The sequence below is a fragment of the Mustela nivalis genome, assembly GCF_964662115.1.
Source record: "Mustela nivalis genome assembly, chromosome: X".
Lineage (NCBI taxonomy): Eukaryota > Metazoa > Chordata > Mammalia > Carnivora > Mustelidae > Mustela > Mustela nivalis.
Genome location: NC_139040.1, coordinates 61,662,873 through 61,734,961, shown reverse-complemented (window position 1 = coordinate 61,734,961; position 72,089 = coordinate 61,662,873). Strand labels below are relative to the sequence as shown.

Below are 72,089 nucleotides of genomic sequence, written 5' to 3'. Positions count from 1 at the left end.
TAAACATATATTTTTATCCCCAGGGGTACAGGTCTGTGAATCACCAGGTTTACACACTTCACAGCACTCACCAAAGCACATACCCTCCCCAATGTCCATAATCCCACCCCCTTCTCCCAAACCCCCCTCCCCCCAGCAGCCCTCAGTTTGTTTTGTGAGTTTAAGAGTCACTTATGGTTTGTCTCCCTCCCAATCCCATCTTGTTTCCTTGATTCTTCTCCTACCCACTTAAGCCCCCATGTTGCATCACCACTTCCTCATATCAGGGAGATCATATGATAGTTGTCTTTCTCTGCTTGACTTATTTCGCTAAGCATGGTATGCTCTAGTTCCATCCATGTTGTCGCAAATGGCAAGATTTCATTTCTTTTGATGGCTGCATAGTATTCCATTGTGTATATATACCACATCTTCTTGATCCATTCATCTGTTGATGGACATCTAGGTTCTTTCCATAGTTTGGCTATTGTGGACATTGCTGCTATAAACATTCAGGTGCACGTGCCCCTTCGGATCACTACGTTTGTATCTTTAGGGTAAATACCCAATAGTGCAATTGCTGGGTCATAGGGCAGTTCTATTTTCAACATTTTGAGGAACTTCCATGCTGTTTTCCAGAGTGGCTGCACCAACTAGAAATGCAAGGTTTTTAGACCTTTTCAGTGACACTTTCTAAAAATCAGAGAATTTAAAATAAATTTTTTCAACATTTTGTTTTTAAGTAATTTCTACAACCAAAATGGGGCTTGAACTCACAACCTAAAGGTCAAGACAACCTAAAGCTCTACCAACTGAGCCAGACAGGTGCCCCTGAGATTAAATTTTAAATAAAAAATAATACTTGTCTTTAGTATCTATTGTCTTTACTGATTATGAAAGCTATACATGCTCATTGACAAACAGATGAAAAATTTGCCAAGTACAAAGTGGAACTTTCCACTGGTCTGACCACCACTTCACCATTCCTTCTTCTTCTTCCTTTTTTTTTTTTTTAAGGTTTTATTTATTTATTTGAGGGAGAGAGAACACATGAGCAAGAGAGCACAAGTGGGATGAGGGGACAGAAGAAGGAGAGGGAGAAGAAATCTCCCTGTGCAGGGCTCAATCCCAGACCCTGGGATCATGACCTGAGCCAAAGACAGCCACTTAACCGACTGACCCACCCAGGTGCTACACTTCACCACAACTTCTAAACAAACAAATTTTTGAGTATTTTAAAATAAAGAGAAAAAGAAAATCCCCACTTTTTTTCACACTTTTCCTTCATCCTTCTTGAAAGGTGGAAACACACATAATCAGATTCCTAGACACTATATTAGAAGATCATACCCTTTTCTATTATATTCTCTACTATATTATATATTCCTTAATATATAATATATATTGTATTATATTCTCTAATGCTTCATATTTCTTTGTAACTAGGGCTATATAAAAGGACAGAAAACATTTCTACTTTCAATTTTTTTTTTTGAGAAACCTCCATACTGTTTTACACAGTGTCAGTACCAAATTATATTCCCACCAACAGTGCATGAGGGTCCTTTTTCCTAGACATCTTCACCAACTTTTGCTTCTGTACTTTGTCAATTTTTTTTTCAGAATCTATTGAAATTATCATATGGTTTTTATCCTTTCTCTTATTGATCTGACATCACAAAGATTGATTTGTGATTACTGAACCACACTTGCATCCTGGAATAAATCATAATTGATCATAGTGAATTAATTTTTTAATGTCTTTGTAGATTCAGTTCGCTATATTTTGTTCAGGATTTTGCATCTATGTTCATCATAGATTTTGGTCTATAGTTCTCTCTCTCTCTCTCTCTCTCTGTGGTGCTTTTAGGTTGTGTATCTGGATAATGCTGGCCTCACAGGATGAATCTGGAAGCTTTCTTTCCTTTGCTAGTTTTTTGTTTCCCAGAGTCAAGGGCCTCTCTCACGGTTTGTTTCCCTCACTGATTTCTTTCCATTCAGTTTTCTCTCCTTTCCCCAAGGTCTTCTGTGCTATATCTTATATTCCATATATAGGTGAAACCATATGGTAATTGTCTTTCTCTGACTGACTTATTTCAATTAGTATAATACCTTCCAGCTCCATCCAGGTCAATGTAAATTGTATTAATCCTTTCTGATGGCTGAGTAATATTCCATTGTATATATGAACCACATCTTCTTTATCCATGTATCTGTTGAAAGACATCTTGGCGCCTTCCACAATTTGATTATTGTAGACATCACTGCTATGAACATTGGGGTGCATATGCTCCTATTCACTACATATGTATCCTTGGGATAAATAACCATACTGTATTTGCCAGGTCATAGGGAAGCTCTACTTTTACAGTCCTGAGGAACCTCTATACTGTTTTCCAGAGTGGCTGTACCATCCTGCATTCCCATTAGCAGTGTAAGAGGGATCCCCTTTCTCCACATGCCCACCAACTTTTGTTGTTTCCTGTCTTGCTAATTTTAGCCATTCTAACTGGTGTAAGGTGTTATCTCATTGTGGTTTTGATTTGTATTTCCCTGATGACAAGTGGTATGGAGCATTTTTCATATGTATATCGGTGATTTGTAAGTCTTCTTTGGAGAAATGTCTGCTCATCTCTCCTGCATCCCTTGGCTGGATTATTTGTTTTTTCAATGTTGAGTTTGGTGAGTTCTTTGTAGATTTTGGATACCAACCCTTTATTTGATATGTCATTTGCAAATATCTTCTCCCATTACTTGGGTTACCTTTTGGTTTAGATGGCCATTTCCTTTATTGTGAAGTAGTCTTTTATCTTCATGGAGTTCCAATATTTTATTTTTTACCTTTGTTTTTCTTGCCTTAAGTGACATGTCTTGCAAGAGATTGTTGCAGCTGATGTCAGAGAGGTTGCTGCTTGTGTTTTCCTCTAGGATTTCGATGGGTTGATGTTTCACATTTAGACCTTTATCCATTTTGAATTTATCTTTGTATATGGTATAAGAGAATGGCCCAGTTTCATTCTTCTGCATGCCTGTCCAGTATTCCCAATGCGATATATTTAATAGACTATCTTTTTTCCTTTAGCTATTCTTTGCTGCTTTGTTGAAAATTAGTTGACTGTAGAGTTGACAGTCCATTTCTGGGGTCCCTATTCTTTTTTTTAATTTTTTTTTTAATTTTTTAAGCGCTCCAAGAGTCATTGTTTATGCACCAAAACTCAGTGCTCCATGCAATACATGCCCTCCTTAATATCCACCACCAGGACTCTGAGAAACAAACTGAGGGTTCTGGAGGGGAGGGAGGTCGGGATATGAGTGACCCTGGTGGTGGGGTCTCTATTTTGTTCTGTTGATTGAATGTCTCTGTCATCATGAACATCTTGATGACTTGATGACTACATCTTTGTAATATAGATTGAAGTCAGGCAGTGTGATGCACCCAGCTTGGGTTTTCTTTTTCAACATTCCCTTGGCCATTCAGGGTCTTTTCTGGTTCCATGCAACTTTTAGGATTCTTTGTTCTAGCTCTGTGAAAAACTTCAATTATGTTGAACGTGTAGTGTTCTTTGGATAGCACGGACATTTTAACAATCTTTATTCTTCCAATCCATGAGCATGGAATGTTTTTCCATCTCTTCGTGTCTTCATCAATTTTGTTCATAAGTGTTTTGTACTCTTTAGGAAAGAGATCCTTTATCCCCTTGGTTAGGTTTATTCTTAGGTCCTTATGGTTTTTGGTGCAATTGTAAATGGGATTAATACCTTAATTTCTCTTTCTTCAGTCACAGGGGTAGTGTATACAAATGCAACTGATTTCTGTGCATTTATTTTATATCCTGGCACATTGCTGGATTGCTGTATGAGTTCTAGCAATTTGGGGATGGAATCTTTATATTTGTGGAGCCATAAAGTATCATGCCATCTGTGAAGAGTGAGAGTTTGACTTCTTTGCCAATTTGAATACCTTCTAATTTCTTCTTGTCTGATTGATGCGGCTAGGACTTCTAATAGCATGTTGAGTTTCATTCTTCTATACATAGCTGTCCAATTTCCCCAGCACCATTTATTGAAGAGATTGTCTTTTTCCACTGTGTATTTTTTCCTGTTTTGCTGAAGATTATTTGACCATAGAGTTGAGGGTCCATATCTGGGTTCTCTCTTCTGTTCCACTGATCTATGCGTCTGTTTTTGTGCCAGTACCAAGCTGTCTTGGTGATAACAGCTTTGTAGTAAAGCTTGAAATCAGGCAATGTGATGCCCCCAGTTTTGTTTTTCTTTTTCAACATTTTCTTAGCAATTTGAGGTCTCTTTTGGTTCCATACAAATTTTAGGATTGTTTGTTCCAGCCCTTTGAGAAATACTGGTGGAATTTTGATCAGGATGGCATTGAAAGTATAGATTGCTCTGGGAGGTATAGACATTTTAACAATGTTTATTCTTCCAATCCATGAGCATGGAATGCTCTTCTATCTTTTTGTGTCTTCTTCAATTCCTTTCATGAGTGGTCTGTAGTTCCCTGAGTACTTTACCTCGTTGGTTAGGTTTATTTCCAGGTATCTAATGGTTCTTGGTGCTATAGTAAATGTAATCGATTCTCTAATTTCCCTTTCTATAGTTTCATTGTTAGAGTGTAAGAAAACAAGCGATTTTTGTACATTGATTTTGTTTCCTGCCACATTACTGAATTGCTGTATGAGTTCTAGTAGTTTGAGGGTGGAGTCTTTTGGGTTTTCCATATAAAGTATCATGTCATCTGTGAAGAGAGAGAGTTTGACTTCTTCTTTGCCAATTTGAATACCTTTTTTCCTCTTTGTTGTCTGATTGCTGTTGCTAGGAGTTTTAGAACTATGTTGAACAACAGTGACAAGAGTAGACACCTTTGTCATGTTCCTGATCTCAAAGGGAAGACTTTCAGCCTTTCCCATTGAGGATGATATTCGCTGTGGGGTTTTCATAGATTTTATGAAGTTGAGGAATGTTCCCTCTATCCCTATACTTTGAAGCGTTTAAATCAGGAACAGAGGCTGTATCCTGTCAAGTGCTTTTTCTGCATCAATTGAGAGGATCATATGGTTCTTCTCTCTTTTCTTATTGATTTGTTCTATCACATTGATTTGTGAATATCACCACCACCCTTGTATCCCAGGGATATATCCCACCTGGTCATGGTGGATAATCTTTTTAATGTATTGTTGGATCCTACTAGCTAGGATCTTGTTGAGAATCTTGGCATCCATATTCATCAGGAATATTGGTCTGAAATTCTCCTTTTTGCTAGGGTCTTTGCCTGGTTTGGGGATCAGGGTAATGCTGGCTTCATAAAGAGAGTCTGGAAGTTTTCCTTCTGCTTCAATTTTTTGAAACAGCTTCAGGAGAATAGGTGTTATTTCTTCTTTGAAAGTTTGGTAGAATTCTCCGGGGAATCCATCAGGTCATGGGCTCTTGTTTTTGGGGAGGTTTTTGATCACTGCTTCAATCTCGTTATTAGATATTGGTCTATTCAGGTTGTCGATTTCTTCCTGGTTCAATTTTGGGAGTTTATAGTTTTCCAGGAATGCACCCATTTCTTCTTGGTTGCTTAACTTATTGGCGTCTAACTGTTGATAATATTTTCTGATGATTGTTTCTATTTCCTTGGTGTTATTCATGATCTCTCCCCTTTCATTCATAATTTTATTAATTTGAGTCCTCTCTCTTTTCTTTTAGATTAATTTGGCCAGTGGTTTATCAATCTTATTGGTTATTTCAAAGAACCAGAATCTAATTCCTTTGATGTGCCTACTGCATCTCTAGTTTCTATTTCATTGATCTCTGAGAGCATGTTGAACAAAAGTGGTGAGTGTGGGCATCCCTGCTGTGTTCCTGACCTTAGGGGGAAAGCTCTCAGCTTTTCCCTTATTGAGAATGATATTGGTTGGAGGCTTTTTGTGGATGACATTTGTGATATTGAGGTCTGTTTCCTCTCCTCTATCCTTACACTGTGGAGAGTTCAAGAAAGGATGCCGTATTTTGTCAAATGCTTTCTCTGCATCAACGGAGTGAATCATATGGTTCTTGTCTTTTATTTTATTTTTTTAAAGATTTTATTTATTTATTTGACAGAGAGAAATCACAAGTAGATAGAGAGGCAGGCAGAGAGAGAGAGAGGGAAGCAGGCTTCCTGCTGAGCAGAGAGCCCGATGCAGGACTTGATCCCAGGACCCTGAGATCATGACCTGAGCCAAAGGCAGCGGCTTAACCCACTGAGCCACCCAGGCGCCCGGTTCTTGTCTTTTATTAATGTACTCTATCACATTGATTGATTTTCAAATATTTTTCCATTTTTGCAGCCCAGGAATAAATATCATTTTGTTGTGGTTAATAATCCTTTTAGCATACTGTTGGATCCTATTGGCTGGTACCTTGGTGAGTATTTTGATATCCATCTTCATCAAGAATACAGGTCTGTAATTCTTCCTTTTTGATGGTTTCTTTCTCTGGTTTTGGGATCAGGGTAATGCTGGCTTCATATAGAATGAGTTTGACATATATATATATATATATATATATATATATATAGGTGTGTGTGTGTGTGTGTGTGTGTGTGTGTAAAATACACATATATATCCATTATATATGTTATATATTACAAATATAATACATATATAACATTATATATACATGTATAATACATAATACTACATATATAATGTAATATTATTCAACCATCAAAAACAATGAATCTTACCATTTACATCAATGTGGGTGGAACTGGAAGGTATTATGCTGAGCAAAATAAGTCAGAGAAAGACAATTATCATGTGGTTTCACTTATATGTAGAATATTAGAAACAGTGCAGGGGATCATAGGGTAAGGGAGGGCAAACTGAAAGAATTCAGAGAGGGAGAAAAAACATGACACTCTTAAATATAGAAAACAAACTGAGCATTGCTAGAAGGGGGGTGGGTGGGGAGATGGGGTAATTGGGTGATGGGAAATTAAGGAGGATACATGATTTGATGAGAACTGGGCAATATACACAACTGATCAATTACTGAACACTACATTTGAAACTAATGATGAACTATATGTTGGATAATTGAATTTACATAAAAATTTTTTTAAAAGAAGATTTTTTTTGAGAGAGTGAGAAAAAGAGAGGGGAGGAGTGGATGTTTACAAAGAGAGAGAATCTCAAGCTAACTCTCCACTGAGGGCAGAGCCTGATGCAGGGCTTGATCTCACAACCCTGAGATCATGACCTGTACAAAATCATGAGTCAGATGCTTAAGGGCACCTGAGCCACCCAGATACCTCTCTCTCTTATTCTTAAAAATTGTCTTGCTGGGCACAGTTTCTTGGCTGCAGGCTATTTTTCTTTCCTTTCAGCACTTTGAGTTTATCATACTACTCTCTTCTCGCCTGCAAAGTTTCTGCTGAAAAATCAGCTAATAGACTTGCAGGGTTTCCCTTGTATGGAATCGCTTTCTTTTCTCTTGTTGATTTTAAAATTCTCTTTTCATCACTAATTTTTGCCATTTTAATTATTATATATCTTGATGTAGACCTTCTTAAGTTAATCTTATTGAAGCTCTTTTTGTGCCTTCTGGATCTGGACATATGTTTCCTTTCCCTATTAGGGAATTTTTCAGTCATTATTTCTTCAAATAAATTGTATTCCCCTTTTTTACTCTTCTCTCTCTGTGATGCAAATAATGCCAATATTTTTGTGCTCAATTGTATCTCTGAGTTCCTTTAACCCATTCTAATTTTTTAGTTATCTTTAAACATTTTTATTTATTAATTTTTGTCACTATTATCATCACCATTACAGTTCAGCTTAGTGCTGAACTGTCTTCCAGGTCACTGATCCATTCTTCTGACTCCTATAAACTGACATTGATTTCCTCTACTGTTTTTTTCCCCATTATTGAATTCATCTCTGACTTTATTTTCTATCACTTCATGGAAGGCCTCATTGAGATCCTCTACTCTTTTCTCAAGTCCAGTGAGTATCTTTAATACCATTACTTTGAATTCTTTATCAGGCATATTGTTTCATCCCATTTTACTTTTGCCAGGCCTGCAGTCCTGTTGACCTCCAGTGTGCTGTCCCTGCCTTAGTCTCCTGAGAGACAGACTTTTGTTGCTCGGTGAAGCTGGAAGTTAGAACAGATGCTTGTCCCCAACCTGTCTGCCTGGGCTGCTTTATTACTGACTAGCAGGACACTCTGTGTGTGCTAGGTATAGGTAGGGTTCAACTGTTGGTGCTGTGGGGAGATATTATATATCTAATATCTAATATATCAGTGTGTTTTGGCTTATTTTCTTTTACTTTTCATGATAACCATACTCTTTCTTTCCTCAGGGAATTAGCCACCACTTTCTTCTAAGTGAAATGTTCTCTTTTCATTTATTTCTTGTATAGTACTTATTTTTTAGTCTTATCTCAAATTTTACATGCTCAGTTACAATTTTGTTAATAGTCTGGGTTCCTTTCTCTTTACAAACTCTCATAAGCAGTCTATATTTTTTCTTTCTAACAATATTATGCAATTATTTGAAAGATTTTTTTTCTCTTCCAGTAGACTAAATCACAATAGAGGTGTTGTCCCTGTCTCTTTTGCTTAGAATTGTACACTTTCCAATGCCTAGAACAATACCTGGAAAATGAGTGAATGAGTAAATGAATTAATTCAATCAATATTCATGTGAAGTTTGGTGAAGGGATAGAAGGGAAAAATAAACTATTTTAATGCAAAACTGTTTCACAGAACATCTTAGATCAATGACTGCCCACTTTTCTGAATGATACAGATCTTCGCTTCTGAATGAGTGAACAAAGGAGTTATTGCTGTAAAACATCAATTCTTCACAGATCCTAGCATCAGGGTTTTAACTTGCATACCTAGTGATTTTGAAGGCTTTCTATTTTTAAAAATATTTACTGGTAGTGATCATTTAAGAAAGTTTACACTCATTTGTGGGGGGGTGTTAGCCTCATATTATTTTATACTTTGGCAACCAGGATTTCCCCCATTAAGCCACTTTTACCATCCCTATTTGATTAAACAAAACAAAACAATTTACTGCAAGGATTTTCAAGATCTTGTTCATTTCCACACTAAGATCTCTTTCTTGGAACAATTCTCTCTCTTGTGTGAATGTGCCCTTTAAATTTTTTGTAAACTTGGCTGTGGCTTAATAGCTGTTTATGTAAGAAATCCTTGCCTCCAATTTCTTTTTTCATGATTCCTCTTCTAATCTATTTATGCTTCTAGATAAAACTTCAGTTTTGTCAAGTTTCTAAAACAGTTTCTTTGGGGGCAATTTGATTATGATGGGATTAAACCAATACATTTAATTGGTGAGCAATTTATTTATTTGTAAAGTCCTTTCTTCCTTTTCCATATACTCAGCTCTTCTTTTGAATGTTTTAAGTTTTGTGGCTTTATTCACTATAATTCCATAAACTGCTTGTTCAGTGATATGTCCCTATTGCTAATATGAGTAGAAGGGTTTTACCTACTTGTATTACCTTTTCAGTTTGTTGTTGGTGATATAAAGAAAATTTATCAGCTTTTGTTTATATCATACCAAGTCTTCATGTTGATTTTTTAAAGTTTTTAATTAATACACTTGTGTTTTATGTAAAATATCACATGGTAGTAAATGTAATTTCATGTCCCCTTAAAAAGTGATATGTGTTGTATTTTTCACATATTATTGAATTGGACAGACGGTCTTAAACAACCTGAATAGCTATAAAAGCCAATATCCTTTCTTTTGTTTCAACATTAGTCGTGATGCTGATAATTTTTTTAATTCTTTTTATTAAATTAATTTACTTATTTTCAGAAAAACAGTATTCATTATTTTTTCACCACACCCAGTGCTCCATGCAATCCGTGCCCTCTATAATTTTAAGATAATTTAAAAAAAAGTATCTTGGGAGGAGTCAAGATGGCGGAGAAGTAGCAGGCTGAGATGACATCAGGTAGCAGGAGATCAGCTAGATAGCTTATCTAATCATTGCAAACACCTACAACTCCAGTGGGAAATCGAAGAGAAGAAGAGCAACAATTCTAGAAACAGAAAATCGATCACTTTCTGAAAGGTAGGACCTGCGGAGAAGTGAATCCAAAGTGATGGGAAGATAGACCACGGGGGGAGGGGCTGGCTCCCAGCAAGCGGCGGAGCAACAGAACACAAAATCAGGACTTTTTTTTTTCTTCTTTTTTACTTTTATTATCCAAAGACTATATTCAGCCTTTAGCTGCTACATGACAAATGTTTGTTGAATCAGCTCTAAAAATTAAATCACCTCTCTTTACTTCAAAAATCAGGACTTTTAAAAGCCTGCTCCACTGAGGGACATCACTCCAGAGGCTAAACTGGGGGAAAGCCCACATGGGGTCAATGGAACCCCAGGTCCCGCGGAGTCACAGAAGGACCGGGGTTGTCTGAGTGTCACCGAGCTCACAGGTATTAGAGTGGGGAAGGAGACTACAGTGACAAAGCCAAGGAGTGAGCTCTCAACTCGGGGTTACCTTGAATCGGGCACAGGCTGGGTGAGCTGGGAGTGCGGCCGGAGGCCAGAGAGATGGAGTGACTGAGCACTTTTCTCCAAGCGCCCAGCTGGAGGCCAGGGAGATGGAAGTGACCGAGTACTTTTCTCCAAGAGCGACCAGAGGCCAGGGAGACAGTAAGGATTGGGCGCTCTTCTCTGAAGGCACACTGAGGAGTGGGAACCCGAGTTCTTGGCTCCTCCGGGCCAGAGATTGGGAGGCCGCCATTATCATTCCTGTCCTCCAGAACTCTATGGAAAGCGTTCAGGGAACAAAAGCTCCGGAAAGCAAACTCAAGCGGATTACTTAGCCTGGCCCCTGATAAAGGCAGGGAAATTCCACCTCCGGCAAAGACACATGAGAATCACTACAACAGGCCCCTCCCCCAGAAGATCAACAAGAAACCCAGCCAAGACCAACTTGACTTCCAAGGAGAACAGCGGAATTCCAGAGGAGGAGAAAGCAAATCTTATCTGGACAAAATGACAAGGTGGAAAAACTCACCACAAAAAAAAAAAAAAAAAAAAAATTAACAAGAGGCAACACCAAAGGCTTGAGACCTAGTCAATACGGACATTGGTAATATGACAGATCTAGAGTTCAGAATGACAACTCTCAAGGTTCTAGCCGGGCTTGAAAAAGGCATAGAAGATATTAGAGAAATCCTCTCCGGAGAGATAAAAGCCCTTTCTGAAGAAATAAAAGAACTAACATCTAACCAAGTTGAAATAAAGAAAAAAAAAAACTATTAATGAGGTGCAATAAAAAATGGAAGCTCCTACTGCTAGGACAAATGAGGCAGAAGAAAGAATTAGTGACATAGAAGACCAAATGACAGAGAATAAGGAAGCTGAGCAAAAGAGAGACAAACAAATACTGGACAATGAGGAGAGAATTGGAGAGATAAGTGACACCATAAGACGACACAACATTAGAATAATTGGGATTCCAGAAGAAGAAAGAGAGAGGGGAGCAGAAGCTATACTGGAGAATTGTAGAGAATTTCCCTAATATGGCAAAGGGAACAAACATCAAAATCCACGAGATGCAAAGAACACCCCTCAAAATCAATAAAAATAAGTCCACAACCCATCACCTGATAGTAAAAATTTACAAGTCTTAGCAACAAAGAGAAAATCCTGAAAGCAGCCTGGGAAAAGAAGTCTGTACATACAAGGGTATAAACATTATACTGGCAACAGACTTATCCACAGAGACCTGGCAGGCCAGAAAGAACTAGCATGATATATTCAGAGCACTAAATGAGAAAAACAGCAGCCAAGAATACTATATCCATCTAGGCTATCATTGAAAATAGAAGGAGAGATAAAAAGCTTCCAGGACAAACAAAAACTGAAAGAATTTGCAAACACCAAACCACCTCTACAGGAAATATTGAAAGGGGTCCACTAAGCAAAGAGAGAGCCTAAAAGTAGTAGAAAGGAACAGAGACAATATACAGGAACAATCACCTTACAGGCAATACAATGGCACTAAATTCATATCTCTCAATAATTACCTGGAATGTTAATGGGCTAAATGCCCCAATCAAAAGACACAGGGTATCAGAATGGATAAAAAAAACCCAAAATCCATCAATATGCTGCCTATAAGAAACTCATTTTAGACCCGAAGACACCTCCAGATTTAAAGTGAGGGGTGAAAAAAATTGTGCCATGCTAATGGACATCAGAAGAAAGCTGGGGTGGCAATCCTTATATCAGATCAATTAGATTTTAAGCCAGAGACTATAATAAGAGATGAAGAAGGACACTATATCATACTCAAAGGATTTGTCCAACAAGAAGACCTAACAATTTTAAATATCTATGCCCCTAACATGGGAGCAGTTAACTATATAAACCAATTAATAACAAAATCAAAGAAATACATCAACAACAATACAATAATAGTAGGGGACTTTAACACTCCCCTCACTGAAATGGAAAGATCATCTAAGCAAAAGATCAACAAGGAAATAAAGGCCTTAAATGACACACTGGACCAGATGGACATCACAGATATATTCAGAATATTCCATCCCCAAAACAGAACACACATTCTTCTCTAGTGCACATGGAACGTTCTCCAGAATAGACCACATCCTGGGTGATAAATCAGGTCTCAACCGGTATCAAAAGACTAAGATCATTCCCTGCATATTTTCAGACCACAGTGCTCTGGAGCTAGAACTCAATCACAAGAGGAAATTTGGAAAGAACCCAAATACATGGAGACTAAACATCATCCTTCTAAAAAATCGAATGGATCAACAAGGAAATTAAAGAAGAATTGAAAAAATTAATGGAAACAAATGATAATGAAAACACAACTGTTCAAAATCTGTGGGACACAACAAAGGCAGTCCTGAGAGGAAAATATATAGTGGTACAAGCCTTTCTCAAAAAACAATAAAGGTCTCAAGTACACAACCTAACCCTACACCTAAAGGAGCTAGAGAAAGAACAAAGAAAGCTTAAACCCAGCAGGAGAACAGAAATTTTAAAGATCAGAGCAGAAATCAATGAAATAGAAACTAAAAACCAATAGAACAAATCAATGAAATTAGGAGCTTGTGCTTTGAAAGAATTTATAAGATTGACAAACCCCTGACCAGACTTATCAAAAAGAAAAGAGAAAGGACCCAAATAAATAAAATCATGTATGAAAGAGGAGAGATCACAACTAACACCAAAGAAATACAATTATAAGAACATACTATGAGCAACTCTATGCCAACAAATTCGACAATCTGGAAGAAATGGATACATTTCTAGAGACATATAAAGTACCACAAATAACCAGGAAGAAATAGAAAACCTGAACAGACCCATAACCAGTAAGGAGGTTGAAACAGTCATCAAAAATCTCCAAACAAACAAAAGCCCAGGGCCAGACGGCTTCCCAGGGTAATTCTACCAAACATTTAAAGAAGAATTAATTCATATTGTCCTGAAACTGTTCCAAAAACTAGAAATGGAAGGAAAACTTCCAAACTCATTTTATGAGGCCAGCATCACCTTGATCCCCAACCAGACAAGGATCCCATCAAAAAAGAGAATTACAGACCAATATCCTTGATGAACACAGATGTGAAAATTCTCACCAAAATAATGGCCAGTAGGATACAACAGTACATTAAAAGGATTATTCACCATGTCCAAGTGGGATTTATTCCAGGGCTGCAAGTTTGTTTCAACATCTGCAAATCAATGTGATACAATACATTAATAAAAGAAAGAACAAGAACCATATCATACTCTCAATAGATGCTGAAAAAGCATTTGACAAATGCAGCATTCCTTCCTGATTAAAACTCCTCAAAGTGTAGGGATAGAGGGCATATAACTCTATATTATCAAAGCCATCTATGAAAAACCTACCGCAAATATCATTCTCAATGGAGAAAAACTGAAAGCTTTTCCATTAAGGTCAGGAACATGACAGGGATGTCCATTATCACCACTGCTATTCAACAATAGTACTAGAAGTCCTAGCCTCAGCAATCGAAAATGAAAAAAAAATTAAAAGCATCCAAATCAGCAAGAAGAAGTCAAACTATCACTCTTCGCAGATGATATGATACTATATATGGAAAACCCAAAAAGCTCCACTCCACTCTACTGCTAGAACTTGTACAGGAATTCAGCAAAGTGCCAGGTATAAAGTCAATGCACAGAAATCAGTTGCATTTCTTTACACTAACAACAAGACAGAAGAGAGAGAAATTAAGGAGTCAATCCCATTTATAATTGCACCCAAAACCATAAGATACCTAGGAATAAACCATACCAAAGAGGCTAAGAATCTATACTCAGACAACTATAACGTACTCATGAAAGAAATTGAGGAAGACACAAAGAAATGGGAAAATGTTCCATGCTCATGGATTGGAAGAACAAATATTGTGAAAATGTCTATTCTACCTAAAGCAATCTACACATTTAATGTAATCCCTATCAAAATCCCATCCATTTTTTTCAAAGAAATGGAACAAATAATCATAACATTTATATGGAACCAGAAAAGACCTCAAATAGCCAAAGGAATATTGAAAAAGAAAGCCAAAGTTGGTGGCATCACAATTCCAGACTTCAAGCTCTATTACAAAGCTGTCATCATAAAGACAGTATGGTCCTGGTACAAAAACAGACATATAGATCAATGGAACAGAACAGAGAGCCCAGAAATAGACCTTTAACTCTATGTTCAATTAATCTTCGATAAAGCAGTAAGGAATGTTCAATGGAAAAAAGACAGCCTCTTCAACAAATTGTGCTGGGAAAATTGGACAGCCACATGCAGAAAAATGAAATTGGACTATTTCCTTACACCACACAGAAAAATAGGCTCAAAATGGATAAAGGACCTCAATGTGAGAAAGGAATCCATTAAAATCCTTGAGGAGAACACAGGAAGCAACCTCTTTGTCCTCAACCACAGCAACTTCTTCCTAGAAACATCACCAAAGGCAAGGGAAGCAAGGGCAAAAATGAACTATTGGGATTTCATCAAAATCAAAAGATTTAGCACAGCAAAGGAAACAGTTAACAAAACCAAAGGACAACTGACAGAATGGGAGAAGATATTTGCAAATGACATATCAGATAAAGGGCTAGTATCCAAAATCTATAAAGAGCTTAGCAAAATCAACACCCAAAGAACAAATAATCCAATCAAGAAATGGGCAGAGGACATGAACAGACATTTCTGCAAAGAAGACATCTAGATGGCCAACAGACACGTGAAAAATTGCTCCACGTCACTTGGCATCAGGGAAATACAAATTAAAAACACAGTGAGATACCACCTCACACCAGTCAGAATGGCTAAAATGAACAAGTCAAGAAATGACAGATGCTGGCGAGGATGCAAAGAGAGGGAAACCCTCCTACACTGTTGGTGGGAATGCAAGCTGGTGCAACCACTCTGGAAAAGTGTGGAGGTTCCTCAAAAAACTGAAAATAGAGCTACCCTATGACCCATCGATTGCATTACTGGGTATATATCCTAAAGATACAAATGTGGTGCTCCGAAGAGGCATGTGAACCCGAAGGTTTATAGCAGCAATGTCCACAATAGCCAAACTATACAAAGAACCTAGATGTTCATCAACAGATGAATGGATTAAGATGTGATATATATATACAATGGAATACTATGCAGCCATCAAAAGAAATGAAATCTTGCCATTTGAGATGACATAGATGGAACTAGAGGGTATTATACTTAGCGAAATAACTCAATCAAAGAAAGACAACTATGGTATGATCTCCCTGATGTGAGGAAGTGGAGATGCAATATGGGGAGTTTGGGGGGTAGGAAAAGAAAAAATGAAACAAGATGGGATCAGGAGGGAGACAAACCATAAAAGACTCAATCTCAAAAAACAGACTGAGGGTTGCTGGGGGGAGGGGGGACAGGCGAGGGTGGTGGGGGTATGAATATTGGGGAGGGTATGTGCTATGATGAGTGCTATGAAATGTGTAGATTTCACAGACCTGTACCCCTGGGGATAAAAATACATTAAATGCTTATTAAAATAAATAAATAAAAATGTATCTCTTTTATCCCTGGCAATTCACAGACCTGTACCCCTGGGGATAAAAATACATTATATGTTTATTAAAATAAATAAGTAAATATGTATCTCTTTTTCCCCAATTCTTACTTATTTGTAAAACAGGAAATGGTGTCTAATTTTATCAATTTCCTTCTAAATATTCTCAAGCTTTATACAGCACCAGTTCTTAAATTTTTCTGTTTTTATTTTCTAAATTTTCATCTTTTTTCCATTTTTAAAGTTTTCTGTTATTTTATTCTAAATTCTTGAAGTTATATATTTAATGGTTTTTTTTTTAAGAGTATTTAGGGTGGCATCTTCATGGCTTAGTTGGCTAAATGTCCACCTCTTGATTACAGCTCAGGTAGTGATCTCAGGTTTCTGAGATTGAGGCCTGTGTCAGGCTCCATGCCCAGCTCTCTCTCTCTCCCTTTCCCCTCTCCCTCTGTGCTCTCTCCCTCTCTAAAAAAAAGTAGTATTTATTGTAATAGATTAGACTGGATAGAGCTTTAGCTACTAACATGAATTATCACTACCAGCAGGTGATCAATAATATCAGAAACAAGTTTTAACCTAATACAAGAGAAAGAGGTGTAAAATTTTGCCCCTCTTTGTGTGGAGGTTATACTCTTAAACAAGTGAGTACAAATCATAGCCCATGATGTTATTAGAAGGCATCAACATTTTTTTAAGATTTTATTTATTTGACAGAGGGAGAAATCACAAGTAGGCAGAGAGGCATGCAGGCAGAGAGGGGGAAGCAGGCTCCCTGCTGAGCAGAGAGCCTGATGTGGGACTCAATCCTAGGACCCCGAAACCATGACCTGAGCCAAAGGCAGAGGCTTAACTCACTGAGCTACCCAGGCAGAAGTCATCAACATTTTATCCAAGGTTAATTCTTAGTGACCTTTTATAATTGTATAAATGGTTGCATATTTTTATGAAAAAAAAAACACATTAAAAAGTTTGAAATTGCTATGAGCCTGAAAGCTTTTAAGAAATAGTTTAATTTACCTGTATACCAATTATGAGGAATTTATAAGAAATAGATATAATATCAAAAGAAGAATAAAATATGAGATTACAAAATAGAAATGTGTGGAAGTAGGAGTAAGTGCAGAGCTAAGTTCATAATTTTTTCTATTTCAGGTACACCAAAGCTAAATAAGTAATTTTAATTGTTTGCATTAAGTGAGAAACAATCGTTGAATATGGTAATAGGGTTGTAGAATTCATACAACCTAAATTCCTCAACACTTACACAGCTTTATGGATTTCACAATATAGATATTAGTGAGACAGAATCACTGCATTTTTAGAAATGACTACTTTATGAAATGTTATTTATTTATTTATTTATTTATTTATTTTAAAGATTTTATTTATTTATTTGACAGACAGAGATCACAAGTAGACAGAGAGGCAGGCAGAGAGAGAGAGAGGGAAGCAGGCTCCCTGCTGAGCAGAGAGCCTGATGCGGGGCTCGATCCCAGGACCCTGAGATCATGACCTGAGCCGAAGGCAGAGCTTAACCCACTGAGCCACCCAGGGGCCCCTGAAATGTTTTTTACATGTAAATCAAATCTATTATAGAGCACCTAAGAGAAATGCAAAGATAATTTCTAAATTCAGGAAAGTTGTATAAAATGAAAAATAAAACAAAACTTAGCAGTGTTAAGAGATCTGATATGTTTTGCACAAATCATTCAGAAATAATTTTAAATATATATATTTATTTATTTTTAAAGATTTTATTTATTTATTTGACAGAGAGAGAGATCACAAGCAGGCAGGGAGGCAGACAGAGAGAGGAGGAAGCAGGTTCTCTGCAGAGCAGAGAGCCTGATGTAGGCTCGATCCCAGGACGCTGGGATCACAACCTGAGGCGAAGGCAGAGGCTATAACACACTGAGCCACCCAGGTGCCCCAATTTTAAATATTTTAAACTTAAAACATGTTTTACCATATGACTGAGTGAAGAGCTTACTTAAAAACACACACAAAGGATGGAATTTATTGTCAGGATATAAGCTGGCCTATTCATGCTACTTTCAGAAGCCTAAACCCTATGAATTAAAAAGAAAAACACAGAATCATTTAATTTCAATTTCAAATAATCAATGTCAATTAAACTAAACACTGACAAGAACTTGCAGTGGTTAGTAGTTTTTATTTCCCTCTTTTTTTGGTATAAGCAGTAGAGTATATGCATAAGTAAATATGAGTATCCTACACACTTTAATGTTGAAGTCATATTGCAAATCTCTGACTTCTTATTACTAAGGATACTCTTTTTCTGTTGCCTCTCACTCTTGACAGATCTTGGTCTCAACGATAAATTCATTGGGGAAGTGTCTAATCTTCCAACACTTATCAATGGCACGTTTATTGAAACCTGTGAGAAAATGCACAAAGAATTGACTTTTTAACTTTTTATTTAAATGAAAACATACCTAGATTTCTTCTCTACTTTCCCCCTATACTCCACCTATACTCTCCTTCACTTTCCCAATAACACAGGTTGAAGGAAAGGTTATATTGCCTACCCAGTAAGAGGTCTCTTCTACGAAGGCGGAAGGACTTGCGATTGTTGCAAAGTTGGTAAATAAAGATGCCAAGGTTACTAACATCACGAATCTCCTCCACAGCAACCAGGTCTTCATGAACAACATAAGTGTGAGGCAAGTATTTGCCACTCTAAAGTTTGTTTAAAAAGATTAAAATAAAAACTTCTTAAAAACACCATTTAAATCCTTACCTATAGCAGTTATAGTTGTTTTTTTTAATAAACTTTACTTTTTAGAGCAGATTTAGGTTACAGCATACTTTTTATTTTAAAATTATTCCAATAAAATGGAATGTTTGGCTCAAATAATTATTGTTTTTAAATGAGGAAGCAAATGCTTAAATAAAAATTTGACATCCAAAATACATACTGCCAGTTTGCCGAAGAACTCCATCAGATTCTTTGGAGGCAGAACGATAGAGGTATTGAGGGGCATCAGATAGCAGTTCCCCAGCAGCAAGTCCAAGTAAGCAGTCATGCCCTGTTGGGAAGGGGGAAAAGTTAACTAAGGTGTAAAGAATATCAACTCTGCCGATTCTAACTACCATTAAAACAAGCAGCTATATCCTTTTAATACCTGCTAAGGTATTTTTCAATAGCAAAAGTGAGGGCAGGTCGCCTAGGTGGCTCAGTGGGTTAAGCCGCTGCCTTTGGCTCAGGTCATGATCTCAGGGTCCTGGGATCGAGTCCTGCATCGGGCTCTCTGCTCAGCAGGGAGCCTGCTTCCCTTCCTCTCTCTCTCTGCCTGCCTCTCTGCCTACTTGTGATCTCTCTCTCTGTCAAATAAATAAATAAAATCTTAAAAAAAAAACAAGAGCAAAAAAAAATCTTCAATAGCAAAAGTGAAAAAGGCTTTGCTGCAAAAAGATGAACATTTATGAACAGATTTAATGCTCACCAATGAACTAAGAAAAAAAATCAAGAAAACCTTTAAAAATGAGAAACTCACTTTTTCAAAGTCATGAATAACTGCTGCAGGATCACTGTCAGAGAAACTGGGGACAGGCACATCAATGATTGCAACATTGTCATCCTCTCGAATGTCAGCCTCCTCGGTCACAGGCATAAGGTAGGGCTCTGCTCCTCGAAGGGAATTTGCAGGGTCCTCAGAATCAAAGAAGCACATCTCTCCATGGTAGATGGTACTCTAAAAGACAAAAAGGGAGAATTAAAACCTTTTAATACTTACTATGGTGACATTTGAATCATTTCTCACACTCACATCAATTCATTTTACTGTTTGTCAAGCTTAGAATTTCTGATAAAAGTTATCACCATGAAGGGAAGTTTTATAAATTGAATGAAAATTTGAAAACTTGTACTAAATCTTCATTTCTGTGGTGACACCACCGATTTCCTTAAGTTGCCACTAAATATATAGCAATTAGTAATCCAAATTACAAGAACTGTAATTATTATTACCTTGGGCATGAAGTACTTGTAAATGCAGGCCCCACCAACAATAAGTCCTGCCAAGATGAATGAAAGGCCTAAGAGAGTAAGCATGCATCTCCCAGAGGAGCCCTCTTTTTCCTGGGTGGCACCTTGGAGCTCCTGTTTATTAAAAAGCAAAACCAAAGACAAAAACCAGATTGCACTTTTAGACACATAGTTGCTTTGTGTACAATTTACTTTCTTGAAACACAAGACATTCTTAAAAGATGTTAAATCATCCTAGGTTAAAATATTTCAAGATAATTTCTGATATTTAATAGATGTGAAAAATTGCCAATTGTATTTACTTTCCTTCTGGCATTTACAAACCCAATTGCAGACAGGAGGTTTTTTTTTTTTTTTTTTTCAAATACACACTTTTAGAATCAGCTGAAAATCACCGTTCATTTATGCAATAAATTATATTCTTTATTCTTTGTTGATTTGGGAACTTTTACAGTGATATAGTCACTAACTTTCTGGACTATAATTATGTTGCTTTACTATTTTTTGTAAATCAAATTTTGCCAACTTAAAGGTGATTAGTGTCCTTTGATTTATTAAATGATTTTCAAAAAGCTGGTTTTTATTGTTTTATCTTAAAAATTCTGTAAGGCAGGTATACATCATTTTCCCTTATTTCAAAAATTAAAATATTGGAGGCATGATATATTTCATAATGTTCTTAATATTAATGAGAATTTAACCTTTCTAACATCACCCACTGTTCTTTAGTTGTCTACTGCATGAATGAAATAATGTTTTCTAAGTTCAGGGTAAAACACTAGAACTTACAGTACAGCATTTGTGATAACTGGGCACAAAATGTGTGTGTGTTTAACAGCTACTGCAAAAATTCCATTAAATCCATAATTGGTTCAGGAACTGGAACAAGAAAGATCCAAAGCAAACAAGTAACTCTGTATTCTTCCTAAGGCAATGGTCCAAGGGACACTCCAATCCCATTCTTGTATTTCACGGTGTTTTAAGCAGTATTATTACTGAAGAGTGGAATAAACAAAGTCATCAAGTGTAGTTTCTTGTAATCAATGAGTAAATCATTCAGAATAGTGCGAAAATAGAGTTGTTTTATTATTTCAGGCCATTAGCTCTTTTCCAGGACAGCTACTGTAATGCTTGTGGCACCTAGTTAAGTTTCAATTAATTTGGTGAAAACAAGTGCCTGTATTCTACATAGAGACAATTCTTTGATAAATTGTTTTTTGAAAAATTATCTTAATTAAAATTCAAAGAAATTTGGTATGCACATTTTCTTAGCTAAATGTATATAATTTCAAACCCTCCAATAATACTCTATAAACCTTGAAGGCTTTTCCTTGTCCCAATAGCTTTCAGAAATTATAAATTATTTTTATTAAAAAAAAACTAACAAAAGATTAACATTACAAAGACAGAACTATAAATTATGATTGTGAATAACTGTAATCCAGAGCTAGAGGTTTTGAAATTATATTGTAGATGATTAAATTGAGGTCCAGACAGATGAAGTTACTTGCCTGTAAGTCACAAAATGACTTAATTTTAAATACTCAAAACAATTATTTTTTCTTGTTGAGATATGAGAAGAGCTATTTACACTGAGTTTCATTTATTATTAAGCAATGTCTAAGTATTAGAGGTTCAATATAATAAAATTCCTCACCATACTAGGAATAAGGATTTTTTTTCATTTGCATTTGTTAGAATTCAGAGTGGTATGGACTCTCACTTACAATAGCTAATTTCCCTCTAAACTCTATTTTAAAGTCATTGTACACAACTTCTGATATACTATTCTGTTGTGCTAGGTTTCTGATGAGCAGATTAATACATCACAATATGTGTCAAGTATTATTAAATCAATGTCCTGTAGTGACCAGGTCAGGATCCTGTGGAAGCTTCTCCAGCACCTAACAAAGAAATATAATCACGGTGCAAATGCTCATTTTTATTTATTCCTCATCACACCACAGGCCTGGCAGGAATACTGTTTACATATTAACTGTGTCCAAATACAAGTCAAGAAGTTTTTGGTGGTGAGAGAAAAATAAAGGGATTACTGTGTGGCTATATTTAACTACTGGCATCTAATTAGACCTTGCAAAAAATCAAGCCATGTTTCACTTACAAAGTGAATAGGACAGTTACATATTTGATCTGTCTTTTATTCAAAACCTCAACAATGCAAGAGGGTGTTACTTTTGACTTCTCAAATGTATAATACCCCAAAACAAGTTTTTTTTTTGCTGGGTTAAATATTTCAAAATTCTGTTACAAAAACTCTAAGCATACAAACATTTCAAATTGGTGCATAATGTTTTACTACATGGATTCTCATTTCACTAAAGTACTTTTCAAATCTCCAGTCTGAACACAAAAGTTAAAACTTTAAAGAGAGAACAAGACAAATTAAGATAGATCTGGAAACTGACACTGTGTGGTAGAAGAAGAAAATTTGGTAAAAGAAAATACAAATGTCCCTTTCAACATTGACATTTTCCTGAGGAAAATGAGCAGTTTACAAACTTTGAAAACATGTTAGATGTTTAAAAGAAAAAGAAATTGGACTAAATAAACAGTGGCTAATATTTGGGGGGGAAACTACCTCAGTTTCTGGCAATGCTAGAAGTTTAAATTCAAGGTCAGACCCTCTTCAGATCTCTCCATGAGGGAGGCGTGTGTGTGTGTGTGGGGGGGGGTGTATCACAAAAAGGAAGCAATAAAAGAAGAAGAAAATAAACCTCAACATTTCTTTTTACGGATGAAGAGTGTTGCCTTTAGGAAATGCCACTGTGAAAACATAACAAGGATCTTGCAGTAAGAGGGCACAGTGAACGTCCCAAACGCTAATTAAGAGCAACTTCAATTTTCACAGCTCCTTTACTGAACTCTTAAAACCGCCTATCATCAGGGAGAAATTGAAAATATACACGGGCGAACACATACACATACTGACCCCAACGTTCTGAGTCAAAGCTGTCTTTGGTCCCATACCCCACCCCCACAAACATTCCGAGATCCTAGAAAGAGTTAGATTCATAGAACTTTATCTCCACCAAAAGGAAAGAAGGAAGAGTTCAATCTCTTGCCCCTGTTCTCCCTGAGTGTCTGCCCCTTCCCTGTAGAGGCTGTGTGCACTCCTCGAGCTGGAGACTGAACAACGTGCCTCATTGATCCCAGCCCCTCACATGTTCCGCAGGAGAGGGTGACATCAGGTCCCAGGGGTTCTCCTCAAACTCCCTGTAACGTCGCTTGGAAATGCACCACAAGAGCTGGAAACGACGGAAAGTTGTGCAAGATACTGGGATGTTAAAGGGTGTGCGGCACTGCAAGCGGAAAGTGGCGCGACTAAATGCAACTGGGGCAACCGGTAAACCAGTTTAACAGCAGAGGGGCAGCTTTCATTTTGTCCTCTGCCACTTGCCACTTCCTCCCCGCAAACCACCCCTCCCCACCTTACGGACCCTAGCAGGCAGTCTGGGGTGAAATGAGTACTGCTACCTTGCGGGTCAAGATTTGAGCTCGGACCGTGCGGTTTACAAGAGCCTCCACGTCTTGCCGCGCCTCCTCTTTTTGCACCGCCGTGGGTGTATTGAAGGCGATTTTCACCATTGTGAATCTTTGGGCTTCCTGGTAAGGCGTGGCTCAAATGAGCTTCCCGGGCTGCACGTTGTAGAGAAATCAGGCTAGTCCTAGCAGGACCTATTTTCTCCCTCGCCTGTCTTAGGCAGCTGCAAGCCCAGGTCTGGGGATACTTATGACGCAGTCCCAAGCTGGGGGTGGGGGGAGGGGGATACCGTAGGAGGGCCCAGGGTGGAGCCGTGGGAGGAGCGGGAGGGGCTTCAAAAGCTTGAGTGGGGGTGGGGGTTGTCTGTGAAGGAAGAGAAGGGGAGGTGGAGCCCTGGGGCAGCTGGGGCTTGAAATGCCTCACCTGCACTCCGGGCGTGCTCCCACCCACCCTCTGCACCGTCAGATAAGAACAGGACAGGAAGGAAGCCTGCTGTATTATGTCTTTCTGCCTCTGTCCAGGACACAATAGCCCCTTGCCTGATTGTGTTTTTCCAAACCTGCGCCTGGCCCCCCAAGGGGCCAGGAACTGTAACTTGGCACCAAGTCAAACTTCCTCAACTCTGCACTCACCCAGGTCCCAAAAGCACAGTCCATGACTATTCTGCACCTTTATAGTAATACCTTCCCTTTAAAGAACACTCAGAAGTTTGTTTATAGTTACTTGTTTCATTCTCTCAACATCTTGTTTTCTTTTTTGGCGTTTGTTTTGTAATTTCAATTTTCCAAACTAGAGCAATACTAAATCAGAAATATATCACTTTTGCCTCTTCAACTCCCCATTTTGCAGGTAGGACAGGATGAGACATAGAGAAAGGTGGAAAGCTCATAGTGAATCTCTGAAATAATCCAGATCCTTTTACTCTCTCGGGTCAGGGAAACCAGAGTAAATTCTCAGTCCAGACCTTGTTTCTCTTCGGCCACCAATTGTGAAATCTGCAGGGAGAAAAACAAGGGAGTGTATACCTATGCACTTAGGGGGCTGAAAGTATGAGTGAAGATCACGAAGTTTAGCCATATGCTAACCCAACTCTAGTGGGGAAAAAAAAAATCCCCAAGAGGGCTGAGTTAGAAATCATACCTGGAATATTTACATGTGCTGCTAGTGTAATCATGTTATTCCTTCATCATCAGTTGTGCCTGACACTGATAGACATTTCACTATGTGAAATTCATGCTATGGAGGTTGATAAATACAGGTGGAGTGGTAAAGAGTTTATAATTAGTCCTGCTGCTGAAGACAGTGAAGGGGTCTCTTGTGTAAAGGAAATAACACCAAAAAAAAAAAAAGCACAAAACAAACAAAAGAATCCCCCATTTACTCATACTTATTAAGGAGACTTGAATATGTTATCATCCCTCTGTCTAAGAAATTTCAGGTTGGAGTTTTCCTGACAGAGGTTTCCTTGACTCTAAAGCCTGTTTCTTGTCTCTATTATCTGAGCTTTGTGACGACACCCTTAATTTTCTCTGATAGGCCGCACATGAGAAGGTAGATGGAGGAGAATAGTAGGGATCCTTGCCTTACACAGGGCCAGATGTTCACGATTACTTAGAAATGTGGGTATTGAGGAGGGCACATGCTGTGATGAGCACTGTGTGTTATACTTAACTAATGAATCAATGAACATTACACCAAAAACTAATTATGTACTATACAGTGGCTAACTGAACATAATAATAATAAAAAAAGAAATAATGGTACCTTGTGTATTTTTTGTTTTCGTTTTTGTTTTGTTGTTGTTTAATTCTTTCTTCAGGCCTGGCCATTATAATTTAACAGTTAACATTTAACTGAAACCACAGCAATTACATATTTGTCTTAAGTTTTATAGTTTTTATAGTGGGGACACTGTGCTGTGGAGTGTAATATAGCAATTCTACAAACTAGCAGAGTAGTTCAACCCACAGCCAGTGCTACTAGGAAAGTTTAAATTCCTATCTCATCTGCAGTGGCTTCACACCCAGCATTCTATTTAAGAAGATTAATCTGACAGCAAGATTTATTGGGAAACCGGTTGGGAAGCACTTCTATATTCCAGGTGAGAGGTGGTAGAATACATTATGATTGCAACATCAAAAATAAAGGGATAATTTCCAAAGATGTTTAGGAACCATATTTTACAAGGTCTGGTGCAGCATCAAATAATAAGAGATAAATTAGAAAAACTAATTCTGTTTTAAATGATTGGGAATCCAGGATTGGGAAGATGGTGGCACCCTTGATAGCAATACAAACATTTGTTGAACACATCAAAAACTAGATTTTTATGCTAAGCCCATTAAATTCATTCTCATTTAATCTTTACCACAACCTGTGAAATATTAGTCTATTCCTCATTTTATTGATGAAGAAACCGAATTTCCAAGAGGTCAAGTGACTTGCTAAAGGTCGAATGCTAACTTAGGTGGTGTGCTTCCCATGTTTATAGTCTTAATCACTATGGTGTCTCACTGCTACTAAAAAAAAAATCAGAAAATCAAAAAGGGAGCTAGCTTGAAATCGGAAAAAAATGAGCATATTCTTTAGGGAAATGAAGAATGAATCCCCTGCCCATATTGCAAACAGAGATTTCTGCCTAGGATTTTGCTCAGGACTAAAAGCACTTGAAATCCTTTTAAAATTTTGCTGGTCATATGTGGATACATGGCTACAGACTCCTCATCCTAAAACATATTTCTCCTGAGTTTCACAGTTGTTTTTTTCTGCAGAGAAGAGGCTACTGGGAGAACTGGCCAGCCATCTGTTTTGGGATATAATTCTAGGAATTTGGCTTAATTCCTTAAAGAGCCAAGCCAATGTTATATGTCCATGACTTCTCTACATACATGGCTCAGTCCTGGGAGCATAGCTAGGGCTTCTTCCACAAAGTAATAGAAAATACTCGCTTTCTGATTCTCAAAAGTGATAGATTTTTATTTCTCAACTCTAAAGTTTTCTTTGTAGGCTAGTAAGCTATGAAAATAAGAAGATGCAAGATTTTCTTAAATATAAGATTAGTTTTCATCCTCTCTTCACAACAATGTGGTCATATCTTCAAGTTTAAGAGAAAGTTGTGCCTTAACTTGAATTGAATAGCCTCAATTCAAAGCTATTTTGAATAGCTTGAGAAAAATAAATTCTCATTGGATACCAAGAACTTCTATGGACCAATGAAATATTTACAGAAAAAAAATATGCACATATATTTAAAAGTAACCAAAAACAAAAATCAATTTACTCAGGAGGCAAATTTATGTTTGATTGTTTTTTTTTTTTTAAGAGAATGCAGTTGGGGGTAAAGGGAGAGGGAAAGAGACAATCTTAAGCAGTCTCCATGCTCAGCTGGGAGACTTACCTCACAACCTTGAGATCCTGACCTGAGCCGAAATTGAGATTTGGAGGGTTAACCAATTGAGCCACCCAGGTGCCTCAGGAGGCAAATATACTCTATGGAATTATGAACTAGATGAAGTTAGGAAGAGGAAGTGATGACTGATTAACAAGAATATCCAACTAATACTATGATGAATGTGCTAAGACTGTGGGAAAAATATGATTCTGCCACCTATACAATTTCTTCCAAAGACTACTCTAAACGCAAAACTTTGATCTCCAAAATTGCATCACAAATACAGCTAGAAATCTCTCCCCAGCAATTTAAAGATAACTAATTGTTTATGTAAGAAATTGACAGAAGCCAAAAAAGTCTCCTAATAGATCAACTGATAACATAATAAATTTTCTTATGTGTGTGTTTGTTTTAATGAGCATATTCTCTTGAGACTATTTTCTCTAAATAACACTCCCACCTCAAGCATCCAAAGGAGTTTTAATTGGAACCTTCCAAAACATAACTATTATACTTTGTGTATTCATGTTGTACAGCATATGATAGTAAAGTTCTTCCCATCACACACCGTACCTTAAACTAGAACAAGACTGGCATTAATTTTATTCCTTAGTCCTTACTAGTATAATCATAATTTTTGTGTTTTATATGTATAGGGATGTTTGTGGAGTTTGTATTTCTGGCTTGTCTGCCAGTGGAAGAAGGGCAGAACTATTTCTAAAGGACAAATTAAACCCCCATGTTTCTGCAGTGACTGTCAATAATTCTTGGACTTAGTTTTGGTAAGAATGAATGAAGTAGATTTGAAGTGTATTTATAATACTATCTTGTTTTATAGCCAATTCCATGTATCTGTATCGTTTACCTCGTTCAGCCTCTAATTCACCTTTGAATCTTTAGCAATGTTTAGTCCTTTGTCTATTAAAAGAGGAACCTCAATAAAATTGTTGAGTTGAACTGAACCTGAAGTTCATAGGTAACCAGACAAATTGTAAACATGATCCAGCAAAGCAGATAGGACCTGCCCTATTGCCATACATATACTCCTTAAGATTCCCTGTGGGCTTTTCTCCTTCAGAGAGGGTTCTAATTAATGCTTATGTGAGTTCGTCTGTATGCATGTATTTTTAAAACTTGATGAAATAATACATAATACATAGTGTACCTTACCTTAGAACCCCACAGTACTGCCAAGAATCTGAAGCACAACCATCTCTTAAGGAGTAAGTATGCAGCAGAAATTTGTTCATCCATTAAGTCTTTCTTCCTCCATGGTGCTTTCTGGGAGTATCATTCTTCTCCCATTTCTGACCTCTACCAACACTAATTTCATATAAAATCTACTCTGTTGTCCCATGCCACTGTATCCAGTTGTGTTTCATCTCTGTAAGTATATATATGTTTCTAAAGGGTAAGGGCTGAGTCCCATGGTTTGTATCCCCATACTGTCTAACACGAGTGAGCAAATACCTAGTCAGTGTTCAAACAAGAATAATTGATTGTATTAGTTGTTGACAATTTCTTTAAGGAGAAAGACAGGAAGTAATTGGAAAATTAAGAAGGAATTATATTGTCTGTACTTTCTTATGCCTTCAGTCTACCAATAAACAAATCTACTGTTATTTTCTTTTATGTGCCCAACTCTGTTATGTAGCACATACAGAAATATAAAGAACACTATCTTCTGTAAATACGTTTAAAACTTCCTGCAATAGAAAAGTAATAGATTTAGGGGCACCTGGGTGGCTCATTGGGTGAAAGCCTCTGCCTTCAGCTCAGATCATGATTTCAGGGTCCTGGGATCGAGCCCCACATCAGGCTCTCTGCTCAGTGGGGAGCCTGCTTCCCCCTCTCTCTCTGCCTGCTGCTCTGCTTAGTTGTGATCTCTGTTTGTCAAATAAATAAATAAAAATCTTAAGAAAAAAAAGAAAAGTAATAGATTTATATAGATTAAATTTAGTTTTACATCTCTTTCTTCATTTGATTCTATATTCATCATGGCAGAGCTTATCAACTCTGTTTGTTTGCTTGTTCTAGGATCAGTAAAGCTATTTGGAGAATGTGCATGATTTTGGTGGACCAAACAGATTTGTTAATATACCCCTCCTCCTGTATTGAAGTGAGCCTCTGGCAGGTCTCCTCCACAGAGCACACCTGCCTTAGAGCAAACAGAATGTACTGTGCTAATGACTCTGAGATTTCAAGGAAGATGCACTCCTCATCTTGATTCACCAGTAGAAGAGTCACTTCTCTCATTTGGAAGGAAACAGGGAGCAGGTGAGGGTGAAAGTCAGGAGTTCTTCTCTAGGGTATTATTCTTCTCTACATGGAAGCAGGAGCACTGGGAAATACTTGTCTATTCCTAACACCTACCTCATTGGGTTTAAATTTTTTTCAACGTGATTTTTTAAAATGAAGTGTAATTGACAAATATTAATTTCAGGTGTGCAACATAATAATTCAATATTTGTATATATTGTGAAATGATCACCACAAGCCTAGTTAAATTAGACACCACACATAATTACAGATTTTTTTCTTCTGATAAGAATTTTTAAGATCTACTCTTAGTAGCTTTCAATTATGCAATACAGTATTATTAACTATAGTTACCATGCTGTCCATTACATCTCTATGACTTACTTATTTAATAACTGAAAGTTGTACCTTTGATCTCATTTAGACATTTCCCCCAACCCTACCCCCCACTGACCTCTGGCAACTACCCAATCTGTTCTCTGTACTATGATTATCTTTTTTAAAAAAATTCTGAATATAGGGGCACCTGGGTGGCTCAGTGGGTTAATCCTCTGCCTTCAGCTCCAGTCATGATCTCAGGGTCCTGGGACTGAGCCCCGCATCGGGCTCTCTGCTCGGCGGGGGCCTGCTTCCTCCTCTCTGCCTGTGTCTCTGCCTACTTGTGATCTCTGTCTGTCAAATAAATAAATAAAATCTTTTAAAAAAATTCTGCATATAAGTGAGATCATACAGCATATATCTTTCTCTGTCTGACTTATTACCCTTAGCATAATGTTTTTGAGATCCATCCATGTCATCAAAAATAACAAGATTTTCTTTTTTATGCCTGAATAGTATTCTTGCGTGTGCATGTGTGTGTGTCTGTGTGTAAATTCTCTTTATTCATTTATTCATCAGTGGACCCTTAGGTTGTTTCCATATCTTGGCTATTATAAATGATAGTGCAATGAACATGGGGGTACATATAACTTTTTGAGATAATATTTTCATTTTTTTCAGATACATAGCAGGAAATAGAATTGCTGGATCATATGGTAACTTTGTATTAAATTTACCAAGGAACATTCATAGTATTTTCCATAGTGGTTGCACCAATTTACATTCCCAAAAATAATGCACAAAAGTTCCTTTTTCTCCACATCCTCACCAACACTTATTATCACTTGCATTTTTAAAAAAATATTTATTTAATGAATGAATGAATGAATGAATTTGAAAGAGAGAGAAGAGGGATGGGGCAGAGGGAGGAAGAGAGAGAGAATATCAAGCAGACTCATTGCTGACTGAAGAGCTCGGCTTGGGCTTGATCTCAGGACCCTGAGATGATGCCCTGAAACAAAATAAAAAATTAGATGCTTTACTGACTGACCCACGTAGGTGCCCTTACATTTTTTGATAGTAGCTATTCTAACAGGTTTAAAGCGTTAGCTCATTGTAGTTTTAATTTATTTCCTTGATGATCAATGATTTTGAGTGTCTTTTCTTGTACGTGCTAGGCATCTCTACATCTTCCTTGGAAAAAAATTCTACTCAGAATCTCTGCACATGTTTTGAATGTATTATATTTTTGCTATTGAATTGCATGAGTTCTTAGTATATTTTGGATAATTCCTTATCAGGTAATGATTTGTAAATATTTTCTCCAATTCAGTAGGTTGACTTCTCATTTTGTTGATGGTTCCCTTTGCTGTGCAGAAGCTTTATAATTTTATATAGTCCCAGTTGTTTACTTTTGCTTTTGTTGCCATTCCTTTTGATTTCAAATCCCAAAATTTATCACTAAGATATATGTCAAGGAGTTCACTACCTGTGTTTTCTTCTAGGAGTTCTAAGGTTTCAGGTTCTTACATTCAAATCTTTAAAAATTTTTGAGTTAATTTTTTATGTATAGTATGAGATAGTGGTCATGTTTTTGTTTTGCAGGTGACTGTCCAGTTTTTCCACCATTTTTTGAAGAGACTGTCTTTTCCCATTGTCTATCCCTGGATCTTTTATCATTAATTAATTGGCCGCATGTGTGAGTTTACTTCTGGGCTCTTTATTTTGCTTCACCCATCTGTATGTCTGTTTTTATGGCAACACCATAAGGTTTTGATTACTATACCTTTGAAATATAGTTGAAAATCAAGAAGTGTGATGCTTCCAGCTTTGTTCTCTCTCAAGATTACTGTAATTATTCAGGCCTTTTGTGATTCTATACAAATTTTAGCTTTGTCTTTTTTTCTATGAAAAAAATGCTATTGGAATTTTGGAAGTATCTACATTGAATATGTAGATTTCTTTGGGTAGTAGGGACATTTTAATAATATTAATTATTTTAATATATGAGCATGGAACATCTTTCATTTTTTAATGTCTCCAATTTCTTTCATTGGTGTCTTTTTAAAAGTTTTTTTTTTTAATTCCAGTTAGTTGACAAAGTTTAATATTAGTTTCTGGTGTTCCATATAGTGATTCAGCATTTCCATACAACATCTGGTGCTCATGACAGCTAGTACACTCCTTAAAACCCGCCACCTATTTAATCCATCCCTCCAGCCACCTTCCCTCTGGTAACCATCAGTCTATTCTTTATAGTCAAGTCTATTTCTTGGCTTGTCTCTCTCTATTTTCCCCCTTTTCATTAATTTTGTTTCTTTTTTTTTTTTTTTAGCATTGTACAGGGGATTTTTATTTTTTTTTTTTATTTTTATTTTTTATATAATTTTTTATTTTTATAAACATATATTTTTATCCCCAGGGGTACAGGTCTGTGAATCACCAGGTTTACACACTTCACAGCACTCACCAAAACACATACCCTCCCCAATGTCCATAATCCCACCCCCTTCTCCCAAACCCCCTCCCCCCAGCAACCCTCAGTTTGTTTTGTGAGATTAAGAGTCACTTATGGTTTGTCTCCCTCCCAATCCCATCTTCTTTCATTTATTCTTCTCGTACCCACTTAAGCCCCCATGTTGCATCACCACTTCCTCATATCAGGGAGATCATATGATAGTTGTCTTTCTCTGCTTGACTTATTTCGCTAAGCATGATACGCTCTAGTTCCATCCATGTTGTCGCAAATGGCAAGATTTCATTTCTTTTGATGGCTGCATAGTATTCCATTGTGTATATATACCACATCTTCTTGATCCATTCATCTGTGGATGGACATCTAGGTTCTTTCCATAGTTTGGCTATTGTGGAAATTTTGTTTCTTAAATTCCAAATATGACAGAAAACTACCAAGTATTTATATAAAGAATACAAAAATACTAATTTAAAAGGATGCATGCACTCTGATGTTTATAGCAGTATTATCTACAATAGCTAAATTATGTAAACAGCACAAATGTCCATCAACTGAATAATGGATAGAAGATGTGGGATGGAGATATCTATATCTATACACATATACATATACATATATATACCATACCTTATATGTGAGATATATATATATATATATATATATATATGAATATTACTCAGCCATAAAAAAGAATGAAATCTAGCCATTTGCAATGATGTAGATGGAGCTAGAAATATTATGCTAAGCAAAATAAGTCAACCAGGGAAAGACAAGTATCATAAGTGTCTTATGCTTTTCAGTGTACAGCTTTTTTACTCCTTGGTAAAACTTATTCCTGGGTATTGTATTATTTTTGATGCAATTATAAATGGGACTATTTTCTTTCTCTTTTTTTCAGATTTATTTATTAGGGAGAGTGAGAGAGAGAGAAAGGGCAAGTAGGGGAAGGAGCAGAGGGAGAGAGAGAGAGGAAAACTGACATTAAGCACAGAGCCTAATGCAGGGTTTGATCTCAGGACGCTGAGATCATGACCTAAGCTAAAAACAAGAGTCAGATGCTTGACCAACTGAGTCATCCAGGCACCCCGGGATTATTTTCTTAGTTTCTTTTTTTTTTTTTTGATAGTTCATCTTTAGTGTATAAAAATTCAACAAATTTCTGTATATTGATTTTGTATCCTTCAACATTACTGAATTCATTTTTTTAGTTTTGACAGTTTTCTGGTGAAGTCTTTAGGTTTTTCTACATATAATAGCATGACATCTACAGGGGCCCCTGGATGGCTCAGTGAGTTAATCCTCTGCCTTTGGCCGAGGTCATGATCTCAGGGTCTTGGGATTGAGCCCCGCGTCGGGCTCTGCTCGGCAGGGAGCCTGCTTCCCTTCCTCTCTCTCTCTGCCTGCCTCTCTACTTGTGATCTCTCTGTCAAATAAATAAATAAAATCTTTTAAAAAAATATGACCTTTACAAATAATGACTATTTTATTTTTTCCTTTCCAATTTGGATTCCTTTATTTCTTTTTCTCACCTAATTGCTTAGGTAGGATACTCTATACTACATTGATTAAAGGTGGCATGCATGAACACCCTTTCAACTCTTTCTGACAAATGAAGAAATTGATATTCTGGTTTTTTGAGGTAAACAGAATTGGGTGTCCTGTAACTAGAAGAAAGAAGAAGATTCACTGTAAGATAGGCAACAAATAATACTTCCATACTTCTTTTTCAAAGGAAAAAAATGTATAAGCACTGTTATTCTGTGAAATCCTATTAAGTTTTATTGGCAGATTACTGCAACCTTGGGACTCTTCAAAGCAGAGAAACTATTCATAAAACCTTCTTTTAGACTTCAGCTTTAGATCTTTCTATTTTAGGTATATATAAACCACTAATTGTAATGAAACTTATTTTAATCAACCTGAAATAGCCAACGAGCATTAGTACTTCCTTGTTTACAAATACAGCTACAAGTAATACAGGTTTCAGTAGAAAACTGAGGGAATACAGCTGTGTTGGGCTTCAGAAAAATTGTCCAAATAACTTTTCAGACTTGAGTTTCCACTAATTTTTGTCATACAAAATATCTACATTAGGTTCTGTAGCTGTCCGTTTTTACAAGTGGCATTTTCTTCAAGAAAGAGAAAAGGGAGTAGAAAATATATTTGTGGAAATAATAGCTGAAAACTTCCCCAATCTGGGGAAGGAAACAGACTGCCAGACCCACAAGGCTCAGAGAACTCCAAACAAAATTAAAAAAAGGAGGCCAAAACCAAAGCATTGTAATTAATTTGTAAAAGATAGTGATGAAGAAATAATCTGAAAAACAAGATGAAAAATCCTATCATTCAGAATAGGAGGGATAAGTTGTTTCCCAGACAAATATAAGCTAAAGGAGAAAATGACCACTAAGCCAGCCCTGTATAAAATATTAAGGGGAACATAAATATTAATATAATAATAGAATGACATATTATTAATATAATTATATAAATTAATTAATAATATAAAAATAATATAAATTAATATAATATAAATTATAATTGCATAATCATATAATTAATCACATATATAAATAATTATAAATTATATATCCTTATTGATATTATATATTATAAATTATTTTTATATATTACATATTATCATTATATATCATCATTATATATTACAAATTATATATTATTACTTATATCATAATATATTATATTATATATTATCATATATATTATTAATATAACATATAATATATGATAATATATAATACACATTAATATATTATATATAATTATATATTATATATTATAATATATATAATATATAATTTGCAATGTATATTATATATTACATAATATTATATTATATATCATAATATATTAAATATAAATTTATATTGAAATATATTAATAATAAATATATATGAAATATAAACAGAAAATGAAAAAGGAAGCAATGGCTTTGAATGACACACTGGATCAGATAGTATAATTATAAGGTATACTTGGAACATTCCATCCTAAAACAGAAGAATACACATTCTTCTCAAGGGCACATGAGGCATTCTCCAGAATAGATCACATACTGGGTTACAAATCAGACCTCAGCAAATACAAAAAGACTGAGATCACACCATGCATGTTTTCTGATAACAACACTACAAAATGTGAAGTCAACCACAACAAAAAATTTGGAAAGACCACGAATAAATAGAGCTACTAAACAAATGAACACACTACTAAACAATGAGTGGGTCAACTGGGAAATAAAGGTAGAAATTAAAAAAAAATATGGAAACAAATGAAAATGTGAACACAATGGCCCCCAAATCTTTGGGATGCAGCAAAAGTGGTCTTCAGAGGGAAGTATATAGCAATACAGGCCTACCTCAAGAAGCAAAAAATATCTCAAACAACCTAACCTTACACCTAAAGCAGCTAGAAAAATAGCAACAAAGCTGAAAGCCAGCAAAAGGGAAAATAATAAGGATTAGCACAGAAATAAATAATATACAAACTATACAAAAGTTAGAACAGGCCAATGAAACCAGGAGCTCAGTCCTTGAAAAATTAATAAAATTGATAACCCCCATGTCCAGATTTAGCAAATGTAACAGGACCCAAATAAATAAAAATCACAAATGAAAGAGGAGAAATAAAATCCAACACAAGAAAAGTAAAAACAATTATAAGAGAATATTGTGGAAAACTATATGCGACAAATTGGACAACTTAGAAGAAATGGATAAATTCCTAGAAACTTTAACTACCAAACTGAAACAGGAAGAAATAAAAAACTTGAACAGAACAATAACTAACAGAGAAATGGAATCACTATTTGAAAAACCCCAAACAGAAAAAATTCTAGGTCCAGGTGTCTTTACAGGTGAGTTCTATCAAAAATTTAAAGAACAGTTAATATTCTTTTCCAACTATTCAAAAAATAAAAATAAAAAAGAAAGGAAGGAAGGAAGGAATAAAATGAAGGAAAATTCCAAAAAAGAAAGAAAGAAAGAAAGAAAATAAATGAAGGAAAATTCCAAATGCATTCTATAAGGTCAGCATCACATTGTTACCAAAACCAGAAAAAAATACTCCACTGAAGAAGAAAACTACAGACCGATAACCCTGATGAACATGGGTACAAAAATTCATTTGGATAAAAATTGTATCCAAAAACAATCATTCACCATGATAAAGTGAGATTTATTCCTAGGTTGCAAGTCTGCAAATGTGGTTCAATATTTGCAAATCGATTAATATGATACACCACATAAACAAACAAAAAAAGGAAGAATAAAAAGAGCCATATTGATCCTTTCAATAGACGCAAGAAGAACATTAGGCAAAGTTCAACATCCATTCATGATAAAGACCCTTAGCAAAATAGGTATAGATGGAACAAACCTCAACGTGATAAAGGTTATATATGAAAAAGCCAGAGCTATTATCATCCTCAGTGGGGAAAAACAGAGCTTTTCCTCTATAGTTAGGAAAAAGGCAGAGATGTCCACTCACAACACTGTTATTTAACATAGTACTAGAAGACCTGGCCTCAGCAATCAGACAGCAAAAAGAAAGAAAAGTCATCCACATTGGTAAGGAAGAGCTAAAATTTTCACTATTTTCAGATGACCACATATTGCATATACAAAATCCAAAAGACACTACAAAAAAAAAAATGCTAGAATGGATTCACAAATTCAGTAAAGGGCAGGATTGAAAATCAACATAGAGAAATCTGTGGCATTTCTATACATCATTAATGAAGAAGCAGAAAGAGAAATCAAGGAAACAATCCCATCTATACTTGCACCAAAAACCATAAGATAGCTAGGAATACACCTAACCAAATAGGTAAAAGACTTAAACTCTGAAAACCATAAACTACTGACGAAAGAAACTGAAGATGACAGACACAAAGAAATGGAAAACTATCCCCTGCTCATGGATTATAAGAACAAATAGTATTAAAATGTCTATACTACCCAAAGCAGTCTACATATTTAATGCAATCCTTATCAAAACACCACCTGCATAATTCACAGAGCTAGAACAAACAATTCTAAAATTTGTATGCGACAAAAGTCCCCAGATAGTCAAAGTGACCTTGAAAAAAAAAAAAAAAAAGCAAAGCTGGAGGCTGTCGCTCTCGCCAGCAAGAACGACTCGGAGACTCACGTAGCAGCGAACCTTTTTTATTAATCGCTTTTTCTTTCCTCCTTCTCTAACCCCGGGCGCATGGGTTTTTATGCAGGCAGTGTTAACCAATCAGAATGCAGTGCTCATGCACCTCCCACGTGAATGGACCTAAATGAACAGCCAATCATATTCAGTCCCTTACAGCTCTTATAGTAGGCCTCCTGTACTGGCTCCCGACATCTCCCCCTTTTTTATTTATTTATAATGGCTGAGATCGTGCCTGTCTTAGGTTGCCAATCCTCAGCACACATGCTTAGCTGTCATCAGGTACTCTCCCTGGTCAAAGAGCCCCTGTCTTAGGTTGCTATGGTGTGGGATCAGTCTTACCCGTCTTTGACTACCGATCTAGCATACTTAGCCATATATGGGGGGAGGTACCAGCCTCAAGAGCCATCATGGCTTGAACCATGAGGTGTTGTTGTCGTTGATTGTGACGGACACGGCCACACACCCAACGTAACATTAGTATGTTAGCTGTGATTAAGAGAACAGCCATGGCACCAAGTCCGGCCCACTATTTGAGGAACGAAACAGATTGCTGTAACATTTTTTTTCCACTCACTAACAGGTGCAATAGTTACTTTGGTAGAATTTATGGATATAATTTGAGCTCGTAATTGCCTAGTTAAATTTTGAAATTGACGGTTCCAGGTACCATTAAGCATTCTTCCCAATTGTTGAGACAGATTGGCCGCTACTGACAAGTTATTGTAAGCTACGGGAGTAACACAAAGTCCCGCCATATTATGTATACATCCTGTTGAGATTATAGATTCTAAGACATCTATTTGTTCCTGTACTAGATCAACTCTTTGATTTACAATAAGGATCCCAGCATGCAAATGTCTGTTAATTTGTTCTTGCGTAGCCAATGCTTCAGCGACCATTCCTGTGACGTTGAGTGCAGCTGCTGTCTGTACCAAGGTTGTCAATGCTACCGCGGCAGCAGTAGCAGAGGCGGTGGATGCTACAATAGCCGCAATGATGGCTGCTGTTATTCCAAAGTCTCGTTTATGTCGAAGCAGCACCGGCAGGTTGTCGGGGTTCACCTGTACTGGCATCGGGATATACATCGGGATCTTGGCTATTACTACCGAGTCTCCCACCGTGGCGTTCCAACATTCTGATAGCAGACAATTCTGGGACTCACAAGAGAGACTAGATGACTTGTTAATAGTAGAAGCATTAAAAACTATGAAGAGAAAGGGAGCTCTAACACAGACGGGCGTTGGTGAGTAACTTATGTGCTTAGCTGAGGTGCAATTGCAAGTAACATTTGTTTCAAATCGAGAGCCTACGTGATAGTTGTACGTACAGTTACGCCATGTAGACTCATTAATAAAGTGAAGGCTTTCCAAGCCTGTACATGCCTGTGCAGCGTTGCAGAGCAGCCACCTATCTAGAAGGTGAGCTGACGCGCCTTGCGCCAGGTCTTGGTAGGTATAATTATAGCCAAAAAAGGTGGAGTTAGAGTAAGTGGGGATTTTAGGACTGAATGAGAATCCTGTTCCCACCCAAACTCCTGAGAGGCTACTATGGCAGCCACTCGTGCGGTGCAGCTCGCACAATAGCAGGCCTTGGTGCAGCAAGGTTTATACGGAGGAGGCCCCTCCTAAGGTGGCGCTGTTGGGGCTGGGCACGTGGGCATAGGATTTAAGTTATCTACCACTTCCGTCTTTGTTTGTAATTGCGCCATAGCTCCTTCTTTCGCTTTTAATTTCAGCTGCGCCATAACTTCCCCCTGCATTTTGAGCTGCGCCATAGCCTTCTTTAGCTTTTCCTCCTTTTTTGCAAGCTCCTTTTGCATCTTGCTCACCTTTTGGCTTTTGGGCGATTTCCCTCCTCTGCTCCTTTCATCATCGCTAGAGCTAGATTCCTCACTGTCTGAGCGTCCGTTTGAGCTTTCACTCTCAGAGCTAGTGTCCTTCAAGGAGCCTTTACAAGATTCCTCTTTCACTTGTTCTAAGATCTCCCCTCCCAGTTGCACCGCCTGGCATATGGGCTCTCACGGGGATTGCAAACAAACTTTCACTAAAGACCAAACGGCCAGGGTTCCCGGCGTAGTGCGCGGATCGCGTCTAAGGTCTTCTCCTAAATGCTCCCACTGAGGGATGTTTAATATCCCTTCCTCCAAAAACCAGGGAGCCGTTTGTCCCACTTCTCTCAAAAACAAACGAGCTGTTTTATTTTTTAAAGGAGTACCAATTGCTTTAAGGATATCAGAAAGCAGCCCCAGCATTTTATATGTGGTCATCTCGTTTCCCATCCCGGAAAGCTTTACTACACTCGTCCTCGACTTGAGGAACTTTCCCTGTCACTAGACAGAAATAGGTGCACTCTTTACCTGATCGTTGCCAACTCCGTGAGTCTCTCACGATGAGATTCCCAGGTTTCAGCACCACTTGTCGCTCTCGCCAGCAAGAACGACTCGGAGACTCACGTAGCGGCGAACCTTTTTTATTAATCGCTTTTTCTTTCCTCCTCCTCTAACCCCGGGTGCATGGGTTTTTATGCAGGCAGTGTTAACCAATCAGAGCATGATCACCAAACATAACCATACATGGCCATGCTATGTTCATGCAGTGCGCATGCACCTCCCGCATGAGTGGACCTAAATGAACAGCCAATCATATTCAGTCCCTTACAGCTCTTAGAGTAGGCCTCCTGTACTGGCTCCCGACAGGAGGCATCACAATTCTGGACTTCAAGTTGTAGTATAAAGTTGTAGTTATCGAGACATTATAGTACTGATACAGAAATAGACACATAGATAAGTAGAATGGAATGGAAAACCCATAAATTAATCCAGAACTATATGGTCAATAAATCTTCAAAAAGGCAGGAAAAAATATCCAATTGGAAAAAAACAGTCTTTAATAAATGGTGTTGTTACAACTAGAAAGCAGCATGCAAAAGAATGAAACTGGACCACTTTCTTATACCATAATATATATATATATATATATATATATATATATATATATATATATATATACCATTTTATATATATAAATAAAATAAAAAGAATAATATTTTGTCATTTTCAATGATGTCGATGGAGCTAAAGCATATTAGGTTAAGCAAAATCAGTCAAAGAAAGACAAATACCATATTATTTCACTCATATGTGGAATTTAAGAAGTAGAACAAATGATCATGAGGGGGAAAGAGAGGCAAACTGAGAAACAAACTGTTAATTATAGGGAATAGTCTGATGGTTGCCAGAGCAGAGGTGGGTGGGAGGATGGGTTTAATAGGTGATGGGGATTAAGGAGTACATTTGTGGTGAGCACCAGCTGTTGTATTTAAGTAATGAGTCAATAAATTGTACACCTGAAGCTAATATTACATTGTATGTTAACTAACTAGAATTTAAATAAAGACTCAAAAAATTATTTTAAAGTGCTGTTTTCTTAAATTATTTTATAAAAGTTTTTAACAGTGTGAAATTTCAATCAGGTTTTTCTTTGTTTTCTTTTGTCTTTTCATTGAAAAAAGAACTAGTGCTTTATTAACAGCAACTAAAATTAAAACAACAAAATGCTCCATTTGGCTTCAAATTTGTTTTTGAAAGTAGCAACATATGGGATGCCTGGGTGGCTCAGTGTTAAGTGTTTGCCTTCAGCTCAGGTGATGATCCCAAGAGAGTCCCACAATGGCTCCTTGCTCAGCAGGGAGCTTGCTTCTCCTTCGGCCTGCAGCTCCCCTTGCTTGTGCTCTCTCTCTCTCTGACAAATAAAGTCTTTTAAAAAAAGTAGCAACATTTCAACTATCTTACAGATACTGTTGGTAACAGCTCTTGCTTTATTTCATTTTATAGCCCAGAAAAAAAAAAATTCTCTTACTAGTAGCTCAAATAAATTAGCCTAATGTGAGATATCCTTCCTTGACCCTATGAGAAGTAAAGTGGGAAAAAAGGTTGAGTAAAAAGGAATACATTGAGGACCAAAACCCTTAATGGCTCAGATTGCCTTGTCTAAGACTGCATTTAGTTTGGTATAAGAACATTTCTACTGAAAATAATTGGTGTCAAGACTGAGAAAGTCTTTTTGAATAGAGATTCAATTACAATAATATTAAAATTAAATCATTGTACAAGTTGTAAGCTTTAATTTGGAATCAAATGGCTGATGTCTGTTAGCAATAGCCAAGATGCTACAGAGAGCCCAGATTTAAGGGTTTTCTCTGTAAGCAGATATTATCACTATAGTATGAATTTTATGGCTTCACACAGGCCAATATTCAGCAGGTAATAAGATTATGGGATACATGATATATTCTTCTTATGATATCTCACCTATTAAGTGGATAAAAAGCGTCTTGTGGTATTTTTAGAATCTTCTCTTAGATAGACAAATTTGGAGAAGCAAGACAGTAGATTTAGGAAGATTCTAAAGTAGACAGTGGAAGCCAGGATATGTAAATATAATTTCAGAGCTCTAAGGCAGTAGAAATTAGAGGCCACAATCAGAGACTCCTGGGAGCAGTTCACGAGGACTGAATACTTGTATAACTTACGTTTGTTCAATCTGTACATCACCCGGGATATTAAATAGCAGAATTTGGCCTCGGTCTTTATAAGCTGCACTTTTCATCATGTCACAAACTAATACCCCAAAATATGAAGAACTGGAGTATTGACAGGGATAGGGGAATTAAAAAGATGCCCAATTCTGGAATGTAAGGGTTATAACTGACGACCAAGATTAGATCAGAAATAACAACCAGCCTGCCTTGATGCTATTTGACTAGATTCCAGCTACTAAACTGATCTTAAAGACAAACAAACAAAGCAAAACAAAACTTCAGAGAATTAACTAGAACATCCTGGCAGACTTTTTTTTTTTTTTAATTTTTAATTTTTTATATACATATATTTTTATCCCCAGGGGTACAGGTCTGTGAATCACCAGGTTTACACACTTCACAGCACTCACCAAATCACATACCCTCCCCAATGTCCATAATCCAACCCCCCTCTCCCAAACCCCCTCCCCCCAGCAACCCTCAGTTTGTTTTGTGAGATTAAGAGTCACTTATGGTTTGTCTCCCTCCCAATCCCATCTTGTTTCATTTATTCTTATTCTACCCACTTAAGCCTCAGACTTTTTTTTTTTAAGACTTTATTATATTTATTTGACAGACAGAGATCACAAGTACTTAGAGAAGCAGGCGGGGGCGGGGGGAAGCAGACTCCTTGCTGAGCAGAAAGTCTGATGTGGGGCTTGATCCCAGGACCCTGAGATCATGATCTGAGCCCAAAGGCAGAGGCTTTAACCCACTGAGCCACACAGGTGCCCCCAGACTATTGTTTAATAGAAAGAGCAGCTAAGGAATTTTCCACTTCCTTAAGTTTTGTCCTCTCAAACTGTAACACCTTTATTTCCCTTTTGACCTTGAAACCTCTAAGCCAAATGCACAACTCAAATGCACAAATAAACACAACTGCTTTGATCTATGACTCAATTAGGAAATAATACTTTTACCAGAAATTTAGTGTCTTTTTTTTCTTTATATATATTTTATATATATTTACCACTAGACAGACCTTCCACCCTTTGCCAGCACCCAACCTAGAAAATCTTGATTATTCACTGATATTCATTAGAAAATTAGAGCCATGTCTTTGGGGGAAAACGCTGACCTTAAGGCATAATGAAATCCCAGTTTCCCCCTTTTCCTCCTCTTTCCAGGTATATCATAAGAAAGAACCATCATGTGCCCCCTGCCCACCATGGTCCCCGACCCCAACACCGTTCTTTCCAGGATTGCTTCTACTTGGCTTTTTCCCCTTCCACACACTGCCTGCCTGGGGAGTGCATAGAGTAGGCTTTATTTATTGTATACACAAGCCCTATTTAAATCACTGAGGGCCCTAACAAGACTCCAGGACTCATTCCCAGTCCTCGTTTGCATTTTAAGCAGCTTTGGCAGTTGTGATGAGGAACTCTCCATCAGAATGGTAGGCCTCTGTATTTGTTTGTATGACTTATGTTTGATGTTTGTTCTCTCTGAACATAGACTGGAATATTGAATGACAGGCCTGGGCCCTCTAGTCTTTATATTCCAGTCTCTCCATTATGGCAAGAATCAGCAGAGCTAAACCTACACACAGTTTCATGGCCCTAAAATCATCAAAAGTGTGTTTGCTTAGTAATGAGGATTTTTCAGTTTTCCAGTATGTAATTTCTTTTAGAAAATCGGGGAGCAGATACTTCTGCTTCTTTTTTATTTATTTATTTATTTTCAGCATAACAGAATTCATTGCTTTGCACCACACCCAGTGCTCCATGCAATACGTGCCCTCCTTAATACCCACCACCTGGCACCTCAACCTCCCCCCGCCCCGCCCCTTCAAAGCCCTCAGATTGTTTTTCAGAGTCCATAGTCTCTCATGGTTTCCCTTCCAATTTCCCTCAATCCCTTCTCCTCTCCATCTCTCTATGTCCTCCATGTTATTTGTTATGCTCCACAAATAAGTGAAACCATATGATAATTGACTCTCTCTGCTTGACTTATATCACTCAGCAGAACTTCATTAAATCTATCTATGAAAGACCCACAGCAAATATCGTCCTCAAGGAGAAAAAGCTCACAGCCTTCCAGTTGAGATCAGGAGCACAACAAGGATGCCCACTCTCACCACTCTTGTTCAACATAGTATTAGAAGTCCTAGCAACAGCAATCAGAAAACAAAGAGAAACAAAATGTATCCAAATTGGCCCTGAAGAAGTCAAACTCTCTTTCTTCCCAGATGACATGATACTTTATATGGAAAACCCAAGAGATTCCACCCCCAAACTACTAGAACTGATACAGCAATTCAGTAATGTGGCAGGATACAAAGTCAATGTACAGAAATCAGTGGCTTTCTTAAACACTAACAATGAAAATACGGAAAGGGAAATTAGAGAATCGATTCCATTTACTATAGCACCAAGAACCATAAGATACCTGGGAATAAACCTAACCAAAGAGGTAAAGGATCTGTACTCAAGGAACTACAGAACAGTCATGAAAGAAATCGAAGAAGACACAAAAAGATGGAAGACCATTCCATGCTCTTGGATCAGAAGAATAAACATTGTTAAAATGTCTATACTGCCTAGAGCAACCTATACTTTTAATACCATTCTGATCAAAATTCCACCAGTATTTTTCAAAGAGCTGGAGCAAATAATCCTAAAATTTGTATGGAATCATAAGAGACCCTGAATTGCTAAGAAAATATTGAAAAACAAAAATAAAACTGGTGGCATCACGTTACCTGATTTCACGCTTTACTACAAAGCTGTGATCACCAAGACAGCATGGTACTGGCATAAAAATAGACACATAGACGAGTGGAACAGAGTAGAGAGCCCAGATATGGACCCTCAACTCTATGGGCAAATAATCTTTGACAAAACAGGAAAAAAATATACATTGGAAAAAAGACAGTCTCTTCAATAAATGGTGCTGGGAAAATTGGACAGCTATATGTAGAAAAATGAAACTTGTCCATTCTCTTACACCATACACAAAGATACAGACCTCAACATGAGACAGGAATCCATCAGAATCCTAGAGGAGAACATAAGCAGTAACCTCATCGATATCAGCCACAGCAACTTCTTTCAAGATATGTCTCCAAAGGCAAAGGAAACAAAAGCGAAAATGAACTTTTGGGACTTCATCAAGATCAAAAGCTTCTTCACAGAAAAGAAAACAGTCAACAAAACAAAGAGTCAATCCACAGAATGGGAGAAGATATTTGCAAATGACAGTACAGACAAAAGGTTGATATTCAGGATCTATAAAGAACTCCTCAAACTCAACACACACAAAACCGATACTCATATCAAAAAAAAAAGGGCAGAAGATATGAACAGACACTTTTCCAATGAAGACATACAAATGGCTATCAGACATGAAAAAATGTTCATCATCACTAGCCATCAGGGAGATTCAAATTAAAAGCACATTGAGATACCATCTTACACCAGTTAGAATGGCCAAAATTAGCAAGACAGGAAACAACGTGTGTTGGAGAGAATGTGGAGAAAGGGGAACCCTCTTACACTGTTGGTGGGAATGCAAGTTGGTGCAGCCATGTTGGCAAACAGTGTGGAGATTCCTTAAGAAATTAAAAATAGAGCTTCCCTATGACCCTGCCATTGCACTACTGGGTATTTACCCCAATGATACAGATGTAGTGAAAAGAAGGGCTATCTGAACCCCATTGTTCATAGCAGCAATGGCCACGGTCGCCAAACTGTAGAAAGAACCAAGATGCCCTTCAACGGACGAATGGATAAGGAAGATGTGGTCCATATACACTGTGGAGTATTATGCCTCCATCAGAAAGGATACTTCTGCTTCTTTACCATACTCCTGCTCCTTGCTGGCTGCCTGATATTCATCAGTATAATCTTTAAAGGGGTGTATTTGGGGGATAGAAGAACAAGATTTGGATGAAAAAGTCTTAATTAGGAGCACTATAGATTCCCAATTGCACAAAAAAAGAACCCAGTCCCCAAATTGAGGGTCATGACATAACTAACGTCTACATGAAGGCAAGGTTATTGTTATAAATATATTTGTGGCTTCTCATTGGGCTCCTCAGAGAGGACACTATTAAAATAGTTATGTTCAAAGGATTTGTTCTTTCAAAAACAGAAAAAAAGAATGAGACCTCATAGAATCATAAAATGTGATATTTGGATGGGACCTTAAAAGTTTGGTTCAATTTCCTCTGTAGTTGCCTAGTGAATAGTGTTTTGCCCAAAGTTTACAGTCAGTTACCAGGAAAGGGAGTCTGGAAACCCATGTTTCCTCATTTCTTTCTACTGTAGTCTGCCACCTCTTGGGTTTAGTGTCTTTTCTGACCCAGCTGTTATTGATAATTAAGCTTATATTCCTTTTCCACAAAAACATTTTTCACAGAAAATCAAACAAAAATAACTTAAAAAAAATCTTTGCCAATGCTAAATTATTTCCTCTTTTCATATTCAGTTTTTCTTTTCAGGAACTTTCTCTTGGTATAGACTTTTTTTGTTGTTGTTGTTTGTTTTGTTTATTCCATCAGAATTCAGAAGTCTATAACCTGTATGAAAGGTTTTTTTTTTTTAATTTTTAACAGCATTTGGTTCAAGATATGACTGATATTCATATCTTGGCGCACACACACACACACACACAAACAGTGGCTAATGACAAGAAATGAACAGGTGTGAAGGGTAATCTTTAGAATCTGTATTCTGGTCTTCAGGTGGATCCAGAAACACACTGTGATAATTTACTCTGGGTCACAGTGAGCACAGGTGCTGCAATCATCTCTTAATGTCCATTTAATATTAATCTGTCTGCAGTTCTCACCAAGAAAACATCTGGGATTTCTCCCCTCACCCTTTGCGTACCTTCTCACACCGCTTTGCTCTTCTTACCCCCACAGAGCCTGCTGCCTCCCTTTCTAGGTTAGAATATTCTGACAGCATAGTGACTACGTGAAAGCAGCTCTGATCATGTTAGCCTTGGCTTGAGGGTGTGTTCCAAAGCTTCATTACTATGACAGTAATTGATTGATATCATAAAGTCAGCATAGTAATTCAAAGATTTTCTTTGAATCTTCACTGTGCATCTATTTATTGCTGAGTTGTAACAACAATTTTCAGAGTAGAAAATGTTTTTCGTTTATGTGGTTTTGGTTTTTCATGCCTGATCAATGAAAGATTTTATAAATTATTTTTTGCCCCTTTACCTGTCCTCTGGTTGTATTTTTAAAAGACCCTGGGATGAGAGTATTTTTGAATGGAAAGACTATAAAAATGTCAGAATACTTGACATAAAACTGACGTATTATGTGATAGCATTTCTAGTAGAAACCAGGACCTCATTCATGATCAAAAAAAAAAACAAAAAACAAAAAACAAAAAACAAACAAACAAACAAAAAACAAACAAACCAAAAAAGCACTCCCTAAATTCCATGCTGTATGTTAAGGAAACCATCACCCTCTAGTCACACTGCAGATTGTCACTCCTAATCAGAGGTGGGCAACATAAAAAAACTACTGCTGTGAAGAAATGAGTTTTGCCAAACAAGGGATACTGGGGGCAAACAAAGACAGCAAACCCTCTAGTCAGGACTCCTCTTGTGCCCTCAGTTTTGTCTTTTACAAATTGAAGAACTGGGCCTATAAATCTATACTTCTTTGGTATAGTTCACTTTTTTTTTTCTCAATCCAAAGTCTCTGTAGCTGCTCTGTTTGCTGGACTTCAGCAATAATTTTTTATTAGAATGGTGACTGGTTTTGCCTAGTAGGTCTCTGATTATCTTAGAAGGCAGTGTGAAATGTTTAGGAGGAAAAATGTACAAAATTAATTCAAAATTATTTGAGCTGTAAGTAGGAACCAATAGCATTGAACTGTAAGTAGGAGCCAACAACAACCTTTTGTAGGGTTGTGAGGAGTGTTAGGAAATTAGACAATATTTTCCCTCTTCCTAAACTCCATATCCAATCATCCACCATATTCTGTCACACCCTCTCAGAGAGCATCTTTCACACCCTTCCTTTATATTTATAGCACTGTCATCCTCACTGCAGTCTCTTACCAGTTCACTCTCACTTTACTTTGAAAGCCTCTTGAGTGTTCTCTCTGCCTGTTCCTGTCCATCTTTGGCTCTGCCATAATATCAATCTTTCAAAAATGCAGCTTATTTAAAAGATAAAGAGAAAAAAATGAAAACATCTTAAGTGGTGCTCCATTGCTTCCAGGAAAAAAAGCAAAAACTTTTTGTCTTAAAGTTAAAATCACCTCACACTTTGGCCCCAACTTCCCTTCAGTAACTTTAGCTCCTCACACATATCCCTTTATTGACTATTGCCTAAACACAGCTTGGTCTATACTGCTACCACCAAGTTTTTTCAGTCTTTGTATCACCTTGGTTATACTCAACTTTATTCCCTTCACCTCAGTAACTTCTAGCCATGCCTCCAATTCTGTCAAATCTCACCTTTCTTTTTTTTTTTATTAATTTTTTTTTTATTTTTTATAAACATATATTTTTATCCCTAGGGGTACAGGTCTGTGAATCACCAGGTTTACATACTTCACAGCACTCACCAAAGCACATACCCTCCCCAATGTCCATAATCCCACCCCCTTCTCCCAAACCCCCTCCCCCCAGCAACCCTCAGTTTGTTTTGTGAGATTAAGAGTCACTTATGGTTTGTCTCCCTCCCAATCCCAAGACAACTATCATATGATCTCCCTGATATGAGGAAGTGGTGATGCAACATGGGGGCTTAAGTGGGTACGAGAAGAATAAATCTCACCTTTCTTAAGCCTTTCCAAGCCATTAAGCCCGTCTCTGAATTTCTTTAGCAATTATTCACTTGGTCTTGAATCTTCAACTTCTTTATTTCTTAATAAATTATTTATTTGAAAATTTTCTTTATAGAAAACAGTAAAACATAAAATACTTGAGAAATGAGTAGAGAGATAGGGTGGAGAAACTGATCCAGAATTCTAGGTCCCTAAATGGAAAACTTACTCTTTTTGATAATGTTGGTTTTGTCCCCTACCCCTGTATCATCACTTATGAGTTTTGAGACCTTGAATATTCCAGTCGTGTTGTATGTATATTTTCATTGCCGACAGAATTTTTTTCAATTAATGTTTCATAAGTATTTTTTTTCCATTTTGGTACCACCTTTCACACAGATTGTTTTTAATAGTCTTATAACAATCTGTAATACACATACATCATATTTTACTCATGATTTCCCTTATTGTTAGGTACTTGAGTTGCCTCTCCTACTCTTTTGTTATTATAAATAATGTTTTGATTAGTATTTTTAGGCATACAATTCTCGGCATTTAGATGATTTCCTGAAAATGAATTTTTAGGAATGAGGTTTTTGAGGAAAAGAGTATGCATGTCATCATGGCTCTTATGTCACCAGCAATTTAAGACAGCTCTAATTTTATGCACACATTAATTTTGTGTATTATCCTCTAATTTTGTAGTTTTGTAATATTCAAAATAATATTTATTTGTGTTTTTTTCTATTTCTCTATACATTGTCATAACAAGGCTGAATATTTATCACAGGTAGATTTGCTATTATATCCTCTCTTACAAATTGTCTGCTCATGTTCTTTGCCCAGTTATCTATTTGGAATTTAATGTCTTTGTTTTAATTTCTATAGGTTCTCTATATAGACTATAAGGAGTAGATTTTCATGTTATATTTGTTGCATATTTTCTTAATCCATTATTTACTTTTTAAAGTTATATTTTAATGTATAGAAATTTTACATCTCTGCAGAGTTCAGTATGTCACTATGTCAGCCTTTATTCATTCTCAGCCCTCAAAGTTATCTTCCAATCTACTTCCTTTGTCAGCTCTTACAGTGCTATGTTATAATATTGTTTTAGTCTATTTTTGTTTGACTATTCTCAATCTAGATTGTAAACTCTCTAAACTTAAGGTTTCTATTTTATGCTATAGGCAGAGTGGAAAGAGGACTGACATATGATTTAAAAAACCTGTACTTGAATCCACATAATTGTTATGTAACTTTAAATATATCAATGTATTTCTTTTGGCTTCTAAAAAACTGACTTCCCCTCTGCTTTTTTTTTCACAAGTTATTAGGAGTGGCAAGTACACTTATATGCATATGAAAATTTTATTAATGGCAATAAATCATTAAAAGAATCAATAGTAATTATTCCTGTGACCGATAGTGCCTAGCATATTGCTGCCTTGGTAAATAATTCTTAGTAAAATTGTTTAATTAGGGCTTTTTGGGGAGAGCATTAATTAAGTAAAAGAAAAGAGAAATAAGTCACTGTAACAGATGCTCACATTAACAGGATTGCTGTCTATTTAATCTAAATTTTCTAGTATAAAATGAATTGCAAACATTATATTTTATTGTAAAATATGTCTTTATTTGATTTGGGAAATGTGGTAGCCTTGACTATAACTTCTCATTATTGGATTTTTGGCTAGAGTAAAAAAATAAATAAATAAAGTAGCTGTCGCCTAATCTTTAGCCATGAGAAAAGTGCAGAAATTCACTTCAATTCACTTTTGAAAACTATCTCTGCTGCAAAGTGAAGATTACCCATGCTGAAGAGCATGTGGCCTTTGGGTGCCTGGCTCAGTGGGTTAAGCCTCTGCCTTGGGCTTAGGTCATGATCTCAAGGTCCTGGGATCAATCCCCATCGGGCTCTCTGATCCGCAGGCAGGGAGTCTGTTTCCCCCCGCTGTCCCCTCCTCTGCCTGCCTCTCTGCCTACTTGTGATCTCTGTCTGTCAAAGAAGTAAATAAAATCTTTTTAAAAAAAGCTTGTGACCTTCAAAATGAAAATTAATCTGGAAAATCAAGGCTTGATACAATATTTAAGAATGCAAGAGGCCATCTCAGTTCCTTTGCTTTAAAACTACCCTGTGGAATATAGAAATACTACTGCAATGACTGACAGAGGCAACACTTTGGAAATGTTTTCAGTTATGTGAGATTTGTAGCAACAAAGAAAGAAACACAAAAACTGTGCATTGATATGCATCCCTTAGAGGTGGAGAATGCATAACCTCAGATAAGGTGTCTACTTTCATGTGTGAAGAAACTCAATGTAATGAAGTATGAAGTTAGACATAATATTCACAAACCAAGCTGAGAGTGTATCAGCTCTTTATGATGTTCTGGAAGAAAAAAGAGCACATACACACAGATCCCATTAATTTATTGTTACTTGTTCTGTTTTTAAATTTGACAAAGTACATATGTATTACATGTCCATACTTAAATGTGGGGTGCAAAATAAATATGCTTATATTTCTAATGTGCCTGAAGTTCTGACCCAAGTCTTTTATAATATTTTTAATGTATTCAACTTTTTATCTTGTGGTGAGCAAATATATAAATTATATTATAAATTTTATAATATTTTTAATGTATTCAACTTTATATCTTGTGGTAAGAATTATTAAAATAAAATGAGATACTTATAAAGATAAATTCTTCTTACAGAAACTGCCTTTCCTGATAATGTCTATAAATGAGAAATTAAATGGAAAAAAGGCCAAATCCAATATACACCAGACACTATGTTAGACAAATTTAAGTTAAATTTTTGAAATTAGTGGAACTTGGTGGAACTTGTAGAGGAAGTTAAAAGGGGGAGAGTATGGGAAAATGTTATTTGATTAGCAAAAACTTGTATTGACCTGAAAGGGATGGGGAGGATGGAAAGGAGGAAATGAGAACTATTAATGGAAATGTGAAGAACTCCAAGGATTACGTATAGATGAGTGAGTGCAGTTTCTGTAAAGAAAAGATAAAAGAGGAAAAGAAAGAAAGTTAAAGAAAGAAGAGAAAAGAAAGAGGAAAAAATGAAAGAGGGAAAAGAAGGAGGAAGGAAAGAAATTAGAAAAAAAGAGAATGAAATAGAAAGAAAAGCTCAAAGCACCAAAACCCTAAAGAAATGACTTTTTGTCCTATAAAATGGCCAAACTTTGTGGCACTTGTTCCACTAATAGACTGTGATAATCATAACAGGTCTTAATTTTTAAGTTGTGAGATCTCACAAAAATTTGTTTTCTGCATACTTTAATAGTTCTTTTTGATATTCCACTGGGCATTGTCTTGCCATAAGTTTATTTGTGCTTTTGGATCTTAGTTCCTTCACTGGACTCTAAAACCAGAGTCCTCCTTTTCAGAGCCTAGTACAAGAATGTGTACATGTAGAAGAGTCACTCAGAGGTATATATAAGGATATCAATCAGATTGGATTTTTAATTTTCTTCAAATACTGAAATGCTTTGTTAGTGCCTCTGTATCTCCAAGATGTATTTTTTGCATGCTTTAGAATTTTCATTTTCTTTGTTCAGTTGGCAAAGTCACTTAAATATTTAATTTTTCATTTCAAATTTGTCATTTGGACTTAAGATTATGTGGATAATATGGAATTCAAATAGAGTAAAACATGTTAACATACCAACTGTGAAACAGTGTTGTGTAAACAACAAACAGATGAGAATATTAAAAATAAAATAAAAACAGCAGAATTGGGAAGATGGAAATTACTTTCAGCACATCTAAGAAGTACTCTCTGTTAAATCAAAATAAAATGCATCTTAAACCTCAGATTTTATTATTTGCAACTAATGATTAGATAAATTTTGTGGGTTTTTTTCCCAAAGAAAGTGAAATACTTTTCTGCCTTAAAACATTTGCTTGTACATTTTTTTCTTGTTTTTCCCCTGGAAAGGCCAACTTCTGTGTTCTCTATAACAAGTACTAATCTCTAAATGTCTAGATCAAATGGTACCTTTGCTATGATATCTCCAAATCTTTCTTATTATTCTTAATATTTCTCTCTGCCTTCATAACATTCTGTTCTCCTCTTTTAATATTTAAAATCATAAAGCCAGGATTTTGAAGTATTAAAGGAACTTAGAAATAAAGGAGCTTAGAAATTTTAGAGTTATAAAGGAATTTAGCTCCCATGTGGGGTAGTTCATTATCACTACTCTTTGTTGTTCTAGCTAATTTTGAACACATCCACTATCTCCATTAAATTTACAGTACTTGAGTGTAAGATCTGTGATTTGTATTTTCTCATACCTTTCTCATTTACCTGCAAACAGAGAGTACTCAAGAAATACTTATTGAATAAATGTTACAAAATGAATTAATGAAAGAATAAATGAAATGAATTGCCTCTGGCAAAACAGTGAAGTAAGTACAACTTTGATTTTAACACTTCCTTAATGATTTCTCCTTTTATCATTTACCACTTCACCTTCACCTGAAGCCCACTTTTATCATACTGATTCCTACTACTGGATACCCCATTAAGGTGACCTCAAGAATAAAGAATAAGAGAGGTCCTTTACCATCATCCCTCAATGGAAAGAATCTACTAGCTGTTGTATACAGAGCTAGCCTAGCTGAACCACTTGATATTTTCTGCACAATATGTGTGGTAGGGTCTGAATTTCCTGTGTGGTGAGACTATATTGATGAACCATGGCAAATCAGACAAACTGCACTCAGATAAAGTTTCTTCTGTACTAGATTCAGTGGCATTTCCCCTCTGCCATCCTGTTTATCCTAAATGATAAATGGAAACTATAAAGACTGATGAAAGAAATTGAACATGACACACTGGAAAGATATTTCATGTTTATAGATTGGCAGAGCAAATATTGTTATTGTTAATATTGTTAACATTGTATATTCAAATCTGTCTTATTGTTAACAATATTAACAAAAACAATAAAATATTATTAACAATAACAATAAAATATTGTTAAAATGTCCATAGTACCCAAATAAACTGAAATCTTGGAAAAGAACAAAATCAGAGGTATCACAATCTCAGATTCTAATATAGACTACAAAGCTGTAGTAATCAAAACAGTATGATACTGGCACAAAAATAGATAGATCAATGGAATAGAGAACCCCCAAAATAAACTCGCCATCATCAATCAATCTATGGAAAGGAGGCAATGATATTCAGCAAGAAAGACAGCCACTTCAACAAATGGTGCTGACAAAACTGAATAGCTACAGGCAAAATAATTAAATTAGACCACTTTCTTATACTATACACAAAAAATGCAAAATAGATTAAAGACCTAAATTTGAGACCTGAAACCATAAAACTCCTAGAAGAAAACATAGGTAATAATCTCTTTGATATCAGCCATGGTAATATTTTTCTAGATATGTCTCCTTTCGCAAAGGGAACAAAATCAAATTTAAGCTATTTGGGCTACACCAAAATAAAAAGCTTTTGCCCTGTAAGGAATCATCAATAAAATAAGAAGGTAGCCCACCAAATAAGAGAAAATATCTGTAAATGATATATCTGATGAAAGGTAATCCAAAATACATAAAGAACATATACAATTCAAAACAAAAAAATAAAAAATTAGAAGACTTCAACAAACATTTTTTCAAGAGAATAATATATATTTTTTATATATATAATATATAATATTTCAAGAGAATAATATATATTCTCTTGAAATACGTATGGCCAACAGACACACTCAGCCATAAAAAAGAATGAAATATTGCCATTTGCAATGACATAGATGGAGCTAGAGTGTATTACATTAAGCAAAATAAGTTAGTCAGCAAAAGACAAATACCATATAATCTCACTCATATGTGGAATTTAAGAAGCAAAACAAATGAACAAAGGTTATAAAAGAGAAAGAGGCAAACCAAGAATCAGATCCTTAACTATAGAGAAGAAATTGATGGTTACTGGGAGGATGGGTAAAATAGACAATGTAAATTAAGGAGTGAATCTGCTGTGATGAGCACCAGTATTGTATGGAAGTGTTGAATCACTATGTTATACATCTGAAACCAATATTACACTGTATATTAATTAACTGGAATTCAAATAAAAAGTTAAATAAATAAAATGACTGTAAAAAAAGAAAAAGATGATCACAATAACTAATCATCACTGTAATGCAAATAAAAACCACAATGAGATATTACCTCACACCTGTCAGAACAGCTAAAATAAAAAAAAAAAAAAACACAAGAAATCACAAGTGTTGGCAAGTGTTCTCAAAGAATCACAACTTTAGTGTCCATTGGTGGAGTGGAGGAAGAAGTAGGGAAAAATTCAAATGGTCAAGTGTGCTTAGAGACTGATCCAGTTCTTGGGATTTGTGACATGATGGAGGGAAGAACAGAAAAGTTAGTCAGGAAAGCTATCTAAGGACTCTGTTTTGAAACCCCCATATAACTTTTGGCAAGTCATTCCCCTTCCTTTGTCTTTATACTAACTAGCTGCTGTCAGCATTAAGTGAGAAAATGTGTGTAAAAAATCTTTGTAAATGGCAATACACTATCCACTTTAATGATTATATTATTAATAATATATTATCAAAATATTGCTGAAAGAAATTAACGTCAAGTGAAAATATATTCCATGTTTATGGAATTGTATATATTTATATATATTTAGGGAGTAGAATATAGAATGATAGACTGGCTGAATTGAAAGTTACCTTAAGGTCGCATGGTCCAATTTTGCTGGATGATTGGTAAAATATGTAGATTTAAAGAATTTTACTATTAAGTTATTTTTAAGGGTTTTATGATGGTTTTGAAATTGTATGCAAATGTGTATGTACATACACATAACTTTTGACCATATGTTTGACCTAAATTATGGAATGAATAAAACCAAACAATTTGGGAATACATATAAACTCACTTTATATTTCAAAATAACTTGTTGAATTAAGGACAGGAATTTTATCATTTAGGTTATCTAAATTTCAAAATAGATATTCTGCCAGTAGGTGTGAGCATTCAATGCAGGTGATGAGGCAAAGTGACTTACATGGCTACAGCACCTGAAAACTTCAGAAAACTTGATGTTAATTTGATGAGTAGTAAAGATTACTCAAAATGTATATTCAAATCTGTCATCTGGTTTCAGAATCTACTGTGCAGAGATAGTGGTAGATAACAGAAAGCAAGTGTGACATCTATAACCAACAGAAAACAGACATCTAAAGAAGAGTTGTAAAATTATTACTACATCAAAGTTTATTTACTTTTCAAAAGACATTACATTTGATTGATCAGACTACTAGTCTGGTTTTCTAATCCCTGAACATGCATATTTCCAGTTGTTACTGAAATCTACCTATCTATCTATCTATACACACACACACACTCTTTTCTTAGAAAATTTCAAATATCAAGTTTGAATAAATTAAATGCAACAGAACAGCAATCATTTCATATGGTTTGTCAATAAATTCTAAAGAAAGAAGGAGTTTTCCATAGGGAATTGTAGTTTCATGTGTACTTCCTTTATTGGAAAATTGTCATATTTCTGGGTCAGGATGCAAATAGGATGAAGATAAAGGGAGACACATTTGCCAAGCCTTGCTTAAATATCACTCAAAAGGGGTGGACTATATAATTATTAACATAAATAAAGTGGACTAAATTTTATCCCTGTCCTTCCTTTTACCTCAATGAAATAATTTTAATGTTCTATGGTAAAATTGCTTTCCAGCATTTCCCTCAAATTTTTACATTAAATTTTATATTATGCAAGGTAACATATACTCATAGTTTTCATGCATGTTTATACTGTGGGCTTTAAAAAAATAAAAACAAATAATAGGACATTTTCTGTTCAGTTCATACTCACATTCATATATTTGGAACAGCTAGAGTTTTGTATTCTTAGCCAATTAATAATTTCTCCATATCTAGATTTTCCAGTTCCTTTCATAGAAATAATGATCCTTAGATTGAATGTTTCTTTTTTTCTAAAGATTATTTATTTATTTGAGAGACAGAGATAGTGAAAGAGAGTATTAAGGAGAAGAGGGAGAAGCAGACTCTGCACTGAGGAGGGATCCTGATGCAGTGCTCAATCCCACAACACTGACATTAAAACCTGATCCAAAGGCAGATGATTAACCAACTGAACCACCCAGGTGCCCCAGATTGAATGTTTCTTCAATGTAGAAAATGTCATATATCATAAATAGTTCTTTGGTGGCACAATGTGAAAAGAAAAAAAAAATATAATTAAGCCAAAGAACAATCATTTAGAACCCAGGTACTCTATCACATAATTAACTATACACTAAGACATTTATGTGCTTCTTCTGTCCTTGGTAATAAGTCATATCCTTGCGCTAGGTATCTTCATTTCTTAGATGTATATGTCATTTGGACAAAAAATGACCCTCCAACTCTTATACAATCTCTTAACTTTAGGATTAACTCTGAACTGAATATTTATAAATTACATCTTTAAAAATTCTCAGTTCTATTTTGAATTTATATGGAGCTGAAGCTAAGGTAGAAAAGGTCACTTCAATCACAGTGAAGTACTACACACTCAAATTTTATCACATACTAAAATTAAACTGCTGACATATTCAGGGCCAGAGCTCTTATTCTAATTAAATTATGAAAAAGTGGAAGAGCCAGACAAGCAGGATGAGGATTTTCCAAATTCATAGCATCTTAGGCCTTCTCTACTAATACTTCTATAGTAACCTACTCTAGGCAATAATATTTCTTTTTGTATGATTCAAAAATCTCTAATCAAGGACAAGGCTAATACAGTAATAAATCTGTTTTCTGAACTTTCCTTCACATGAATAATTCCCAGCTCATTAACTAATATTTGAAAGGGTCCGTAGACAAAAGGACAAGACTGATACAAAGTGAAAGTTAAGCAGGGCTTTATTTCGCACAAAACATCGAGAATCAAACTGACCGGCCAGGGCCGTCTCTTGCAAAGAGGCGACCCCTCCCAGCCTCACAGACTAACTTTTATAGAGTAAAGGCCATGTGGTTGAGCCGGGCCACACACAGGTGGCCAATTGAATTACAATTCACCCTACAGTAGTTATTTGAACTAGCCTATCACTCTGGTCAGAACTGGCGCCCAAAAGGCAGGGCCCACATTTTTGGGTGGTTAGGGGCGTGCTTTCCTGATTGGATGTCTCCACCTGGCTGAACACGTCCTTGGCGGGTAGGGAGGTAATACATGCACTTTCCCTTGATTGGACGTTTCCACCTGGCCGGACACGTCCTTGTATCTGGACTCCATTATTGGGGGCTATTTAGCCGCATTTTACCAGTTCTGTTTCTAAGCTCTTTCCTCTTGGGGGAAGGGGCAGGTTCAATCTAAGTTTACTGCATAAACAACAAAATGGCTCGCTCTGGCTAAGTAGGCCCTTATAATATTCTTGTTGAAGGCTACGGCATGGTTGGAGTCGAGGATCAAACAAGGCCCTGACTTGTGTCTCCTTCAAAGTCTGGACACCTTGACAAGGTTAAGGACAGGAAAGTTGAGTAACACTGAGGAAGGGTCTGTGCTATGTGTCCTGTGCTCGCCTACGTGACTTCCCACACACTCTCCCTACAGAAGGGAACAATGTGGTCAGGGTCATGAATTCTTAGTTGGTCCTTGTTGTTCTGTACTTCCTATAACCCACTCCCTGATTGATTGTCTTGCTAATGGCTTTAGCTGAGACTATCTGGCATCAGGAGGTTTGCTTGTAGTTAATGTAAACTTGTTATAAAACCTTGTGGTCATCTGACTAGGTACTGATGTATTACTCCTCCTATTGTGGTCTGTCTTATAAATGCTTATAAGATGTGGAATAAAATCAGCACTGTTGGATATACTCTTCAGTATTCCTCCTGCTCCCATCTCTTGGTCTCTTAATTTCTTTTCACCATCCTCTTAACCCTCACATTTCCTGGTTGATCTGTCGCACTGGCCGCGAAATATTCTAATACCAAAAAACTTACTTCTGCATTAAAGAAGGAAAGAAATCATGAAACAAATTACACCAGCATACCTGGTATTGTTTCTCTTTTCTTTCTGTTCCTTTTAATCTTTTAGAAATATAAAATGTCAAAGAGAGGGGAAGGTATTGGAAGAAGAGCACCTTAAGTGTATCTTTTCCTAGATATAATCGGTTACTACTCACATCAGTGTAAATAACCCAGAAAATGACCTGAAGAATAGCAGAACAAACTCCAAAACTAAAGGTAGAGAAGAGGTCACATCAGAGAAGGTAGGAAAGGCAGAGATGTAATTTTAAAACTAAAGGGATTGTGGCCATTTGTGGACAGGAGGGAACAAGGAGCATGGTGAAGGGAAAGCCACAAGACACCTAAGTGAGACAGATATAAGTAAGTTGCCTTATAAAGGATTTAAAGTAATGGTCACAAAGATATGCAATGGACTTGAGAGAACAGTGGAGAACATCAGTGAGAATTTAACAAAGGATGAAAAATAAAGAGCCAATAAAAGTTGGGTATTCATCCTTTCTGATGGAGGCATAATACCCCATTGTATATATGGATCATATTTTCTTTATTCATTTGTCTGTCAAGGGCGTCTTGGTTCTTTCCACAATTTGGTGACTGTGGTCATTGCTAATATGAACATTGGGGTACAGATGACCCTTCTTTTCACTACATCTGTATCTTTGGGGTAAATACCCAGGAGGGAAATTGCAGGGTCATAGGGTAGCTCTATTTTTAATTTCTTAAGGAATCTCCCTACTGTTTTCCAAAGTGGCTGCACCAACTTGCATCCCCACCAACAATGTAAGAGAGTTCCCCTTTCTCCACATCCTCTCCAACACATATTGGTTACTGTCTTGTTGATTTAGGCCATTCTAACTGGTGTAAGGTGGTATCTCAATGTGGTTTTGATTTGAATCCCCCTGATGGTTAATGATGGTGAACATGTTTTCATGTGTTTGTTAGCTATTTGTAAGTCTTCTTTGGAGAAGTGTCTGTTTATGTCTTCTGCCCATTGTTTAATGTGATTATCTGTTGTGTGTGTTGAGTTTGAGGAGTTCTTTATAGATTTTGGATATCAGCCCTTTGTCTGTAGTGTCATTTGCAAATATCTTCTCCCATTCCATGGGTTGCCTCTAGAGAGAGTAAATCATCACATGGTTTCACTTACTTGTGGGGCATAAGGACTAACATGGAGGACATTGGGAGATGGAGAGAAGTGAGTTAGGGGAAATCAGAGGGGGAGACAAACGATGAAAGACTGTGGACTATTAGAAACAAACTGAGAGTTTTGGAGGAGATGGGCATGGGGGTTTGGTGAGCCTGGTGGTGGGTATTAAGGAGTCACATATTGCATGTAGCACTGGGTGTGTTGCATGAACAATGAACTTTGGAACACATGCACAAAAATAAAATAAAATAAAATTTTAAAAACAGAACCAATAAGAGATATAGAACAAAATAAATGAAATTTAAAATACACTTGATGGAATAAATAGAAGGCTAAATAGAGCAGACAAACCAATTAATGACCTGGAAGTCAGAGTAATGGAAAGTAAACAGTGCAAATGAGAGGAAAAATAATTAGGCAAATTGAGAATAGTCTTACAGAACTCAGTGACTCCATGAAATGTAATAACACTCAGATTATAGGAATCCCAGAAAAAGAGAGAGAAAAGGGTAGAGAGAATTTTTTTGAAGAAATAATAGCTGAAAAATTCCCAAATCTGGAGAAAGAAACAGATATCCAGATCCCAGAGGCACCGATATTCCCCCAAGAAAATCAAACCAAGGAAGTCCCCATTAAATCACATAATAATTAGGATGGTGAAAAATAACAATATACCAAGAAAGTTAACAACATCAAGAGAAAAGAAGACAGTTACATACAAATAAAACCCCATAAGGTTATCAGCTGATATTTCAGCAGGAACTTTGAAGGCCTGGAGGAAGTAGCATGATATATTCAAAGTGCCAAAAAGGAAAAATCTGCATCTAAGAGTACAGTATTCAGCAAAGCTATCATTCAGAATGAGAGTTATAAAGGCTTTTTCAAACAAAAACTACACGAATTGATCAAAACTAAACCAGCCCTATAACAAATACTAAAGGGTATGCTTTGAGTGGAAAGGAAATACCATAAATGAAAGTATGAAAAATAAGTATATTAGGGGCACCTGCATGGCTCAGTCAGATGAGCACACAACTCTTGGTTTTGGCTCAGGTCATGATTTCATGGTCGTGTGATCAAGCCCCACACTGTATTCCATGCTCAGTGGGGAGACTGCCTTAGAGTTTTTCTCTCCCTCTCCCCCTACCCTCTTTCTACCTCTCTCTCAAATAAATAATAAAGCTTTAAAAAATAAGTATATCAGTAAAAATCAATAAGAGATATACAAAATATACAATGTAAAATATAACACTATATACCTAAAACATGGGTGGGAGAGGAGTAAATGGGTTCAAACTTAAGCAGCCATCAACTTAACACAGACTATTAACCAGATGTCAAAAACCAGTAATAGACAAGCAAAGAATAAAGAAAAAGGAATCTAAGTAAATCACTAAAGAAAAGCAACAAACCATAAAAGATAGCAAGAGAAGGAAGGATCATAAAAAAAGGATCAAAACCCACACAAAACCAGTAAAAAATGACAATAAATACATATCTATCAATAATTAGTTTGAATGTAAATGGACAAAAAACTCTAATCAAAAGGCATAGGGGGGCAGAGTGGATTAAAAAAAAAAGAACAACCAATATGCTGCCCCAAAGAGACTCATTTCAGACCTAAAGACACCTGCAGACTGAACGTGAGGGGATGAAAAAATATTTATCATACAAATGGCTCTCAAAAGATACCAAGGGTAGCCATATTCATATCCAACAAAATGGGCTTTAAAACACAGATTATAAAAAGATACAAAGATACAAAGAAGAACACTATAAAGGGGATAATCCAGTAAGAAGACCTAACAATTATGAATATTTATTGATATATGAGACCACCCAAGTACATAAAACAGTAATAACAAATATAAAGGAACCAACTGAGGGGTGCCTGAGGGCTTAGTTGGCTAAGCATCTGCTTTTGGCTTAGGTCATGATCCCTGGTTCCTTGGATTGGATTCCCTGCTCAGCCAGGAGTCTACTTCTCCTTCTCGCTCTGCTCCTCTCTTCTGCTTCTGCTGTCTCACTGGCAAATAAATAAATAAATAAATAAAATATTTTAATAAGGAATGGATTGAGAGTATTATTAATAATAGTAGGGAATGTAAACAGCCCACTTACATCATTGTGCCAAACATTTAAACAGAAAATCAACAGTGACACAGTGACTTGGGATGACACACTGGACCAGATGGATTTGCCACATATACTCAGAACATTCCATCCTAGAACAGCAGAATACACATTCTTCTAAAGTGCACATGAGACATTCTTCAGAAGAGATCACATACTAAGTTATATAACAGACCTCAGCAAGTACAAAAAGGTTGGGATCATATCATCCATGTTTTCTAATAACAACACTATGGGATGTGAAGTCAACCACAAGAAAAAAAAATGCAACAACCACAAATAAATGCAGGTTAAACACCATGCTACTAAACAATGGGATTACCCAAGAAATTAAGGAAGGTATTTTAAAAAAATACATGAAAACAAATGAAAATGAAAACACAATGGCCCCCAAATCTTTGGGATGCAACAAAAGTGGTCTTAAGAGGGAATTATATAGCAATGCAGGCCTACCTCAAGAAGCAAGAAAAATCTCGAACAACTGAGCCTTATACATAGAGGAGCCAGAAAAAGAACAATAAATGAAGCCTAAAACCAAGAGAAGGAAGAAGATAATAAAGATTAGAATAGAAATAAATGATATAGAAATTTATGAAACAATAGAACAGCTTAATGAAACCAGGAGTTGCTTCAATGATAAGACCAATAAAATTGATAAACATTTAGTCCCTTATCAAGAAAAAAGAGGACTCAAATAAAAGAACCACAAAAGAGAAAGGAAAAGTAACAATCAACACCACAGATATACAAACAATTTTAAGAGAATGTTAGGAAAAACTATATGCCAGCTAATCAGACATCATGGAAGAAATGGATACATTCCTAGAAATATATAAACTCCCAAAAATAGAAATAGAAAAAAAATGGAAATAGAAAGTTTGAACATACCTATTACTAACAAGGAAAATGACTCAGTAATCAAAAAACTCCCAGTAAACAAAGTGCACATGGCTTCACAGGAAAATTCTATCAAACATTTAAGGAAGAATTAATACCTGTTAGTCCCAAACTATTCCAAAATATAGAAGAAGAATGAAAACTTCCAAATTCATCCAATGAGTCCAGCAATATCCTAGTACCAAAACCAGGTAATGACACTACGCATGTGTGTGTGCATGAGCACACACACACACACACAGATAGAACTACAGGTCGCTATCTTTGATGAACACAGGTGCAAAAATCTTCAACAAAGAACTAGCAAACACAATCCAATAATACATTGAAAAAAATGAATCAGTATGAACAACTGGGATTTATTCCCATGATGCAAGGATGGTTCAATATTCACAAATTAAACAATGTGGTACATCACATTAAAAGTGAAAGAATTTTTAAAAAATTTTAAAAAGTGAAAGAATTAAAAAAATATATAATCCTTTCAACAGATGCACAGAAATAACTTGACAAAGTACAACATCCATTCATGATACAAAAAAAGGGGCGCCTGGGTGGCTCAGTGGGTTAAAGCCTCTGCCTTCGGCTCAGGTCATGATCCCGGGGTCCTGGGATCGAGCCCCGCATCAGGCTCTCTGAGCCTGCTTCCTCCTCTCTCTCTGCCTGCCTCTCTGCCTACTTGTGATCTCTGTCTCTCAAATAAATAAATAAAATCTTTAAAAAAAAAAAGCCCTCAACAATGTAGGTTTAGAGGGAACATACCACAACACATATTCCTTACATGAAAAAACACACAACAAACATCATAATCATTAGGATGAAATTACCACTAATGTCAGGAGCAAGACAAAGATGTCAATTCTCACCACTTTTATTCACCCTAGGATGTGAAGTTCTAACCATAGAAATCAGAAAACAAAAAGAAAAAAAATCTTTTAAATTGGTACAGGAGAAATAAAACTTACACTATTTGCAGATGATATGATTCTGTATCTACAAAACCCTAAAGATTTTACCAAAAAACTACTAGAATTAATAAGTGAGTTCAGTAAAGTTGCAGAATATAAAATCAAAGTACAAAAATGTGTGACATTTTTCTATACTAATAATGAAGCAGCATAAAGAGAAATTAAGGAATCAATCCCATTTATACCAGCACCAAAAATAATAAGATACCTAAGAAGAAATTTAACCAAGAGATGAAAGACCTGTAACCTGAACTAAAAAACACTGATTAAATAAATTGAAGATGACACAAAGAAATGGAAAGATATTCCATGCTCATGGATTGGAAGTTAAAATGTCTATAATACCCATGGTAATCTACACATTTAATGCAATCCTCATCAAAATACCAACAGCATGTTTTACAGAATTAGAACATAGAATTTTAAAATTTGTATAGACCCTAAATATCTTAAGATAGAGGTATCACAATTCCACATTTCAAGTTATATAACAAAGCTGTAATAATGAAAAAAGTTTGCTATTGACAAAAAAAAAAAGACACATAGATCAATGGAACAGAATCAAAAACCCAGAAGTGAAACCACTATTATATGACCAGTTGTTGAGAAAGGAAGAAAGAACATCCACTGAAAAAGACTGTATCTTCAACAAATGGTTTTGGAATAACTGAACAGCAATATGTAAAACAATGAAACTGGGCCACTTTCTTACCCAATAAAAATAAATTGAAAATGGATTAAAGACCAAAATGTGAAACCTGAAACCATAACAATCTTAGAAGAGAGTATAGGCTGTAATTTCTCTTGCATCACCCATAGCAATATTTTTCTAGATATGTCTCCTGAGGCAAGGGAAAGAAAAACAAAAACAAAACAAAAACTGTTGAGACTACAACAAAATGAAAGTTTTCTGCCTAATGAAGGAAGCAATCAACAAAACTAAAAGGCAACCTAGTAAATGGGAGAATATATTTGCAAAGGACATATCTGATAAAGGGTTAGTATCTAAAATATAAAAATAACTGATATTACTCAAGATTCAAATATTCAAATAATCTAATTTGAAAATAGGCAGAAGACATGAACAGACATTTCTCCAATGAAGACATATAAATGGCCAACAGACACAGGAAGGATGCTTAATATCACCCATTGTCAGAGAAATGCAAATCAAAAGTACAATGAGAAATCACCTCACAACTGTCAGAATGAGTAAAATTAACAACACAAGAAACAAGAGGTGTTGGTGAGGGTGTGGAGAAAAAAGAACCTCTGGCACTGTTGGTAAAAATGCAAACTGGTACAGCCACTTTGGAAAACAGTACAGAGGTTCCTCAAAAACTGAAAAGTGGTACTACCATATGATTCAGTAATTGAATTACTTGGTGTTTACCCCCAAAATGCAAAAACACTAAAGGAATTCATGTTCAAAAGGATTGTTTACCCAATGTTTATAAGAGCATTATTTACAACAGCCAAACTATGCTAGCATCCCAAATGTCCATTGGTAGATAAATAAATAAAGATGAAGTGGTATGTATTATGTAATATTATTCAGGCATAAAAATGAATGAAATCTTGCAATTTACAGTGACACAGATGAATCCGTGGTGTGTAATGTTAAGCAAAATAAGTCAGGCAGAAGAGGGCAAATACCATATGTTTTCACTAATATGAAGAATTTAAGAAACAAAATTAATGGACAAGAGGGAAAATAAAAGACAAACCAAGAAACAGACTCTACTATAGCGAACAAACTAATGGTTAACAGGGAAAAAGTGGGTGGAGGGATGGGTGAAATAGGTGATTAGTATTAAGGAGGTCACTGGTCATGATGAACACTGGGTTGTGTATGGAATTGTTGAGTCACTATATGGTACATCTGAAACTAATGTAACACTGTATGTCAACTCTACTGGAATTGAAATTTAAAAAATAATAAAAATAGTAAATGTCATAGGAGTAAAGGCACAGGGGAGAGCTCAATAGATTGGAATATGTATGTGTGTGGATGAAATTTGTGGTAGTGGAGAATGTGAGATATTTGGTCTCAGGTTAATTATATAGTGAGCTAACAACAAAGGCATTCTAGAAAGTGTTTTATTGCTAGATTGCAATGGACTTTCAGACCATGGTGTCATTATTATGTAAAAATGTACACGCTTAAAACATAATTCACTCAGGTTAATTATATTGTGAGCTAACAACAAAGGCATTCTAGAAAGTGTTTTATTACTAGATTGCAATGGACTTTCAGACCATGGCATCATTATTATGTAAAAATGTACATGCTTAAAGCATAATTCACTCAGCACCTTAAATGCTGCTCCAAAAATGAGATAGCTTCCAATAAAAAGTATATTTATAAAATCCTTTATTGGTTATACTGAAGGATAATAATTTTAAAAGTAGTACTAATAAAGTGATGATTAATTGTTTTATTTAATCACAATATTTATTTTTTAAAGATTTTTTTTTATTTATTTGATGAGAGAGAGAGAGATCACAAGTAGGCAGAGAAGCAGGCAGAGAGAGAGGAGGAAGCAGGCTCCCCGCTGAGCAGAGGGCTCAATGCAGGGATCTATTCCAGGACACTGAGATAATGACCTGAGCTGAAGGCAGAGGTTTAATCCACTGAGCCACCCAGGTGCCCCTTTAATCACAATATTTAAAATAAAAGTCCAAAATGTCTCCACAAACCTCTCTGCACACAAAAAAGAGCAACTTGAAGATAAGGTATATAAATATTAATTTCAATACAGCTTTTTTTATTATCCAAGTTTATATTTCAAACATACTATTCATCTTTGTTACTCATCCAAACATGGGAACAGAGCTCTATAGTGCTTCCTGAGATAAACCATATGTTTCTCTTTATATTAGCTCAATTCAGATTCTATTCCTTTCTTTCAAAACTGTTTATGGCTGTACAGTTTCCTTCCTCCTCATTGGTGCAATGAAATAACATTATGATTTAAGCTCTGAGAGTAGGTACTTACTTAAAAATATTTTAAAAGCTTGTAGGTAAAAGTTTTTGATCACCATAAAGTCTGGGGGAAAAGTCTCCAATATCTTATCAATATATTGATAATGTATTTCTCTCTGGGGGGGTGTCAGTGGCTCAGCAGGTTAAGCAACTGCCTTCAGCTCAGGTCATGATTCCTGGGTCCTGGGTTGGAGCCCCACATCAGGGTCCCTGTTCAGTGGGGAGTCTATGTCTCCCTCTTCCACTCCTCCTGCTTTTACTCTTTCTCTCTCTCTCTCTGTCAAATAAATAAATAAAATATTTAAATATATATGTATTTTTATATATTTAAATATATATATATGTATGTGTATATATATGTGTGTGTGTGTGTGTGTATATATATATATATATATATATATATATATATATATATATTTTGGGGCACCTGGGTGGCTCAGTCAGTTAAGCATCTGTCTTTAGCTCAGGTCATGATCCTGGTGTACTGGGACTGAGCCAAGTGTGGGGTTCCCTGTTAAGGGGAAGGCCTGCATCACCCTCTCCCTCTGCCCCTCTCCATGTTCATTCTCTTTATCTCTTTATCACTCTCATTCTTGTTGATTCTCACAAATAAATAAAATCTTAAAAAATATAGATATAGTCCTCTTTCTTGGCATGAAGTGGGGTGATCAAATTTAGGTGACTAAATTGGGTAGGATACCCTACCATTTTATTGACTTGGTTTTGTTGCAGATGTCAGTCTTTGCATGACACCTGGAATTTTGTAGCCCACATCTGAATGAATTCTGTCAGGAGGTTGAGGACTTGATCCAAGAGAGAATATAGTATGAATTCAGTTGGAAAGGAAGATGATTGATTGACTTACTGACTGAAAATATGTATAGTTAACCATTGAACAATACTTCAGATAGGGATACAATTCCCCCACACAGCTAAAAATCTACATATAACTTTTGACTCTCCCAAAATTTAACTGACTGGAAGCCTTACTAATACATAAATAGTCAATTAACACATATTTTGCTTATGTCTCATTACTGTATTCTTACAATAAAGCTAGAAAAAAGAAAATGTTAAGATAATTATAAGGAAAAAAAGAAAATTAAAATAAATTTAGAGTACTCTATGTATATTTATTGGGGAAAAATCCACATATAAGTGTACCATGCAATTCAAACTCATTATATATATATTTTTTTTTAATAAATATATAAATATATGTATTTGAATAATTTTGAATAAATCAAAAGTCAAGATGGAGACAAAAAGAAAGAATAGTAATTTGAAAAATGATTTAAATGTGATATTTAGATTTCACCTTTTTATGTCTAAATTTCTAGACCCTTTCCTCTTTTGGTTCTCAGTTTCTTCATTTTTTTATTATTATGTTCAATTACCCAACATATAGTACACCATTAGTTTTTAAGATAGTGTTCAAGGATTCATTAGTTGCATATAACACACAGTGCTCATCACCACACATGCCTTCCTTAATACCCATTGCCTGGTTACCCCATCCCCCAGCCCCTCCCTTCCATAACCCTCAGTTTCTTTCCCAGAGTCCAGAGTCTTTCATGGTTTGTCTCCCTCCCTTATTTCTTCCCATTCCAATGATATTTCCAGTTATAAAAAAAATTGATGATGCAGTTTTAGATTTGGGCCAAAAATACCTAAGGTTCAGAGCACGGGTTCTAAATCAGGGATTATTCAGGAAATACTTGTAAATATCTGGAGATATATTTGACTGTCACAACTGGGAGATGGGTGCTCCTGGCAACAAACAGATAGAGGCTAGAGATGCTGCTAAACTTCCTGCAATACACAGGATAGACCCTTAAAACAAAGAATTATCCAATTATCCAATTCCAAATAACAATCATGCCAAGTTTTAGAAAACTCGTTTAGTGTATCTTGCCAAATATCTTCAACCTTTGCTCTCCCCCACTTTAATATATCTTGGCCACATGGATTATTTTTATGTACTAAAGTATTCCCCAAATAAGTATATAATCTAGAATCTCAGCATTCACCTGGGGCATTTAACTGAAATTTACCAAGTCAAAAATCTTAGCTCTAGGAGTCAAGATGGCGGAGAAGTAGCAGGTTGAGACTACTTCAGCTAGCCAGAGATCAGCTAGATAGCTTATCTAAAGATTGCAAACACCTGAAAATCCATCGGCAGATCGAAGAGAAGAAGAAAAGCAATTCTGGAAACAGAAAAACAACCACTTTCTGAAAGGTAGGACCAGCGGAGAAGTGAATCCAAAGCGACGGAAGATAGACCCTGGGGGGAGGGGCCGGCTCCCGGCAAGCAGCAGAGCAACGGAGGACAAAATCAGGACTTTTAAAAGTCTGTTCCGCTGAGGGACATCACTCCAGAGGCTAAACCGGGGCGAAGCCCACCCGGGGTCAGCGTGGCCTCAGGTCCCACAGGGTCACAGAAGGATCGGGGTGTCTGAGTGTCGCAGAGCTTGCGGGTATTGGAACAAGAAAGCCGGCTACAGAGACAGAGCTGACAGTAAGCTCGCAGCTCAGTGTTACCTTGAACCGGTCGCAGGCTCCGTGAGCTCGGAGCGCGACCAGAGGTCAGGCGGATGGGAGTAACTGGGCGCTGTTCTCTGAGGGCGCACTGAGGAGTGGGGCCCTGGGCTCTTGGCTCCTCCGGGCCGGAGACCAGGAGGCCGCCATTTGTATTCCCCGTCCTCCGGAACTCTACGAAAAGCGCTCAGAGAACAAAAGTTCCTGAAAGCAAACCCGAGCTGATTACTCACACCGGCCCCTGATAAGGGCGGTGCAATTCCGCCTGGGGCAAAGACACTTGAGAATCACTACACCAGGCCCCTCCCCCAGAAGATCAACAAGAAATCCAGCCAAGACCAAGTTCACCTACCAAGGAGTGCGGTTTCAATACCAAGGAGAGCAGCAGGATTCCAGAGGAGGAGAAAGCAAAGCACAGAAGTCATGGCTTTTTCCCTGTGATTTTTTTAGTCTTGCAGTTAATTTAATTTTTTTCTTTTTCATTTTTTGTTTTTTCTCACCTTCTAGTTAAATTTTTTTTTAACTTTTACCTTTTTTTTTTAGTGCTTTTTAACTAGTTTATCTAATATATATATTTCTTCTTTTTTATATTTTTCTTATTTGTTTTCTTTTTTTTAATTCTTTTCTTTTCTTTTTTCCTTTTTTTTCTTTCTTCCTTTTTGAACCTCTTTTTATCCCTTTTCTCCCCACTCACAATTTGGGATCTCTTCTAATTTGGTTAAAGCATATTTTCCTGGGGTTGTTGCCACCCTTTTAGTATTTTACTTGCCCCTTCATATACTCTTATCTGGACAAAAAGACAAGACGGAAAAATTCAACACAAAACAAAGAACAAGAGGCAGTACCGAAGGCTAGGGACCTAATCAATACAGACATTGGTAATATGTCAGCTCTAGAGTTCAGAATGACAATTCTCAAGGTTCTAGCCGGGCTCGAAAAAGGCATGGAAGATATTAGAGAAACCCTCTCGAGAGATATAAAAGCCCTTTCTGGAGAAATAAAAGAAGTAAAATCTAACCAAATTGAAATCAAAAAAGATATTAATGAGGTGCAATAAAAAATGGAGGCTCTCACTGCTAGGATAATGAGGCAGAAGAAAGAATTAGTGATATAGAAGACCAAATGACAGAGAATAAAGAAGCTGGGCAAAAGAGGGACAAACAGCTACTGGACCACGAGGGGAGAATTCGAGAGATAACTGACACCATAAGATGAAACAACATTAGAATAATTGGGATTCCAGAAGAAGAAGAAAGAGAGAGGGGAGCAGAAGGTATACTGGAGAGAATTATTGGGGAGAATTTCCCCAATATGGCAAAGGGAATGAGCATCAAAATTCAAGAGGTTCAGAGAACACCCCTCAAAATCAATAAGAATAGGCCCACACCCCGTCACCTAATAGTAAAATTTACAAGTCTCAGTGACAAAGAGAAAATCCTGAAAGCAGCCCGGGAAAAGAAGTCTGTAACATACAATGGTAAAAATATTAGATTGGCAGCTGACTTATCCACAGAGACCTGGCAGGCCAGAAAGAGCTGGCATGATATTTTCAGAACACTAAACGAGAAAAACATGCAGCCAAGAATACTATATCCAGCTAGGCTATCATTGAAAATAGAAGGAGAGATTAAAAGCTTCCAAGACAAACAAAAACTGAAAGAATTTGCAAACACCAAACCAGCTCTACAGGAAATCTTGAAAGGGGTCCTCTAGAGAGCCTACAAGTGGTAGATTAGAAAGGAACAGAGACCATATACAGTAACAGTCATCTTACAGGCAATACAATGGCACTAAATTCATATCTCTCAATAGTTACCCTGAATGTTAATGGGCTAAATGCCCCTGTCAAAAGACACAGGGTATCAGAATGGATAAAAAAACAAAACCCATCTATATGTTGCCTCCAAGAAACTCATTTTAAGCCCGAAGACACCTCCAGATTGAAAGTGAGGGGGTGGAAAAGAATTTACCATGCTAATGGACATCAGAAGAAAGAAGGAGTGGCAATCCTTATATCAGATCAATTAGATTTTAAGCCAAAAACTATAAGAAGAGATGAGGAAGGACACTATATCATACTCAAAGGGTCTGTCCAACAAGAAGATTTAACAATTTTAAATAACTATGGCCCCAACGTGGGAGCAGCCAACTATATAAACCAATTAATAACAAATCAAAGAAACACATCAACAATAATACAATAATAGTAGGGGACTTTAACAGTCCCCTCACTGAAATGGACAGATCATCCAAGAAAAAGATCAGCAAGGAAATAAAGGTCTTAAATGACACACTGGACCAGATGGGCATCACAGATATATTCAGAACATTTCATCCCAAAGCAACAGAATACACATTCTTCTCTAGTGCACATGGAACATTCTCCAGAATAGAAACATCCTGGGTCCTAAATCAGGACTCAACCGGTATCTAAAGATTGGGATCATTCCCTGCATATTTTCCGACCACAGTGCTCTAAAGCTAGAACTCAACCACAAAAGGAAGTTTCGAAAGAACCCAAATACATGGAGACTAAACAGCAACCTTCTAAAGAATAAATGGGTCTCCGGGAAATTAAAGAAGAATTGAAAAAATCATGGAAACAAATGATAATGAAAATACAACGGTTCAAAATCTGTGCGACACAACAAAGGCAGTCCTGAGAGGAAAATATATAGCGGTACAAGCCTTTCTCAAGAAACAAGAAAGGTCTCAGGTACATGACCTTACCCTACACCTAAAGGAGCTGGAGAAAGAACAAGAAAGAAACCCTAAGCCCAGCAGGAGAAGAGAAATCATAAAGATCAGAGCAGAAATCAATGAAATACAA

The 72,089-nt window shown here is 36.4% G+C and overlaps 1 protein-coding gene across 1 annotated transcript; it reads right to left on the bottom strand.

The window, feature by feature from the left end:
* Nucleotides 1-18,237: 18,237 nt before the first annotated feature.
* ITM2A (integral membrane protein 2A) lies at nucleotides 18,238-55,779 on the bottom strand. The gene is made up of 7 exons (XM_082716011.1): nucleotides 55,756-55,779; nucleotides 23,589-23,860; nucleotides 20,076-20,207; nucleotides 19,603-19,800; nucleotides 19,024-19,134; nucleotides 18,634-18,784; nucleotides 18,238-18,482 (listed from the first exon to the last, which is right to left on the bottom strand). Exons 2-7 carry the CDS (start codon nucleotides 23,697-23,699, stop codon nucleotides 18,394-18,396), a joined length of 792 nt encoding a protein of 263 aa, XP_082572137.1. The 5' UTR covers nucleotides 23,700-23,860; nucleotides 55,756-55,779; the 3' UTR covers nucleotides 18,238-18,393.
* Nucleotides 55,780-72,089: the final 16,310 nt, after the last annotated feature.

Bases quoted from the DNA above. Each gene is read 5' to 3' on its own strand.
- ITM2A (XM_082716011.1), bottom strand. From the start codon at position 23,699: ATGGTGAAAATCGCCTTCAATACACCCACGGCGGTGCAAAAAGAGGAG. The intron at 20,208-23,588 runs GTAGCAGTACTC...TTTAATAAACAG, and splicing joins CTCAAATCTTGACCCGCAAG to GAGCTCCAAGGTGCCACCCA. The intron at 18,483-18,633 runs GTAGGCAATATA...ATTTTCTCACAG, and splicing joins TAGAAGAGACCTCTTACTGG to GTTTCAATAAACGTGCCATT.